Here is a 71,222-nt window from a genome sequence, read left to right on the forward strand (position 1 = left end):
TTCAAGATTTAGGGGGAGTGGTGGTGCCAAACCCGGCTCCTAACAAGCGAAACCTTCCTGTAAGGTTTAGTTCTCCTAAGTCTGCCTTGAAGTGGCTTACAACTGACTACTGCTGAAACTGCAATTTCATGAGGCTGCTCTACCCTCACAGCGGCTCCCTTTTAAGGGCGCGTTTCTAATCTGCGAAACCGGCCGGCCGGCGGCGGCGGCCGCCCGCCCCAGGAGGGCGCAGCGGCGCAAACGCAGCAGACACCCCCAGGCCTCTGCCGTGCCTCCTCCCGGCTCGCCGGGGAGGGAAAGGGAGGGGAGGGGAGGACCGGGAGGGGAGGACCGGGCCGGGGCCGGGGCCGGGGCCGCTCCGCCCCGCCGCAACGCCCTATAAGGGCGCCGCTCCCGCCCCCACCGCACGGTGCGGCGCGGCGGACCGGCAGGTGCTGGCGTGGCTGTCGCCTGTCCCCGCAGTCATGGCGTTGAAGCCGGTGCTGGGGAAGCTGATTAGCAAGAGGGTGGTGTTGGCCAGCGCCTCCCCGCGCCGTCAGGAGATCCTCACCAACGTGGTGAGTGTGCCGCGGCTTTCGCCGCGCGCGGGAGCCGGGGGCCGCCTCTCCTGGGGCAGAAGAAAGGCGCCCCGGTGCTCTCTCCTCTCCCCCGCCCCACGCCTCGGGGCCACTGCTGCGGGGCCCGCCAGGTGCTGCGGGCGGCAGGCGCAGCAGCGGTAGTGAGAGGCACGGTCTGCGCAGGCGCCTTGCGCGCCGTGCTACAGCAGCCATTAAACGGCTGCGTGGCCGCGGCGCGGGGCTGGCGTCAGCCTCTCGCAGCGGTCGCCTGTCGGGTCTGGTCTGCCCTTAGCGCGGGGGGGGGGGTGTACAACTGTGAGACAGTTGTCACGGCAGCGGATTTTTCTTTTTCTTTCTCTTTGGGAGGGGGTCGGGGGGATTGCTGGTCTTCAGAACTTACGTGCTGAGGTTTAGTGTATGCTGCTGCATACCACACCTGGTAATCTGTACAACAGCTTAGAAGCCTGGAGAAATTTTAAGTTTAAAAACTGCGAGGCAGACCAACAGCAATAGTGTTTGTTTTCAGAGGTGCATGTCTGTTTGCATGTGGAGGCATGAAACGTTTCGTTTTTATTCCAATTCTTTTCCCCCTCTTAGCCAGGTTTTCTCTGTAAACAAATGCATGTGCCTCAGTTTGTTTATACTCGCATTAATGTACAAATGGATTAAAGTATTCCACTGAAGGGAAGGTTATGTAGTAGAGCACATGAAGGACTTGCTCAGACTGATCAATGCCATGCCAGCATAATTACTTCTGGGACATAAAAGTTTGGGAGGTCTTAACCTTTGTAAATAATTAAAGATGTACTTTTGTTGCCATTGCTATAACTATACAAACTTAGGCTACTGAAAACTTGACTTAGTCTCCCGAAATGTCTTTCAGGGGATTATGTGAGGGAGGAGAGTAAGGTAACTTTTTTCCACCTGCCTTTTGGTAAGCATTTACAGTATGTAAAGAATGCAGAGGAATCATAAACCCAGATTCAGAGCAGTTAGTCTGTGTGGAGAAGCATGCAGATCACACTGGAAAGGCTGGAGGTGGATTTTGAATGGTGCTCGAGTATGTGTATTATAATGTATCTAGTTTAGGTGGCTCAGTGTTGTGTTGGAGGAGAGTATATTCCTTACAAAATACAAAGAGGAGAAGGATAGCACAGAGGCAGAAACATGCACTGGATTCTTACTAGAAACATACACTCTGCTGGGTGTAGTCTTGAGGTAAGAAGTAGGAAGAACAAGGTTTTTAGTGACAGAACTAGAGGCAGTTACTGACTCGTCTTGGTTTCCATATAACCCTATGTATAATAAAACGCAAATTACAGGTTGTAAGACTTCCATAAAAACATGTACTGCTATAGGATAAGTTAAGTGCTAAGTTTGAACTCAATAAAAACCTCCAGTAGTGGTATAGCCTACTTGTGGAGTGCGTAAGTACTGCACTGTTTCCTCTTCAAAAGAGAAGAACAGTGAAATTACATTACATCATAATAAATAGTAAGGGTAAAATGATGTAAGCATGCCAGTGTAAAAGTTCCTTCTGATTAGAGTGCCCTTTGTTTTGGGCTGCTTGTGCATGGTACATATACACAAAACAATATAATCGAAAGACACTTCCCTCTCCCTGTTCCTCCCCCCCCCCCCCCCATTATGGAGGGGAAGTTAAGTTTTAGAAAGAGCTATAATCAAGTTTGTATTACTTGTTTAATAACTAGCTTTACAGGTTGCTCCCAAGAGACTAGGTTGACTGTATGGCTTTCTTTTCTTTGTTGCAGGGCCTACGATTTGAGGTTGTTCCATCATGGTTTAAGGAGACTCTTGAAAAGTCATCTTTTGCAGCTCCTTACGAGTATGCCATAGAAACAGCAAAACAGAAAGCTCTTGAAGTAGCAAACAGAATGCATGTAGTAAGTTATCAGCTATTCCAACAGTTAGATGTTGTCTCTTTTGTGCATGTTATTGTGATTTAATTTGTATGTACTTCTTAGTTGCTCTCTGTGTTTTCCCAGTAAAAGCAAATGGATGTTTTCTGTCATTTGTGAAAGATAGCTACTGAAATTAACTGACCTTATCAAAAGGAGGTCTGATACCTGAATTGTGGATTTCCACAGGCGGAAATGGCCTGCATCTCTTGTCAGCAGCACAACTACTCTGACTTGAGACATATAATTGCCATTTCCTTCCAACAGTCAGGTATGACTTGTATCTAGGGTGATTAGTTCTTATCTCAGTGGTTGTCCCTTCCAGCTATTTGTTGAATAAGGGGGCAGATCCTATACAAATCACACAGATGTGAATCCAGTGCTTTGCTGTAGTTGTCACTGAACAGCAGTTGTAACAAAAGAGGATTCATGAATATAAGGGTGCTAGAGGAATGCTGAAAGATGAGACAAAAACTTGTGTATTATAAAGCACTCTGAAAAAGTTAGGAAATCCTTTTTAAGAAGGGAGAAACGAATGACTGTAGTCAAGGCAACTGTTGCATTTCCTAAATATCAGAAGCCAGTGATGCAACTTACATTATCAGCGTGATATTTGACTTCTGTCCTTACCTTTAATCACTGTGTATTATTATATCAGGCTGTCCTGGTATAGGACCTATACATACAAGGACCTATTCAGATGTCCACATGATGAGATCCCATAAAATACGCCATAAGCTGCTAACAATTTCTTAATGATACATCTCTGGAAGTGGAGTATGTTTGTCAAACCTGTACTGGTGCCAGAAAAGGAGTGTCAAACACTTGTAACCATCCATGTTGCCAGATGTTGCCATTCTCAAAGCAAATATTGCATGATTGCCCATGTAAATTGTTATCCAGGTTTCTGCCAACTTCTTTTCAGAGTGGTGTGACACTAGCAGAATGGCTTTTAAACCCAGACCTCGCTAATTAACATATACTGGACTTTTGTTGCAAAACATTATGCTGGTCATAATGATTTCACTTTATACTGGATTTAGAGAAACGATTGCTGGAATTAGCTATAGTGTTTTAAGCACATCAGCGTAAGTCACCTCTGTACAGACTTTTTATATAATGATCACAGTTACAGAGAAAAGTACTTTTCTCCCATGTTGTTAAATAATTGCTTGCAGCTTGGATCAAAACTGAACAAAACACACAGATCAAAACTGAACAATAAGGACAGGTTACAGGACTTTAACTACTCTATCAAAAAACAGATATTGAAAGGTTCTTTGGCAGGACTGGACTAAGCAGACTTAAAGCCCTCTGTTAACATTCTTATCTCTGACTTCCATACATAGGACACCTGCTTTAAAGGAACTCTAGCTGCCACTTTGAAGATCAAGTTGAGAATGAAACTGGTTCTTTCCTGGATGCATTTGCTCATCAGTAACTTATTTAGGCAAAATTGTTACCTGAGAAAGGTCTGCCCAAGCCTCCTGTTTTCAGCACTTTTACAGTGGTGTAAATAGTTACCATTTTGTAAACAGTACAAAGGGAGAAGTAGAATGTGTTGTTTTCAAGTCAGCATAGAGCTGTAAGTGTAAATCAGTGAACTTATGTTTCATTAATTTGGGTTTTAAAGTGTTCTTTGCTTGTTTGTTTTTTACTGCTTTTTGAGAAATACATTCTTTTTCTCTGCCTTTGCAGAAACACCTTAGAACTCCTGATATTGTTATAGGAGCAGACACTATTGTGGTAAGAAGTCTTATGTATTTTAGCATTGTTTTAATATATGACCAGTACATAAAATACTTGTATCTTGGAGTCTAAAGTAAAGTTGGAAAAAACGCTTCACTGAAATCATCCCTGCAATACCTGCTGGTTTTATGTTGAAATAGAGATTTGTCATAAAAATTGTGTTATGTCTCTTTCAGAGACACCAGTATTAAATAAGTAGTGCCTTAGATCCACTAGTATGTGATATTCTGTTATTGGGCAGCTGTTGACCATCAGGAAGTTCAGATCATGTAAACTGTCTAGTATCATGTTTCTTAGCAGACGTCACTTATACTTGTGGTCTCTACAGAGAGAGTGAACAGTGAATGACAGGAGAAGTTGAATTACCCTCTTGTTTGTGGAAGCTCCTGACAGTGGAGGGTGCGATATAGGGTTACACTCATGTGCTTGTCAGTAAACTATCTGCTCAAGTATCTATCGTTCATACTCTACTCCATAGACTCATGACTGAAGGCTTGGCTGAAATTGTGGTTTCAAGGTCCTGTGTCCTACCTCAGCTTCAGGAAAGTCAGAAATAATAATAGAATATCTTTGTCTTTCTGTTTTAGACTGTGGATGAGCAGATCCTGGAGAAACCAGTTGATAAGCAAGATGCATATAGGATGCTGTCAAGGTTTGTAGTTTTAAATAAGATTCCAAATGTATAGCTTAACCTGTTGCAGCAGGAGCTGTACGAATTCCTTGTAATATATGAAGAACTCCATGGCCCCAAGTTTTTCTTGCTTTTTTTTCCCTAAACAGTATAAGCCAATTCTGCCACTGGAGAAAGTTAGACTTGCTTTTATCTTGCCCGTGAGTGATTGTTCTTGTTCCTGCACCTTAGGGAGTTGATCAGGGTTAAAACAAATCTTTGTTTTCCTGGGCTAGATCTTCACTTGGATTAGTTTCAAGAGTCATCTTACCACAAGACCACCTATGTTCATCAGGTGGTACAAGAAAGGGACAGGGAGGGGAGATGGGGCAGAACCATCACAGTGGTGCTCTGAGGCATGACATTTAATAACAGGCTATTGCATGTACAAGCAAGTAAATATTAATGTGTTCATTGACTGTTGCTTTAAATTCTATTACCTTATGTCCTTCGAAGTATTAGGCATAAAAGTGCCCAATTTCCTTAGTTTAACTTTTTTCATTAGATAAATATCTTGGTAATTTCCTTTCTAATAACGTTCTGTAACAGAGTAAACACTTGTCTATTGATTCTTTTGTCTTCATATCACATCCACTCAATACAGAAGTCATGAGTAAATGAGTTGGGAAGTGTTTTGAACTCCAGCCCAGATGTTGGTACTTTGGATTTATAGTTTAACTGAGGGGAGAAAAACTCTACTTCTGTCAGAGTTCTTCATGGGGAGTAGGCTAGTAGTTTGAGGCTTCTGTTTCTCTTTTTGGAGCATCCTTTTTCCCTTGAAGCTTAATGTTATCTTCTAATTACTTTACAGTCTTGTTCTTCTCTTAATGCAGGAAAAGCTGTTTCACTAGCATTTTTTCTTAAACACTAACTAATTAGAACTGTAGTCACTTTCTTTATGAAAGATGAGATATGATGAATCCACTATTCATTTGTCTGCGGTGGTGGGGGAACACAACAACAGATATATGGAATGTGATCTGATGAAACAAACAAGCTAACTCAAGAATCAATTAAATTAGTTAATTCTAATTAACTAGAATTCAAGGAGCTTAGCGTCTTTGAGGTTTTTTTCCCCTCTGTATGTCTTTTTGTTGTTTTTTGTGTTGATTACTTAAAATGCATTTTTCATTCTTGATAGCATGATGCTAACTTCAACAGTAGTAATAAAGTAAGTGAGACCAGCATATGTTGTTACTAGGAGGTTCCCAAAGGAATCTGTCTGGCAAGGGATTTCTTACCACTATATGCTTTTTGCTTGGAATCATGCCTAGTTTCGTTATTTCCAAAAATAGTACTTTTTTTGCTAAGCTTACTCCTAATGCACAAGTGTTTCTGATTTAAAAGCTTTAATCATGAATATGAAATGTATTTAAAATTCATTTTTATAATTCCTGTTAATTGTGTTCAGTGTTATCAGGGAAAAGTACATTGTGCTGACTGTATGCAGGATATGCATGTGCATGTATCCAAGGTGCCAGGTTGAGATATTTAGTCCCTAATTTTTCATTTTACAGTTAATCACATTGAATCTTGTGGGAGCTGGTAAGGATGAAATATTTACTTATCCCCATGTATGGTAAATAGATGGATATCGCTGACTACTTTCCCAAGTTGTAGATAATGTTTTTTTGGACAGTGGTAGGAGGACGATTTGAAATAATTGAGTCTTCATGGTATATTTCTTTTTTTGCCAGTGCCTTTTCAATTATATTGAAATTAGAAATAAAATGAAACATGTTTGTTTAGGATACATCTCAGAGCCATTGAGTGGTTTATTTATATAGTGGTCTGTTTCTCAAGTTGTAGTAACATAATCATGTGTAAGACTTCTGCAGATGACAAATTTCATAAAACTCTTGCTTAATGTGCATTTTTCCCTGATAGGTTGAGTGGGAAAGAGCACAGTGTTTTCACAGGAGTGGCTATTATACATTGCAGCAGTAAAGGTACATGTGTGTTACTTTATTGAAATTCAGTGTTTTCTTAAGAGTTGTTTTCATAAACATGACTTGCACAAGTGAAGAAACAGAGGGTAGAAACTTCTCATACACAGCCAGAATTGGCTTCCCACACAAGATGAGCTTTGCCATGTGTGTGTGGATATTCCCCCACCAAAGCCAACCTTTGTATTGCATTCAGCTTTCACAAAGGAAGGAGGATGACAAAATACAATAGCTTTTACAAGTACTGTCTCTGAGAGCTGTGGGACTACTTTAGACCTGTGTTAATTTGTGGGAATGTCCTAAATGAAATGCAAGGTACTACAAAATACAAAATTGAGCAGAATCTGATCCGTAATAGCTTTTTCCCCTGTGTTCTGCTTACATTTGCTGATGGTTGTAAAAGGTTGCTATATCTTGACTTTCTGCTTAGTTTTTGTTGTTTTTTCCTCAATAAATAAAGGAAATTTTAGTCCATGTTTAAGGGATGAGTAAAATGGTGGTTTTATTGCTTAATGTATCAGTCTTTTAATGAACTGTAGGGAGCAATACATTTATATGCTTTAACAGATAATCTATGTTGTAAACGAGGTGGTTTTTTTTTTTTTTTTTTTTTTTTTTTTTTTTTATGAGCACTGCATCATTAATATACTTTTAGGATTGTTTGGTTTGGAGGAATTCATGTGATTTCATGCCAAGTTTTCATTAATGGAACTTCTGCAAGGCTCCCGTCTCAAATTTCACTGAATGTACTCTTTCTATGGACAAATTCTTTACAATTATCAATCTTTGTTGGAATGATTGCTTTTAACTCTTATAACAGAAATAATGCCAGCGATTCAGTACCCTTATTAATATGTGGGCACAGTAAGAGAAGCTGCTGGGGAAAAAAGGTGTTATCAAGGGGTTCATGTGAACAATATGGAAAAATAATAATGCCTGTCATTTTTACTCTAAGAAGAAAGCTAAAACCATACAGAATTGCAGTGCTGATGCTGTGACAACAGATCTCATTTGGAGTTTACAAATTTAAGCCAAAGCAGTTTCTGATCAGTAAAAACTTCATAAATCAGTGTATTCCTCAAGCAGTACAATTAATGGAAGATTTTTCTGCAGTACTTCTGGTAGCTGGTAATTATAATAGTGTTATTAAACACTGCATATCTGTAACCAGCTGAACTTTCTTGAGCTGATAGCTTTATTGATTGAAAACGTTCTTTCAATGTTGATAAATCTAGATCATTACGTGTGTGGGGTTTTTTGTTTGTGTTTTTCTGTACTTACACTGTTAGCAGTTGGATAGCAGTCTTCTCCAGTTCGTACTGTGGATCTCTTGCATACTCTGCCTGAGGAATTTCTGCTGTTACAAGAATGATAACTAGAGATCTGCACAGCAGTAACAAGAGATGCTTTTTTTTGCAGGGAAGAGTAGAGACAGTCAGTAATCCTTAACATGCTAGTGACTGCAGCTGCATACTTACTTTTGCAAGGCTGCTTTCTTTGGAACATGCTTTGTAACAGCCTTTCTCTGCAGTGATGCCAGATCCAGAGTATACCCGTGCAGGGGGGCCTGCACCCGGTTATGCAGTGCTTTGGAACACCTCTGGCTTTCTCACAACTGCTTGCACATACGGAAGTCTGAAATACTTCTCTTCTTTCCTGAAAGATGATACTAAGGCTCTACTGTGATTCCACAGTCATAAAGATTGTTACTGTGAGACTTGCTGGATGACTGAGTCTGCAATACAGATGCAGCTATGCATCTAGGTGTATATAATAGTTAGTTTCAACTATGAGGCGTTGTTGAGAGTTCTTTAACAGCAAAGTTAAGATGCTTGTGGCCTTTCTTGTATTCAGTGTTGGATGTATATATTGGCAGCCCATAAATAGCCCTGCAATCACATAATTAACTTGGAGTGCATCAGGAAGAGCAACCTGCTAGACTAAGATATGGCTACAAAGGTAGAAAATGCAACCCCCCCACCTTTTTTTTTCCAAAAAATAGTGAGTATGTGCAGAGGGAAGTAAACAGATATGATTCCACTGTCCCTAAAGAGCATTATTAGTCATTCCATACACCTGTTCAGCATCTACCTTCAATTTTTCCCAAGCAAAATTGTCAAATGACTACGGAGTGAAGTTAACTCTGAGATATGTTACACTTTCTAAACTATTGCCTTCATGTTACAGTTTGTCTGTAGTGAAACTTTTCTCTGGTTGCAGATAATCAGCTGGAGATGGAAGTCACTGATTTCTACGAAGAAACTAAAGTGAAATTTTCTGACCTGTCTGAAGAGCTTTTATGGGAATACATTCATAGTGGGGAGCCAATGTAAGTAAGAGCCTGAAGCTAGCACACAGTGCTTGAGAATAGGATAGGATACTTCACTAGCCTCCACTATAAAACACTGCACTGTGTTCTACAGCATTTTGCCATGTGTGTGATAGATGATAGCATGGGTGATGCAACATGGGTTTTCTGTTCTTGTTGTCTAGAAGTAGCATTGCTCCAGGGAAACTAAATGACCTTTTTGTTACCCTAAAAAATTTGAAAAACAAAGACTGAAATATTCTGGATTACAGCAAGTACTCTTCCAATATACAATTACTGCTGCTATCTGAGGTGTTCAGGGAGCTGAGATAATGGCTATAGTTATCATTAACCATAGTTAGATATTTATTAAAACAAAAATAGATGAATGGAGGGACTATGAGGGTAATTGGGGTTTTAGAGAGGTTTATTGAAAGAAGCTAGAGCTTCGCTTATTTAGCCTAGCAAAAAACAAATGAGGGAATAAAATTATTCTAAAATCCCACTGCTCTGATACAAGAAGTACTGACTTAATTTTCAGCTTTATCCTGGTGGCCAACTTACGCATGTGTTATTAAGCCATAAATAGACTTTACTTGTTTCCTCTGCCCTTGCATTTATACCAGTTATTTACAGAGCACATCCTGCCCACAGCAGTAGTAAAGAATGAGAGCATAATGCCTAACTACTTTTAGAAACTGGTCAGCCTCATCTTAAACAAATCGTTAAGTAATTATCTGGAGACAACAAGGGAATTCATGTGATAATACAGAAATTGCCTTTCCCTTCTGCTAGCTGAAGCTTATCGAAGGCAAATCAGGCCATGGTTAGTGCTGTGGACTGTATCTGAGAGTGAACATTTGGTTCTATAACCTCAGTTCTGATTGTGTTATAATATCAACTGCGGTGTTTCGTTATGCTTGGTTTTTGGCACAGAATACCATAGTAACAACTTCACTACAAAAGGAAGAACCGGTGTAAGCTTTGGATGTGTTTAAGGAGCTGAACTCACTAAAAAGAGCGAAGTTAATGTGGATTATGCAGAAAAAAAGGTTATGGAGAGAATACAGTTTATAACAGAAAATCCTAGTTATGTTTTTTGGAAGGTTTTTCTTCAGTATGCTGCTGATTGGAAAGTTGCAATTTGAAGGGGAAATGGCCAACACTTAGAAAGAATGACGGGTTTACAAATATTTTGAATGTTCTGATTATTTCCGCTGGAATAGAGTATGCTAAAGCAGTGATGTGGTGCAGCAGAATTGCTGAGCAGAATTGGGTAATTCTGATGGTTCTCCTAACAGGATGTGTGATAGCAAAAACTTCTCAGGGGACTGGAAGCTCAGAGAAGATACTTCACCACTCTCTAGAGCAGAAGTCAGTCTTGAGTTGTACAATCAGGAGTAGGAAGCATTTGCTGCCTGCATGTGAAGGAACTACTTAATGTAGTGACTTGTAAATTGTGCAAAACAGTAAGTGCCCATTTGGGGGAAGTTTCTCTCATGCCCTCTTTCATGCGGTCATCCATACATGTTGTACACTTGTGCAAGAAGTGCATATGTGCTTATGGCTTTTAAAACACTATTGCAGTTCAAAGGACCATTTGTTAATATTTTTTAAAATGAGATTATAACTTATTTTTCATGTAATCATTAAATCTTTTATGACTTCACAAAAAAATTGTAGTTCTGTGTTGTTGAGATTAGATTGAGTTGTCGTTATAGCAAGAATAAAATTGGTGTATAAAACAGTCACTGAGAGATGGGAACTAATTCTAAAAGTATATTGTCAGTTTAAAATAGAGGGAAGGGAAGATCACTGTCAAAGTAGGCTGTGGTGAGACTAAAATCCTCCAGTGTTTTAGCTGTAGAAAGATGGGATTTTCCTTTTCTTGGTTTGTCCTTGCTCTTCTTTCCAATCAAGGATTTTCTGCCAACTGTCAGGGTTTCTTTCTTCCTTTCTAACTCTTTATAGAAAGAGGGCTGGACCATAGTGATCCTAAATATTTTTGGCTTGTATAATGAGTGGACTTGGTTTCTACTAGCCTCTTTCACCTAGTTTTTTATTCTGTAATCTTTTCCCCTTGTGAACAGCTTCCTCTGTCTCTGTTCACAGCTTCCAATCTGAAGATATTAAAACGAATGTGGTTTTTTGGTAGCTCTGTTCTGAATAATGGCAATGAAACCAAAAAGACTTTGTTGCAATTTGGGAAAGAGATGAGTTCAGAGCCCAGAGCAGTTTCAGATTAAGGTATGAGGTAATAAAATGTAGAATATGAATGTCTAAATTTCTTTCCTTGCATGATTTCTCCAAGAGTCTTTTCCTTCAAAGTTATAGGATGTAAGCAAATAGATCTTTATGTTGTGCAAGTAATTAGTCTAAGGGCACAGGTTAGTACATGGACAACTTGAGATTTTTGAATGTTGCAGAGTGTAAGATCAAAAATCCCAGGCTATACATACAGGCACAGAGTTACAGAACTAAGGCAAATTGCACCCTCCTTACACAAGAATTAATTCTGAATCTTGTTTTAATTTAGCATGTTGCTGCAGTTGACTCCTTTGTATGAAAAAGTTGTTCCACATTCAGCAGAACTCATTAGCAAATCTGTTTCTTGCACCTGCCCACCCCAGCTGCTTTGCAAGTTGCCTGTTTAATTGGCAAATGGAAAGAGGACTCTTACTGGTTCCATGCTGTGTGTGTGCTGACTGGGCATCTAGCTGTTGCTTCTCCCAAGAGATAAGAGACTCAATTCCACTTCTCTTGCCCTCTGTGGGGACAGTAATTGTGCTTTACAAAACTTGCTAATTTCATACTAAAAGGAACTACAGGTGGGACTTGTCCAACTTGTTTGCAGTGAAGATGACTGACTAAAATTGGATACTCTGGGGTCTCCTGGTGGTTGATGGAGAGGGACAAGAAATCTTAGCATATATCTTCTGACCTATTTTAAGTGTTTGTTTCAGTGGAGATTAATTGTCAGCAATGTACCTGTTTCTGTTGACTTTTAGTATAGCCCTGAGTCACTAGCTCAGACGGACTCTGTCTAATGTGGCTGAACTTGGCCCATATGTTGAGACTTACTAGAGAAGTGGAAAAAGACATGAATGACAAGTCATACATGGCTGGCTTCTTCTGGAAACCAGCCTGACATCCAACCAAGTATCTCTCCATCTGAGGAACAATACTGCCTGTCAGTGCAATAGTGATTATTTAAGCTTTTGCTCTGCATTGGACAATTCAAATATATCTGAACATGTGGGTATATTGTTTTGGTGGCATGAGTAAAGTAGTTTTACAGCTGATAAAGAAAATGGATGTTGATAAAGAAAATGGATGTTAATTTTGCATTTTCAAGTTTGTTACCTGCATTCTACCTCTTTCTTCAACTTCTTCCCCACTCTGTTTTTTAAATCACTGGATGTTGCACACGTTCCTGTTGAAATCATGTATCCCCTACAAAGGTCAGTTATTGAAAAACATTTTGGTCACAGTAGTGATCTTGAAAGATGCATTTCTGTTGCACGTAATACAAATTAGTTGCCGTTGTGTATACTGTTTTAAATGAAGCCTTAAAGTTAGCAATATACCAATAAAAGCATCCAGTTACAAAAGCTGATGGGATTAGGTAATTGACTGCAGGAGTCAATTGGTATGAGTAATAATTGGCTAATAACTGATTAATAAATACTGATATGATCTGTGTATTGGAGACATTAGTTTAAAAATCAGTGAAACAGTTAATCAATAACTACATAGCCTCATGTTTTTGGACTAGAACCTGTGGCTGCAGTAGAAGATCCTACTTTGGATCCCATGCCAGAAGACAAAATTTCTATAGAGAAATAAAGAGGTGGCTGACTGTGTTAAAATTCTGTCTAGGAGTATGATACCACTTCTGTTCATGGCCAAAACATATCTCTTGCCTTCCTGCCGGCATATACCAGAAAAACTTCTTCATACTGGAGTGTCGTTTCATTTAAAAGTGGACTTTTCAGTGACAAGAATACTTGTAATTCAGGCAGCGTAAGCCTTCAACACGATGTATAAAATAGTCCTTCTTTTATATCAACAGACCTATATGGCGCTGATCAAATTGCAGGCCGATTGTAACGTTAATGGAAAAGCCTCATTCCCTAGTTTGTAATAATTCAAAATCCCATTTGCTGCAATACTGATGATTCTGCCCTTCAGACACTATCCCAGGGACAAACAGAAATCTGGAAATACATTATGGAAAATATGAAGAACAGGTTCTGATCAAATCTAAGACCAGGAATCTACTATACCTCTTTCGTGTAGTAATCTTTTCTTTTACAAGTAGTTGCATAATTCCATACTATCTGAAGTCAGTACATCTGAATAAAAATATCTGATCTCTAGTTTTGAAGCTCTTTGACTTAGGCTTTCATATTCTCATATTACCATGTAGTAAACATACTTCTAGCTGTCATGTTCCTTAGATGTGAATAGTAAAACTGTTGGGTCTATCACAGCTTATCAACATGTGTGCAATTCTGTTCCAGACAGTGGTATTTGCATACTTGCAGCTGAAGAGAAATTAGATGTCCAAGGCTACTCCCCATAAAATACGTACTTGTGCCAAATTATTGGTATTACCATGATGTCTAAGAACACATTGTAGAGAGCCACAACTTTACTGATCTCATTAAGGTTACATAAGAATTGGATAGGGCTTTGGATATGGCTGAGAGGACAGCAGTGGATTTTGTATTTGAACAGGACTTTCTTGGAGAGGAGCAACCTACCTTTGCTTCATTTTGATCCTCACATGACTGAGCACCAAGACGCATGTCATAATCATCTGAGATTTAAGATGTCTTCTTCAGTCTGAGCTCCTCTTGGGACTAACAAATCACTGAGGATCTTTCGTCTTGTTGTGGAATAGGGCTAGGGCTGCTGTGCAGTTGGGTGACCCAGTGGCAATGTTGGTCTCGGTGATGCTTGTTGTCATCTTTCCTGTTTAGCCAGGACTTGGAGAATGCTGGGTAACCTATGGCAACAGTCAGACAGCAGTCAGATGATGTAGCCCCATTTTAGGGGATTACAGCTCTTGGATTATCTGAAGCTCACAGACCTTAGGCTACCTACCCCTAATAGAAACATTTATCCTTATATTGATATTGTAATTCATGAATTGAAACACTGAGCCTAATTAGCAGCTTTAATCTACTCTAACTTGAGCCTGCTAATCTCTATGCCAGATTCTGTAGTACTGGTGGATTACTCTCTGCTACTCTCTTATCCTAACTGTAGTTGGATACATCTTTTTTTGTATATTTTCTCTCCCCAGGGACAAAGCTGGTGGATATGGAATCCAGGCCCTCGGTGGAATGTTAGTTGAGTATGTCCATGGGGACTTCTTGAATGTGGTGGGATTTCCCCTGAATCACTTCTGCAAAAAGCTAGTAGAGTTGTACTATCCACCCCCTAAACATAGCATATGCCATATAAAGCATGACTCTGTCCCTCCTGTGGACACTTTTGAGAACCTAAGTGATGGAGAAAATGAATCTTCAAATTTTGCAGAGCATAAAGGTGCTAACAAGTTGGACAATAGTAGGACACATCCTTCAGGACCTGTTTACAATTCAGAAGACCATTACTGTGTCAAGACGGGTTTTATGGTGCCTTTGGAAAATACAGCAAAATCCCTACCTACAATTCTAGAGCTGATAGATGGTTTTAGAGCTTCAAAGGTAAAAACCAAGCAAAACTCCTCCAAAAATCCTACTCACTACTGTTCCTGTTAATGTATAATTCTTTTGTTGGGCTTCAGTATATACTAGCAGGTAAGGTGCAAATATTTGAGCTTGAGTAAGAACGTCTTAACTAAGTATAAGTTCTAGAGAGTCTAAAACTAAAATAGCTGAAACTTGTGGTATGGCAAGGTGTTTTCAGTACTGGCTTTCATTTATTCTGTGAAACTTGACCTACCCGCATGATATTGACCTTCTCCTTTGTGAAGTAAAAAAGGACACAATTCTCCCCTCTCCACCCCCAAAGGACTTGCATGTTTTGCCTCAAGTGTGCACTTTGAAATTCCACTTCTGGGGGGTGAGGAGGGGTATCTGGGAAATAGCACCGAAGGGAACCCCTTGTTCCCCATATGTACCTCTTTCATCTTGTCTAATTTGGTGTAGTTTATGCAAGATTGTGGTTTATTTTCCAGTAGCAACATCAGTGATTCAGGCTCTGGTATGTGTGCATGTTAAGCATGAGGCTGCAATGTAATAGTACCTTCAGAAATGTGTTACAGAAAATTAACTCAGTAAATACTTTTAAGAAATGTGAATTTCTTAATAATTATTTGAGGGGTTGGTGGGTGTTTCCACCTGCCCTCCCCTCCCCCCAGTCACAGGAGCACAATCATGTGTAGAGTTAACTTTCTAGGTACTGTTTGCAGAAAAAGCAGTTTATAAGTTTAATTTATCTATTTATTTAAAATATATTTAGTGCTTGTCACTTTTTCCTTCCTTTTAACAGTTAAGATCTTCCATATATATCTTTGCCTATAATGTGAAGAATTAATCACTTTTTCATTCCTCATTAATGAAATATTCTCTATATCCTGTTTCATGTTCATGGTATTTTTAGCTAATAATGCGATAGCTGATGTAGACATACACATAATAGTCTACAATCTGAAAATCATGTGCTCTGTCTAGCAGCCAAGTGTGATGTGAAAGTAGTAGTGGGATGCTTTAAAAACAATGCCAAATTTTCTACTTAGAGCTCCAGTGTAGTCAAGACAATGGTGATGGAGAAATGGGCATTCTAAGTAGACTGGTGATCAATCAGGTCATCTGTTCTTCAAGATGGTATGTTGGTCACTGTAGATCTGTGGGCAAGCTGCTTGCAGGCATGCAAAGCAGGACTGAAAAATTTGGGATAAAGCAGCCTTGAGACTGATGGGTTTGTGAATACTTACATAATACGTAAAATGGAAGTGGTGGCCCTCTCCTGCGGAAAATAACATATATCTTAAGGAAGCATTAAGAGGCTTACAGTGTGCTCAAGTATTACAGGAGGCTGCTGTGTGTTAGGCTATAAACTGGAGCAATTACCTTTTTCTTAGTTATATGCAAAGTGCAGTTAAGTGAATTGAAACCTGGTATGATCAGATGAAAATGCCCGTTAATTGGGCAGCAGCAGTAGGCTGTATTAGCAGGTATTGCCAGGGTTAGTGCCAGACTCTTTGAGCAAGATGTATTCATAGGGAACATCTTTTGATGTCTTTGAAAGAGTAGGATGCTGTGTAGCATTTCTCAAAGTTAAATCCAAAATGTGGAGAATCGCTACCATTTTGTTTATGCATATTATATATACTGTTCATTGTGATGTAATGCTAAAGTTTTATATAAAGGAAAGAGACAGGCACCTGTGAATAGAAACAGAAAACAAGTTTTCTTTTCCCAGAAATCCAGCTTAAAGTCCTAGTGTGAAGTACTGAGTCTCATGTTGAACCAATGAGAATTACTTTTCTTTTTTTTCCCATGGCTAAGATCTGCTAAAATTAATTATGACTTGTGATGGACTATTTCTGTTATCTCTTAAAAAGCTCAACACTCTCCATGTGATTCCTAACTTTTATTTCAGTCTTTATAAAGCAGATGGAATTCTCCTGCAGAGGAAGAAAAACATTGCCACTTGCTTTACTCCTAAGGGCTGCTGTTACAGAACAGTAGAGGATCAGCATTAAATCACACTTTAATTAAACCTAACATGCTTGGTTGTTGTGGTGGTGGTCTTATTTTTTTTTTTTTATTTTCCCTTCCCTCTTTGATTTGAAACTGAGTTACAGAATGGTAGAAAGTGTTTTGGAACTGAGGTTTTGACCCTGTCTTCTTGCCTTCTCTTTCCTGTTCTCTGTTTTTTTTTCTAGATGGTATTGGCCCCAAAATTGGGCAGGTCTTGGAAGCCAAATGGTTGTAGACCAGATACGATTGGCTCAGTATTGTGAAGGTCTGGGTTGTAATAAACCTCGGCTCTACGCTGTTGTTAGAATAACAGAGGAGACCTTTCTTTTTCTTTTCTTTTCTTTTTTTTTTTTTTTTTTAAAGCTATAAACTTACATCTGTGCATGCACGCACACCATCCTCCCAATTTAATTTCATTTTTCTCCATTTGATTTTTATTAAACAGAATGTAAACTCCTTTTTTTTATTGTGACAGCCTCTGATTTTAATGTGTTATAATTGCCTGCACTTGCTAAGAAATGGATTCAGTAACTACTGTGTTTCCATGCTTGTGTTCTACATCACTTCCTTGGTTTTAGGTGTTTTAAGTTTTCAATCTTCTGCTTCAGAACACCGAAGCTACAAAATTGGAGAGGTATACAAATTGAGATATATGTTATCACATTAATGTTCCTCTCCAGCTAATAAACTTCTCTACAAGTTCAGCTGAGGTTTTCTCAACTTACAGAGCTGCATTGCGTGTGTTTTTTTCCACAGTCAGGCAGTAAATATTCTGTCCCCATTCCTTATGTACTTGTCCTGTTAAGTTGTGCCCTTAAGTTTTATTCCTGCAAATTAAAAAAAAAAAAAAAAAATCTTTTTATAGTAACTGGAGTTGTTACACTGCATTAGTGAGGCTTTCTAGTTCTTTACATTTTTAGGCAAATCAATTTACTTTTCTTATGGGCTGTCCTTGGCATTGGTTCAGAAATAGGCTTAAGCATGTTTGACTTTATGGAACATGCTTATAACTAGGCATATGCTAAATATCTGAATAAATCTCCTTTATATAAAAGCTGTAAATTGTCCCAGTGTCTTTCATGTTCCCCTGTCTCCCAGTGTCACTTAGCTAAAGATACTGAAACCTTCTTGGAGAGGAAAGGAAGCCTATCATAGCAGTTAGTTTTTTGTTACTCTTACACAACTACTTTTTAGGAATGATACTTCTAGGATGTGTTTGTCCAGGACAAAAGGTAGAGTTTTGTTTCTTGATTGCAGTTCTTTAAATGTAAATGATTAATGAGTACTTCCTACCACAGGCTCTGTTTGTAGCCTGTAAGCTGAAGGTGTTTGATCATCTGAAAGATAAAGGTTCGCTGAATGCTGTGGATGTTGCAAATGAGGTTGGAGCTTCCCTGTGTGGAATGGAAAGACTTCTTGATGCATGTGCTGCTCTTGGATTGCTGGAGAAAACACCTCAAGGTGAATTTTTGTTTCTTTTTTTAATAAAAAGAGGGAAAGTGAGGAGATGAGGGAGGAAGAAGGATCAAACTGGTCAAGCTGTGCTTTTTACCTACTTGGTCTCATGAGTCAGGGGAGAAGGGTTCCCTTAAACTGCATATAACACTGGAAAAATGCCTTTAAGATCACTGGTATATCACAGGGACTAACCTGATGTTGTGGGTAACTTAGACTTGGAGGTAGTGGAGCGGGGAGGGGGAATTATTCCACTATTGAAATGGTGGAAGCTGGTATTATTTTATGTGGGGGCAGACACTTCTAAATGAACACCTCAAGCCTCCTTTCTTGTAATCCTGGGGTCACTGATGCTGACATCTAGGTACTGTACCCCACTTCATTGCTGGACACAGTACTGACCACTGCCAAATTCTAAGAAAAATCTGCACGGGTGGTCCTGGGGAACAGTGTAAACAGCCTGAATATGTAGTATAAAATAAGGACCAATTTCTTTCCTGCTGTAGCAGTATAAAATCAGACTTCAGCAGAGCATCAGGGTCTTACTGAGAAGAGAACTCTGGAATATGTCCATGTTCATGGGCAGCAATTTAAGTGCCCCTAACTGGCACCATGGTTGAAGCTGCATGTAGGTGAGGAAGTCAGTAACAGGATTAACTTTTTCAGTTTGCACTGTGTACATAGACGTTTCCAAATATATTGCTTGAGTGGTAAGCCTTGAAAAGGTCAAGTGCCAAGAAGAGGAAATAAGTCTTTCAGCTCTTCTACAGGACAAGACCAAGGAGAAAGCCCTTAAGGGAAAACATCATGGAGAAAGCTTGAATTTAAGGGAAGGAGGCAGCATAATCTAAGAGAAATGTAGCCAAGAATGAGGAACTTCGAACAGTCTTACCTCAATATTAGGTGTATAACTGAGACACTCTAGCCAAAAAAAAAAAAAAAAAAAGCACCTGTCTGTCTTTTGGCACTTAAGTTTTTTATAAAAATGAAGTCCTTAGTGGAGTCTGTTCCTCAAAGAATGAGAAGACTTGTACAACCATTCCTGTGAAATAGCTGTAAAAGAAGATACTGTGATCCCAAGATTGCTATTTAATAGTTGCACATGAAAATATCCCTTCAGATACTAACTGACAGTTATAAGCACTGAAACAAAACTAATTACAATTGTTTTCTTCCCATAAGGTTACAGTAATACAGATTCAGCAAATACCTATCTGACATCAGATGGTAAATACTCACTTCATGGCTATATTATCCACTCTAATGAGCACCTTTGGCCTCTCTTTACAAACCTGGAATTTGCTGTCAAAGAAGGAACCAGGCAGAACCATCGAGCCTTTGGAAAGAAAACAGAGGATTTATTTAAGGTAATAAACTCTTATTTGTATCAAAAGTAGTTGTGAGGGGCTCAGGGAAAAACTGATCTAGGGCAAAATGAAGACTGAACTGTCTAAGGAACTAGGTGAATCTTGGGATACTAGAAACACAGTGAATGCAACTTTCAAGTCCCACACTTCTGTTCCCTTCAACTTTCCTTAGGCACATTCAAGCTGAAAGCCTGCACAGTTAATCACAGAGTATATTAGGAAGTTCAAGCGTGCTGAAGAAAACTGTCTGGCTAAAGTTTTGCCTGTCCAGCTAATACACTCCCAGAACAACCTCTGGGCACATTTAGCTTACTGATGTGTAGCCTTTATGTAGGCCAGGTAGTACCTATCACACATGCACTCCTTCTGGCACTGAAAGCTGATCATGCAGTACTGATGTGAGGCAAAGATTCCATGTAGTATGTGCTGACTGCATGTTCAAAGCTCTCTTTAAAGTCATTTTGTACAAACACAGTAGAAAAGGGATCCAGTCTATTTTATTTAGGCTGTAATTTTGTATATACTTCAAGCTGGCATATACCATTGTTAAGAAATGCAGTCTTTCACTCTATTTGTTGCTAGCTCTGTAGCATTCCCTCCCTTATGCTAGCGCAGGTGAATGTGCTAGGGCTGAGGAGTCACTTAGGGCTATATCTAGCCTTAAATAGTCAGTTCTCTAACCTGCTTCACCAGGTGGCTACAGAAATGCTTGTGTCAGTTCAAGAAGAGGGGTCATAGACTGAGCAGGGCTCAGTCAAGACTTTGTCTTTGACAGCACTTCTGCCTTAAAGTCTACCTCAGACTACATCTTGAGTCTCTTAATTTGTACCTAACTCCTAGATACTGATGAAGCCATTCTCCTAAAAGAAACAGTTACATCCCTTATATACAGTTGACAGCAGAAAGTAAGGGTCTTCTGAAGACCTCCAGAAGAAGATGCTGTTAACCTAATGTTAGTGCCTAGACTTCTGGTGGACAAAACTTTGAAGAATCCTTCCAAGGCTGCTTTAAAGGGAGCATAGGTACTTTGCTTTAGTAAGACTGCTGCGGTAGGCACTTGAATCCATATGCAAGTTAGATGCTTTAAGGTAGGTAAACTGGATCTTGTCCTGTGTTGCTTATCCGGATTACCCCCTTTAGCTCACTTGAGTGATGCTATCAGGTACGTTACTACCAGTTTAGGCATGGACTCCAGGTGTGTGCAGGACAGTGTGTCCAAGCGGAATATACATGCTACCTCTGTGTAGTGGTGGCAATACCTGGAGATCCTTCCACTACACGCTTAGTGAAGTCCTAGATAACTGAGGTCTGAATGAAAGTGAGACGTAAGCATTATTTGGAAGCTAGAAGGCATGAGGTTCTGGTACTGAATACTTTCTTCTCACCCAGTCCAAAAACAAAGTATGAGCTTTAATATTCCTATTTTAAATTATGGTCCAATCACTTAGTCACTTTCTTGCCATAGGAGAATAAATGTCAGAATCCAGTGAAAGCAATTTGGAAGTATTATCAAAAAAGAGGGAAAAAGGGAAACACTTTAGAAGACTGATGGAAGAAAAAACTCAAATCTGTTCTTTCAATTTAAGTTTAAAGTCTAGAGACACCTTGCTGTGGAGCAACTGTATGATTAAATATGTATCAAAGAGTATTTCTTTAAAGAAAGCACTTGGTAAATTACCCCTCTTACCTGCTCTGCAGAAGTGTTAAATATAACAGCCCTTGAGACATCTCCAAGACTGCATCCAAAATATCCAAATGTATTCTCTTTGAGACATTACAAAAGATGTCTCTGACTGGGATTTTGCAGAAGATGTAAAATTCTGCTTCTCACTGCAATGAAACCACTTGTAATTACCAAGAAAGGACTTGGATGAGCAGCTGGTCAATGTCACTTTGAACTAATCCTTCACTTTTAGATTTTTCATATTAACAGTGTGAAATAACCACTACTGCCTTGGTTAGACACAGTTTTAGTTTTGTTTATTCTTAGTAATGAAAATAAAGTTTGACTATTGTGTGTGTGTTTTTATTGTTTTTTATTTTTATTTCTTTTTTTTAGGACTACTATCACAGCCAGGAGGGGAAGCAGCGTTTTATGGCTGCCATGCACAGCATTGCCCACCTGACAGCAAGAGATGTGGCTACAGCATTTGATCTTTCACAGTTTAAGTCTGCCTGTGATTTAGGAGGTATTGCCTATATTTGAACCTTTACATACAAATTAAAGGGAAAAGCTGATTTCAATTCCATATTTTTACCTCACTGCAGTAAAACTGTCTAGTGTTATTTGCCTGGTATTGTGTTATTGTGATGTCCGAATAGAAGGACTAAGTACAGTTAGCTGAAAGCAGAGTTAGTTATATAGTATTATCTTAAAATAATCAAATTACTTGAATGTGTTTGGTGACAATCAGTTATATATTGACATGGCTCAGATAATACAGAAAACAAGAAGGTTTGTGGCTCTGCTGTTAGAATATTGGGATGGGAGCTTCATTTTCAACTGTACTGTTGCTATTCTTTGGCATCTCTTCAGGATTTTCAGAAATAACAAAGGATTTCTGGATCCTTCCATATGGGGGTGTCAAACTTGAAACATTGATTAGAACAAAAATTTTGGAATCCTTTAGAATGGGTATAAAAGCTTGTGGGTTTTGTTTGTTTTGTATTAATAACCAAAGATGACCACCAAAATTCTGAAGACCAGTGATATACCTGAAGAGACTCTGTTAGTGTCCTTTTTCGCTGTGTGCTTGGAGTTACGTGGAGAGGGTGATGTTACATAGGGAAAAGATCCAATGAAAGAACAACATTTTACTCTGTCTGGGGATGTGGATGGCATGTCAGAGGATTAACACAATATTGGCACAGCCTTTTCCACTTGTCCAGAGATTAGGACCTCACTGTCCTATCATTCACTATGCTGAAGAGTGGTTGTCAATCTTTAGAAATCAGTGCTTTGTTCCATAGTTCCTCTAGTGCTCTTAATCTACATATTACAAGTCTTTGTGGTTTCATTAGTGTTCTTATACAAAGAAAAAAACTGAGCTACTGGGCAGTTCAGTGGTTTGTCAAAGGTCATGTTAACAGGTCTATGGCAGAGTAGGGAGTAATGTCTGTGTTCCCCAGACTGTAGGACTTACCCACCAGGAAGTGCTATTGCCCATGTTCCTTGTGGAGCTTACTGGCTACTTCTAATCTAACTTCATGCCTCTATCCTGGAGTTAGATACAGCCTTGTCTTTAAAAATGCCATGAGAAAAGACTTGATTTGATCTTTTTTTTTCTTTAAACTTCCAACAGGTTGCACTGGAGCTCTGGCTCATGAATTAGTACAAATATACCCAAATCTAAAGATCACTGTATTTGACCTTCCAGAAGTCATTGCAAACACCTCTTATTTTCAGCCTTCAGGACAATGCACAGCTCCAGTGACATTTATATCAGGTAAATGTAAAACATGGCTTTTGTCCTCTCTCTCTCTATCCTGGAGCACAGACCAGACTTGTCTGTTGCAGGAAGCAATGTGCCGTCCTGGTCCAATCTGAATGTGTGTCTTTCAGCACAAGACAACGTGGGCTCACCCATGCTGAATAGGGTTATCGTGTACTTCTCCATAAGCCTGCAGGGTGAAAAAGCAACTGGCTATGGTTGAAAAATGTGGATAGATAAGGCGGTGTGAATTAAAGTCCTATTTGTGGATACCACTGGAGGCATGGGCTTGCTGCATGTTCTTGTCTCAGACTTTTTTCTTATCTAGGCAACATTAACGTGGTGGCTACAAAAGAACTTAACTTCTCCATTCTTGCTTTAGGTTTTCTCTCTGTCCTTGCATGTTACAAAATTCTTAACTGTGATCTGCTCTTCTCCTTAATTATTCCATCTTTAATTACAAATCAATGCATCCCTCTACCTGTTTTTTTCATGTTTTTTACTTTACCTCTGCTGAAGTTCCTTCCAGTTCTTCCACAGGTTAGTGGTTTTTTAAATCTTTTTGATATTTTTAATAGGTACTAACTCTGCTTTCTAACAGGTGACTTCTTCAAGGATAATCTTCCAGAAGTAGATCTTTACATTCTTTCACGTGTCCTTCATGATTGGCCTGATGAAAAAAATCATACACTACTAAGCAAAATAGCAGCTGTTTGCAAACCAGGTAAGGGTTTTTAATCTTGTGAGTTTACAGAGGTATGGCTAATCATGATAATAAAAAGTTCATATTAAAAAAGATTACATAATTTTTTTGGCAATCCTAGCAGCCTTTGCTTGAATACTTGTGCTTGCATTATAATAATACCCCTTAAGGAAAAAGGAAACAAAAAGCTGCTAATATTAAAACTATATAAAATAAGCCCTCACTATACTTGTAGATTGTGCATGTAACTACTTAATCTGCTCCATCTCTCGTGCCCTTAGTATCCTTCTAAGTCCTTTGCCTTCAAGTACCTAAGCATGTGCTTATTTCTGTACATATAAGTAGTATCACTAGATAAAGGCCACTGAAGTTAATCAAGAGGAGGCAGTTTGTTTTGTAATTTCAGTAGTACCCAAAATATGGCATGCTGGAATTCAGCACTACATTATGCACAGATTTCTTGAGAAATATGTAGCATCTTGTGCTTTCTCTTACCTTTTGAACAATACAAAAGATCAAATGGAAAGGCAGAATGCAGGAGAAAGAGGAGAAACATCTGATTGTTATGCTGTGCTAGTTCCTTAATCCAGCAGGAAACTAGCTATTTCATAGGAGAGCATTCAATATTAGATCTAGACCATCAAGCATAATTCTTAAATTACAAAGCAGAATTGTGTGGATGACTCTTCACCTTGTTATGTGGAGGCTGGGCTGTGACAGATTTCAGGAGCTGCTTGGTTTAAATGGGAACAAGACTAAGTTTCAGATCTTAATGAGGAAGTGATCTGAACTTTACTGAAGATCACAGTAGAGATAGTGCTCTAAGCTCCCCCTTTTGGCATGCAGTGGTGGTTGCTTCTGGGAGAAGATTATTGAAAGGAAATTTCTATCACTGGTTTCCGCTACAGTCCATTAAAACATCGGTCTGCACCTCTCCATCAAAAACTCTGAACAAAAGAACAGTACACATTTGTAGCTAGAAATATTTTACTGAACCACTTTTGATTGTTTTGAAAATGCAGGAAGTGCCTTGCTAGTGGCAGAAATTGTGCTTGACGAACAGAAGACACATCCTCCTAGAGCTCTGCTGCAGTCCCTCACTATGACTGAAGGCAAGCAGAGAAGTGGCTCAGAATATAAACAACTACTGGAGAAATATGGATTCATGAATGTACAAATTAAGATCACAGAAAACTTATTAGATGCTCTTTTGTGCTTCAGAAAGAGTCAGTCACTTTAGTGTGCACAGAAACAACCTGGGACACTGAGCTCTTATAACATTTTTACAATATACTTATCCACAACCAGCATATAGTGTCAGTTGCTTAGGATCACTTTTTGACCTTTACCTGTCATAGCAGCATAGATATTGCAGCCAAACCGTTATTCAAAAACCTGTATCTCATTTAGTTTCATTAAAAAGTGTCTGGGGCAGCCTGGAAGTCCTGTGTGTTACATACCTTCATCTCTAGTTCTTTTGAGTGGTTTTGTAGGCTATATAAAGCTTAGAGTTGACATAGCTGTATGGCATGGTGAGTTCAAACTACTAGTCTGCATGAGCTATGTTCATACCTTAATTTTATTAGACTTGCAAGATCTGTGCAAAAATTCTCTTATGAAAGTTACATAAAGAAATAAGTTTCTTCATGTTCCAGTTTTAAATTGGAGAGGTAAGCCCATACTGTATACTCCATTTTTCAACTAATTTGTCATTGATGTTACCATTCCTAACTTTTCTTTTCCTCATACTACATTGATATTTTTCTATTTAAAATGTACTTTGTAGTAGAATCCTTCCTGGAGATTAAAGTTGCACTTTAAAACTAGCTCTTATTTTGAGAGTTGAGGTTTTTGTCTGCCACACATTTCTACAGGAGTAACTCCAGTGAGCCAGTGTGAAAGAAGCAGTGCCTGTGTTGAATTGCTAACCTCAGCAATTTAAGGGGGTTGATGAGCAAGGTCAAGAGTTGCTCACATCTGCCTGTCAGACTCTGTGTTAGGTTATTCAATAAGTGAAGTTACTTTGCTCTTTGGGCACTGAATGAGGCAAAAGCACCATAATGAGAAGCATGCTTACTACAGAGTTTCAGCTGCACAAAGTCAAGAAAACATATCAAACTTCCCAGATAAGGCCAAACTGCATTCATAAAAATTCATAAAAAATTCATAAAAAGCTTCTGTTAAGAATTAAAAAAAAATCTCTATCTAATCTGTGCAAACATTATTTAGAGGTATAAGGAAAATACCCAGCTACTGAATAAACTGTAAATCTAAAATAACCCTTTTTTTTGCATTGACATGTCTGCCATTATACTTAACTATTTTGTATTTTGAGAGATCATTCAAGCCATTAGATGTCTCATTTCATAAACCTACTCATAAAGTTCAAAATGCAGTTCTTTAGGCAGCTGGAAGCTGTTTGAGTCAGAACATTGTAGTTTCAAACCTGGCGTACCTGGAACTGTCACAGACTTAAACCTGTGTCTCTAAATACTAAGTACTCACTGACTGTAAAATTTAAATAGCACATGCTTGGCTCCTGTGCAAACTCAGCGTACTCTGAATCACAACATTTTATACTTGCTGAACTTTAGTCCCTTGGGCATGGTGTCTGCAGTAATGCACCACAGCTTTGCTAGGCTTTACACAAAAGAAACATTCTCAAGGTGTGAATATGAAAATTTTATTGAAATAAAATGCTGTTATATTGGAGAGGTCCTGCATCATTTTGTCAGCTAACTTTGACTGCCTTAAAAAGGAGGCTAATATTTGTAGGCAAATCTGCTTTGCCTAATAGCAGGTAACTTCCACTGCCTTAGATGTCCCCAAATGCTGTTACAGGTTTATTAGTTGCTGACAGGAAGATAGAGCAGTGTCTTATAGAGAAAGGAAAGGTACAAGGAGTGTTTTTTACCTGCTGCTTGGTCTGCATCTCCCTTGGTGGAGGGATTCAGGGCTGCCTGTCCTGAAAGCATTGAGAAGGAAGCTGTGAGACCTTGATAAACTTGAGCAAGTCCCACAGAAGCCACCAAGATGGCCCTGGGGCTGGGTGGGGTACGTAGCTTATGAGGAGAGGCGTGAGGGAACTGGGCTTTTTCAATCTGGAGAAGAGAAGGCTTTGGAGGGACCTTTCAATACCTAAGAGAGATCTACCAAAAGGACAGAGCCAGGCTCTTTACTGCGGTGCACAGTAACAGAGTGAGAGACAATGGGCATAAACTGAAACAAAGACTGGATATTAGGAAAAAGAAATCACTCTAAGGATAATCAACCACCTGATCAGGTTGCTCAAAGAGGTTGTGGAATCTCTATCCTTGAAGGTTTCAAGCCCTGAGTGACCTGATCTGACCTCAGAGCTGACCCTGCTTTGAGCAGGAGGTTGGACTAGAGACTTTCCAAGGTCCCTTCCAATCTAAATTATTCTATGATCACTTTAAATATCCTGGTTGCCTGAGAAATGATAAATTGATCATCTGTCATTAATGTTCAAACTTGTTTTCTTCAATTTCTTTTGAGAAAGATGGTATTTTTTTCCCTGACTTTTAAAGAGGTGGAGTTAGTGGTATTCTTTCACTGAAAAGATTCTTTGAGCAGTAGGCATGGCTGAGGAAAACTTGGGCCTGTTCAGTAATCAAGGCGTGAAGAATCTTAAATGAGGGAGTATGTTTTAAAATCCTAATTAACTCCTGCCAATAAAGCCTGTAGACTTTCTTTTTGTTCTTGAAAAGTGATATTCAGGTATGCCTGCTTGAAGAAGCTGTCTTTTAACCCATGCTCTGCCCTTACAAACAGTTTAGAGGAAATCTGATTCAGAGAAATCAATCAATTTTTGACCAGGAGTGAAATAATGAAGAGGAGATGGAGAATTATGGGGGCTAAAAGGATGATAGGTAAAATAAGAGAAACGAGAACTCTAGCACTTGTTCACTGAATGCTGAGGTGAGTCAGAATCCTTGAGGAAGATGGAGGAAGAAGCCTGTAAGAGAGAAGAGACAAAACTTAGCTGGGTGCCTTACCTCAGTCATTTGTTTTATGTCAATTTTCTGTCTCCCCTGAACCACTCGGCACAGAAGCTTAGAAAAAGCTATTTAATAACTAAACCCTTTTTTGTGAGCTGGCAATTCAGTTTTGGATCTATTAGCTGACTCCTGGGTAATGGAGGTATTTTATGTGTGTTTTTTTAAAAAAACAAAAAACAAAAAAAACTGCTTTTGGGTGGCTGGCACTTCACATGGTCTTCCCTACCTTTTGACTGGAAATTAATGTTCTCGCTAAACCCCGATAATCTGCATTAAATAACTTTTTAATTCAGAAAAATTGTCACAAGTATTAACTTTTGAGCATGGCCAAAATTTCTTCACTGGAAGGGTTGAAAGTTCTGCTTCAGTCCCTCTCATGCAGAAATTTCAGTTACATTAGAAAATATTCATTAACTGTAGAGAATTTTTTCTTCCCTGTGCTAATTTATCTTACTGTGTCTAAGTTTTGAAGCTGTTCTTCCTGGACTGGCTGTGCTTCCTTTGTGTATTTTTGCTAGATTACAGGCATACCTCATTTTATTGTGCTTCGCAGATATTGCGGTCTTTGCAAATTGAAGGTTTGAGGCAACGCTGTGTCAGGCAAGTCTGTCGGCACCATTTTTCCAACAGCATGTGCTCACTTTGTCTCTCTGTCACATTTTGGTAATTCTTGCAGTATTTCAAACTTTATTATATCTCTTAGGGTGATCTGTGATCAGTGGTCTTTGACGTTACTGTTGTATTTGTTCTGGGGCACCATGAACTGTGCCCATATAAGACAGCAAACTTAATCGATCAATGTTGTGTGTGTTCTGACTGCTCCACCAACCGGCCGTTCTCCCATCTCGCTCCCTCTCCTTGGGCCTCCCTACTCCCTGAGACGCAGCAATATTGAAATTAGGCCAGTTAATAACTCTGCATGGCCTCTAAGTGTTCAAGTGAAAAGAAGTCATATGTCTCTCACTTTAAATCAAAAGCTAGAAATGAAAGTCAAAATAGGCTGAAAGCTGATTCTCTTGCGCCAAACAATTAGCCAAGTTGTGAGTGCAAAGGAAAAGTTCACTGGAGTAGCACTTCTAATTTCCTTCAAGAACACATGGAAAGATCAGAAAGCAAAACAGCCTTATTGCTGACACAGAGAAAGTTTTAGTGGTCTGGATAGAAGATCAAACCAGCCACAACATTCCCTTATGCCAAAGCCTAATCCAGAGCAAGGCCCTAACTCTCAATTCTGTGAGGGCTGAGAGAGGTGAGGAAGCTGCAGAAGAAGAGTTTGAAGCTACCAGAGGTTGGTTCATGAGGTTTAAGGAAAGAAGCCATCTCCATAACACAAAAGTGCAAGGTGAAGCAGCAAGTGATCCAGAAGATCTAGCTAAGATAATTGATGAAGGTGGCTACACTAAACAACAGATTTTCAATGTAGACAAAAGAGCCTCACACTGGAAGAAGATGCCATCTAGGACTTTCATAGCTAGAGAGGAGAAGTCAGTGCTTGGCTTCAAAGCTTGAAAAGACAGGTGGACTCTCTTGTTAGGGGCTAATGCAGCTGGTGACTTTAAGTTGAAGCCAATGCTTATTTACTGTTCCAAAAATCCTAGGGCCCTTAAGAATGATGCTAAATCTACGCTGCCTGTGCTCTGTAAATGGAACAACAAAGCCTGGATGACAGCACATCTGTTTACAACATGGTTCACTGAATATTTTAAGCCCACTGTAGAGACCTACTGCTCAGGAAAAAAGATTCCTTTCAAAATATTACTGCTTATTGATAATGCACCTGGTCACCCAAGAGCTCTGATGGAGATGTACAATGAGATTAATGTTGTTTTTATGCCTGCTAACACAACATCTGTTCTGCAGCCCATGGATGAAGGAGTAATTTTGACTTTCAAGTCTTACTGTTTAAGAAATACATTTTGTAAGGCTATAGCTGCCATAGATAGTGATTCCTCTGATAGATCTGGGCAAAGTAAATTGAAAACCTTCTGGAAAGGATTCACCATTCTAGATGCCGTTAAGAACATCCATGATTCATGGGAGGAGGTCAAAATATCAACATTAACAGGAGTTTGGAAGAAATTGATTCCAGCCCTCATGGATGACTTTGAGGGGTTTGAGACTTCAGTGGAGGAACTAACTGCAGATGTGGTGGAAATAGCAGGAGAACTAGAATTAGAAGTGGAGCCTGAAGATGTGACTAAATTGCTGCAATCTCATGATAAAACTTTAATGGATTAGGAGTTGGTTCTTATGGATGAGCAAAGAAAGTGGTTTCCTGAGATGGAATCTACTCCTGGTGAAGATGCTGTGAACATTGTTGAAATGACAACAAAGGATTTAGAAGATTACATAAACTTAGCTGATAAGGCAGCGGCAGGGTTTGAGAGGATCGATTCCAATTTTGAAAGAAGTTCTATTGTGGGTAAAATGCTATCAAACAGCATCGTGTGCTACAGAGAAATCCTTCATGAAAGGAAGAGTCAATTGATGCACCAAGCTTCACTGCTGTCTTTAAGAAAATGCCACAGCCACCCCTGCCTTCAGCAACCACCACCAGCAGCCATCAACATCAAGGAAGACCCTTCGTCAGCAAAAAGATTACAACTCGCTGAAGGCTCAGATGATGGTTAGCATTTTTTAGCAATAAGGTATTTTTTAATCAAGGTATGTACACTTTTTTTTAGACATAATGCTATTGCACACTTAGTAGACTACAGTATAGTGTAAGCATAACTTTTATATGCACTAGGAAACAAAAAAATTCATGTGACTCGTTTTATTGCAATATTTACTTTATTGTGGTGGTCTGGAACTGAACTCGTAGTATCTCTGAGGTATGCCTGTATCTTGTTATCTAGACATCCCAAATAATGTCCTGTGGCAAATTAGAATGGCTGTTCTGTTTGTGCCTTCCTTTCAGACTGTTCAAAATTCAGACACTCTCTTCCAGACCGGTAATATAAAGCTGCCTCAGTGACTTAGAAATGATAGTCCTGCATTAGTCTACCTAGTGATATTCCCTGTGTAATCCATTCAATCTGTTAAAGGCAAAACAGCATCACGGTGGAAGGGAGAGGGGGAATACAAACTGTACTGAGTAATAACAAACTGGATTTATCATCCTAATTTTAGAAACCTAAACATTAGGTATTTAAGACATCTAGTTACCTTGAGCTCTTTCTGTCAGTGGAAAAGTAGTCATTATCAGAGGATAATTCATCTCACTTACCTGATTATTTTAAGATGACTGAATTGTCCTCTGAGGATACTGGCTTCTTTTCAGGGACTATTGATGGTGTTTAAAAAAAGGCTAGCTGAAATACAGCTATCTGATTTTTGGATGCCTGATTTTGAGCAGAAGGATCCCACTGGAGAGAGACTGTATGTTCAGATTCACCTCAGACATGCTTGGCTATTCTTTTTTAATTTGTAAAACATGCCTGTGTCATTGGTTCATTATGAGATAAGTGGTTTGTACTTACCTCTAGTAAGGTAGCTGATGATATGGGGATGAAGCAGGGGATTTGCTAATAATAAGCTGTCAGAAGGACTCTCATGACTCCAAATCATAACACTGAGATCTTAGCATTTTTATCGTCAAATCTCAATTTCTTCTCTGAAAGACTGCAGAGTTATGTTTAACAATACTTTTTACTGAGCACCAGATGTGTGAGGTGGGCTGGTCAGAATGGCTCTGAGGCAATTGTCGCAAGGATCAGAACAAAGATAATGTTGTGCAGCACAAAATCACTTTAGAAACAGATCCGTTTTGAGCTGAATTGGTGACCTCCTACCTCCACTACTCTATGAGAGAAGCTATCACATAAGAAGCAGGGCCAAAAGACAAGAAGTAAAATAATGCTCATTTTGGCAGTAGTCTCCCTCACTCTTGTCTTCCCTTTCCCCTCATGGGTTTGAAGATGAAGGAAGAGGCTGTGTGAAAATAATCACCTGAATTCTGTTCTCATACCTGGATCTGTCCCACCACAAAGACTGCAGTCCACACAAAAGTAATCTGAAAGGCTGCCTTCTTCTCTGCTTCTGTAATGGTCGCCATCAGGGATCTCTCCACTTTGTGGCACAATTACAATATAAATGTGAAGCAGTATTATTCCTACCTTATTTTCCATAACTCTGATGACATGTCCAAAGAAGTAGTTTCCTCTTTTTCTGGAAACAGAGCCATAAATTAACTTGTGAGGGTTTGATCCCTTGATATTGTGACAGGAAATTTCCTGTTTATTTATGTATTTATTTTTTAATGAATAGTGGATTGTACACAGTACTTAGTCATTTAATAACTGAGGGCAAATCAGTAAATGAGAAATGAAATCACCAATGTCTTTTAACTTGCACCTTTCTATATGGTAACTGAGATTCTCTCTTGTCTGATAATAGATTAGTGCTGTTGCATGTGTTTGTTTTTAAATTAGGCTGTGGGATTTTGCTGGCTGAAATGGTGTTGGATGATGAGAAGAAAACCAGAAGCACAGCTTTGCTGCAGTCTTTGAACATGCTTGTGCAGACAGAGGGAAAAGAAAGAAGTGGCTTTGAATATCGATGCTTACTGGAACAACATGGATTCACAAATGTCAAAATCAGATTGACAGGAAATTTGTTAGATGTAATTCTCTGTGTTAAGACCTAGAAAAAGATTTAGTAGTAAAATCTGAATGTCTTGGTAGTCAGGCCTGATATTTTTCAATTATGCAAATATATTTTCAGTTTCCTATCAATATAAACAAGACATGCTTTGTCAGCTTTCTGAAGTTACTTTTGAAAGAGAAAGAGATCAATTGCATTTATTTTGAACTTTAAGTAAAATGATGCCAGAAGATTCTGGTATTATTTGGTGGCAGTGATGTTATGACTGCACAGCATTCATAGTCCCCTCAGAAACAAGCCTCAAATCACAAACAATGTCAGCAGCTTTATAGTAATATTGACATTGCTGAGAAATCACTGTTTCTTCATATTTGGTGCAATGAGGATGGTCTGATTTTTAGACCAGCATGTGTGGCTTTGCCCCTTTCCCTGTTTCAGGAGGTTAATGTAGGTAAAATTTTACTATTTCTCTCTCCATCATCCTTTTTAATATCATTTTTTATTTTACACTCTGCTGTAAATAAAGAAGCATTGCCTTACCGCACTCCACAACTTGCCTATACTTCTGCATTCTACCTTCTTTCTTCTGTCTCTATCATTTTTCTTTATATACTTCTTTTGTTCCTTCTTTGCATCTTTTTCAACACACCTGCTGTTTACTTTCTCTTCCTTTTCACAGGCCACAGCTTGATTAGAAGGAAATGTTTCAAATGCCTTTTATAGTGGTTCATCCTTTTTTCGTGCTCACCTTTTTTCCTCATTGTCTTACAGTTGGGTTTGTGCTCCTTACCTAGTAAGAAACCATGTAGATGTAGCTAGATTCCAAATCACTATGTTTACTGCCTATATGGAGACAAGGTTAGCCTGAGATGCTAGAGGTGTCACTGCCTCTGCCTAGCATGGGCTCTTTGTTTTCCCCTTTGCTTCTTGTATAGCTGATTCCCAGAATTCCTTCTCCCATCCTTTCTCCATGATCACAGTGCTCTGCTCCAGCCTCAGACCCTGTCGTCTTTGTGACTTAGTCAAGATGTTTATATGGCTACCGTCTTCAGCCACAGGGCTCCGGTTTCCTCTGCTGACATTCTTCCAATATAATATACCAAGTGCTCAACAATAAACAAATACCTTATCAGCCTGTGTGTGAAAATCAATGATAAAACTCACAATCACTTCAGCGTAATGGAGTTTATCATCACTGGGTAATCCTCTCTCCCTCTTCTAAAACTTGTTCATGTGGCACAAATAACCTTCTGTCTGTGAGGGCAAATTGTAAGGCTTGCCATAAGCATTTCAAGACAAAGAGCTTTTGAGTACTGAAGAGTGAGAGATACAAGTTTCTGTCATCCTTGGGAGTTGCCTTTGCACAGATTGGAAATTATACCAAAAAAAGCTAAATAGCAGTGTCCTATTTAATACTTCCTCTCTCAAAAGACAAATTATGTTCTGATACTTTGTATGTGATCAATTAATGCCACTGTATCTACCTCTGTAAATGTTGCAGCCTGAGTATTGTGCATGCTCCTGCGTGCAACTTAATCATTGTTACAACATTGAGGTCTGATGGACAGATAGGTAATATATCCTGATTCTGAAAAACCTGCAAGGTTCACTTGCTGTGCAAGGCTACATTGTATTCTTATTCTGTAACAGACTGCAACTCTTAGCTGCAAAAATAATTTTCTTAGACTGTCAATAGATGCCTTCCATGTCTACCTATTACCAATCTAACCATTCCCTTTTCTTAAAATTCAGTGGAGCTACTTTTTTTGTTTTTGAAAAAGAAAGATTTCACAGCCAATAAGATCACTTCAGAGATAATTTCCAAAAATTGAAGTGGGGAAAAAAAAAAAGTCTGCAGGATTCTTCATCATGTCTGCTATAGTCTACTAGTGCTAAGAAATAAATTTTGGGTATGGCCATTCCGTGTTTGATCTGATTAAGGCAAATCCCAAGGACAGCATTGCAGTGTAGTAGCAAGGAGTTATTTTTTGTCTTCCTTTGCTTCTACTTGCAGGGATGTTTCTGTTAATAATACAAAGCAGACCTTTTGCTTTCAGTAGTTTCCCTTGCCTTCTTTACTTCTGGGAACTATGGATTATGAGATAAATGTAAAATTAATTAGGATAGTTGGAATCATCTCAGACACTTGTGACGAGCGCTGGAAGCTTTGGTCTGGTCTTGTCAATTGCTACTTCACCAGTCTAATAAAAACATGAAGGGAATAGTCCCTGTGGGGATACCACAGTTTAAGTTGCATGTGCATCCCTGAGTATATGCATCACAGCCTTTCATTATGTACTCCCAAAATATGGTCCTGTAACTCTGCGTTTGTCTAGCCTTGTGTGGGCACAGGAGTCAATTCACTACATGCATTCAAGGGTTTAGAACAAAATAGCATACAACTGACTGTATCTTTTAATGTACAATAAAGAATATAGTGATGTATTAACACATAGTATCATACTACATGAGACAAAGTCTGTGAAGTAGAACTATGTCTAGCATATCCTATTCTCCCTCCACGCTCTGAGAGATGCTCTCATTTTGAAATCCAGTAAAGCACATATATGTGTAAACAGGGGTTTCAGATACCTCAGCTACTGCAGTTTTGTGGTTTATCTTCAGTCATATTGACCTGTTTTTTTAAAAAAAATTGTTTTGCTTTATTTCTTTTTGTATGAAAGATCCACTAAAAGACTAAAAGGAAAAGTGAAAGCAATTACAAAAGGAAAGTACTAGCAAAGTGCTATTAAATTAAAGGTGTGTGTGACCTAATGCCCTCCAGCTATAAAATCATTTCAAGACTTTTAAAAAGAATAGGTATAATTTCAGACAGAACTTCAGCCATTAGATGTAAAATTTCACTTTCAGTATACAGTAAAAGTAGCAGAAATTGCTGATGGGAGACCAGGCTTGTTATTTACAGGGGCAAGGGATCAGCCACAAGTGCTTCCTCTGACAACCCATGTAAGAGGTATTTACACCAACTAACTTTAAGCACTTAAAAAAGAAGTTAGGACCATATTTTTACAGTGTTATTGTAGGTAACCTAGGTGCAACCTTCTTTGGTATTTCTTTTTTTTTTAAGCTGGATCAGTTCAGTGATGTATAGAAAAGCCCAGAGATACGACACAGACAGCACAATGATGATGAACAGGAGGGAACAGAGAAAGCAAGGCGATCCCTTAAATCAGTGTTATCATGAGGCTGATGAGTACAGAGCAAAAGTCTCTGGTGTCCAGACAGTACCCCAAAATTCACTCTCCTCCATAAAGAGTGCTGCTGAGGAGTGCTCATGGTAGCTTTGCAGGTAAAGCAATGCCTTTCCGACATTGGCTTAAATATTCACAGCAAAACTAGCTTTCTGGTTTGCTTGATTATACCCTGGATTGACCACCTATGCTGACAAATGCACACCACTGAATTTGGTGTTTTGCTGTCTCACACTGATCTACACCAAGCTGTATAAGGTATACAGTTTCTGAGAAATTTGTCCATTAAATTGTATCGGTTAACGTAAACGTCAACGAAAAATGAAAGCAAGCAAAAAAAAAAAAAAAAAAAAAAAAAAAGGACCAAGCGACAGAGAAGTGATTGATCTGGGAAGACGCGCGCGTGCGATGACAGCTCCCCGCCGTAACCTGCCTAACCGAGTCCCGAGGCGCCCGCGGGAGGCGAGACGAGGCCGGGGCGGCCCAACCGCCGCGTCGCTCCGGGACGCGCAGCTCACGGCAACCGTGGGGAAGCGGGAGAAGGGGCTGGCGTGGCGCGGCCCCCATCCCGCACACCGGGGTCTCGGCGGGGAGGGAGTGGCCGGGGGCCCCGCCTGGCAGCTGGCGCTGAGGGGCGCGGAGGGGAGGGGAGAGGGGAGGCGGTGCGCGCCACCCGCAGTAACCACCGCCCGCGGGCGGCTCGGCCCCGCCCCCGGGGCGGTGCAGCCAATGGGGCGGCGGCGGGCGGGGCCGGCAGCGCCCGGCATTTAGCTCATGCGCGGAAGCAGTCCCGCCCTTTCGGCCTGAGCGGCAGCGGCATCTCGTCCCCCCCAGCGGCAGCGGCTCCGGCTCGGCGAAAACATGGCGGACCAGGCCATCTCCTTCCTCAAGGACTTTCTGGCGGGTGGCGTCGCCGCCGCCATCAGCAAGACGGCAGTGGCGCCCATCGAGCGCGTCAAGCTGTTGCTCCAGGTCAGCGGCGCGGCGGAGCCCGCGGGGCGAGGGCGAGCGCCGGGCGGCCCGTGACCTTCTGGCGCCGGGGCCCGCGCGGCGGCAGGCGGCCTGGGGCAGGCGGCGGCCGCGGCGACGCATCCGCGGCCCCGCGGGAACAAAGGGCGCGCGGCGGCCGGGCCGCGCTGGTACCGGCGCGGGCGGGAAGGTCACGTGTGGTGGGGAAGCCGGTTCCGCTAGGCGGGGCGGGGCGGCGGCCTGGCCGCCGCTGGCGGGCGGGAGGCGGGGGGAGGGGGGCGGTGGCTTCGCTGTCACTTCCCGTCCCGCTGCTCGCGCCGAGCACAGGGAGGGCGGGGGGGAGGGGAGGGCGGCAGCGCGCCGCCATCTTGGCGGCCCCCACGTGACGGCGCGGCGGGGCGCTCATTGGCCCGCCGGCGGGGCCCGCGGCCGCCGCGCGCGCGCGCGGGGCCCGGTGTGACCTCTGCGGGCGCGCGCCCGCCTCCCCCACTCGCCTCCCCCCCTCACCTCCCCCCCCCGCGCAGCCGGCCTGGCGCCGCGGCCCCGCCCCACCCCGCCCCTGCGCGCGCGGTGGGGGCGGCCCCGCGCCCCAAGGTGACTCGTGTGACCTTCGCCGCAGCAGGCCCCGGCGCCACCCGAGGGGGGCCTCGGCGGGCACCGGACAGCTTCCCCCCCCACACACACACACAGCCGGCCTGCCGACCCCCGGAAGGGGCTCTCCGTGCTCCTGCCCCTCACTCACCATGTGCCTGCCGTTGTAGCGTGCTGCGGGGCCTGAACCATTATGAAGGCGGAAGGCAATTTTAAGCTGTTTTCTCGTCTTTGGGGTGATAGAGGACTGCCTTTGTCGAGGGAGTCTTTCCTTCTGCACCCTTCCTCCCTCCTTTGTGTAAAGATCAGGCTTTTTAGCTCTTGAGTTGATTTGGCCTCTGGTCTTGACTAAAATGGAAGTAAATGGCAGTTCTTTTTAGTCTCCCCATTCAGAATGACCCCAGTTCTTGACCTTGCTGCAAATTTACCATTACAGCTGGCTTGTTATGGTAAACAGGCTTAGTTTCTGTAGAAAGCTGCTGTCGTGCATTCAAACTTAGTGACTCTTTACTTTATAGTATAAAGAGACCTAAGCTCTGTTGTCTGCAGGCCACCAAGGCATACAGTGAAAATACTTGCTTTCATTTGCAGGTACAACATGCAAGTAAACAAATTGCTGCTGATAAGCAATACAAGGGTATCATTGATTGTGTAGTGCGTATACCGAAGGAACAAGGAGTGCTGTCCTTCTGGCGTGGAAACTTGGCAAATGTCATCAGATACTTCCCAACTCAAGCCCTCAACTTTGCCTTCAAGGATAAGTATAAGCAGGTGTTCTTAGGAGGAGTAGACAAGCACACTCAATTCTGGAGGTATTTTGCTGGTAACCTGGCTTCTGGTGGTGCAGCTGGAGCCACTTCCCTCTGCTTTGTCTACCCCTTGGATTTTGCAAGAACCCGTTTGGCTGCTGATGTCGGAAAAGCTGGTGCAGACAGAGAATTCTCTGGTCTGGGAGACTGTCTAGTCAAAATTACCAAGTCTGATGGTCTGCGTGGCTTGTACCAAGGGTTCAATGTCTCTGTCCAGGGTATCATCATCTATAGAGCGGCCTACTTTGGAATCTATGATACAGCAAAAGGTAAACTTTAGAAGGGAGCTGATAATAAACCTCTTTGCAGAATGTGTCTCTCTACTGCCCATTTTTGTATGTCTGTCTTTAAAAATTATGTCTGTTCTTGCGTATCACTGTCTATAGTAACTACAGTTCATGTGAGTGGGAAGGTAGAAGGGTTATTGCCGGTGCCAATGTCAGTGATGCTGCACTGCTGAGGGCAAAATTTTGGTGTGTTAGTGGCAGCAGGCTACTTCCAAATGATCTTGTTTTTCTACTTGTTCTTAAAAGCAGGTGTTTTTCCTGATGTCAGTAATGCATTTTAGTAATCATACACAATTTTTCAGTGCATTACTGTAGTTGTATTAGACTAATTAAAATTTTCAGCAGAATGGGATTGAGCAGTTTTACCAAAACACTTGCTGATCTTGGCATTAGGGCATAGTGTCACTAATACAAACTGACAGTTTAATATAAATCACACAATCTGATTTTTAGTGACATTTATTTCTTAAAATAGGAAGTAGTTTTTTTTCTCTTGCCACTCTGAAAAGAATCCTGGTATCTGAATGTTCTGTACTTTGATTACGGAGAATAAAATCATGTGACTAGTCTTGAGATGTTTATATTGTTTTGGTATGTTTAAAGTAGTCTTGTTGTATGAAATGCCTTCTTGCAATTTCAAACTATAGCTTTACAATGTTCTGTCATAGTTCCTAAAGTAGCTGTCATTCATTTAGTGAGTGCACTGGAGGAAGAGGAGGTGTAAGATAAAAAGCTAATTGATTTCTTTATTGCAGGCATGCTCCCAGATCCCAGAAATACTCATATTGTTATCAGTTGGATGATTGCACAGACGGTGACTGCTGTGGCTGGTGTGGTCTCCTATCCTTTTGATACAGTGCGGCGTAGGATGATGATGCAGTCAGGACGTAAAGGAGGTAGACTGTTAATTTGTGCAGTTCTTAAGCAGCATTAACAGGAGGAAGCTTTTTTCTTGCCACCAGCACTTAGTTATTGTTAAGCTGACTTAAGCTCTGTTGTGTGGGCACCTCCAATAGGGCTCATAATGTGTGTTGTGACACAGTATTTGAGAGTACTTGTGTTGAAAACTTTTCTTTACAGAGCGTATAGCATGCTCTGGGGAAAAAGAATTGTCTGTTCATAATGACAGATTAGATGCTGGCAATTAGGTAACAATATAATTGCCAAAAGAGAGCTTAATACCATATTCTTATTGTATGACTTAACTTGTAATAAGTAGGCAAGAGGATTGGCAGCTTTTCTGTTGCCTGAAAGAGTGTTATTTAACAGCCTTAAATGTGGCTTGGCATGCTGCAAGGTAGCTGGTGAAGTGAAACGAGACTGTTGATAGAAACATTTGAGATACAATTATAGGAGTAAAATTATTTTTTGCTCTTTTTCTACAGCTGATATCATGTACTCTGGAACAATTGACTGCTGGCGGAAGATTGCAAGGGATGAGGGAGGAAAAGCATTCTTCAAGGGTGCATGGTCTAATGTTCTCAGAGGCATGGGGGGTGCTTTTGTGCTTGTGCTGTACGATGAATTCAAGAAAGTCATTTAAAAATAGCCTGACTAGAATTGGAAATCAAGTTGAGCAGATCATGTAGAATAACTACCATTATGGACCATTGACCTTCAAGAAATTCCTGTGAGTCTTATTTATCGGAGCCAGGTATTTGTAGATGGGGCTAGAAACTGGCATAGGGGACCAATCCATTTCTTGGTTACCTGCATGGGGTCACTGAAACTGGCAATTCAGCATAATGGGTTTTTTTCCCAGTGGTGAGAAATCAGTAACATTGATTCTGGGTCCAAAGTGTCTGGGTCCAATTCAGGCAGAGAAAAGTGTTTGCCTGTGGATCAGTCCCCAGTTTCAAGTCCCATCTTCTAGGACCATGAAATTGTATTTGAAAGTACTTGCTAACAAATCATGTCTTTTCCACTTGTACTGAAGCACTATGTACCATTTTGCACAGCTGAACGTCTAGCGATTATGTTCTTAAATTGGGGCATTCTGCTGTAAAACAATAAACATACTTACTCTGTCTGTGTTGAAATTATTATATCCAAGCTTCGGGAAAGCCTTTTCTGGTTGAAAATTTGTTTCAGATGATGGTTTCTCTGATATACCTACACTGCACTACAGCAGAATAAGCTTTTTTTTTTAATAATTGAATGTGAGATCTTTATGGCAGGGGAAAGCATGGGTTGTAATAGAAACCACTCCTTTGTGCCTGATAGTGTATAATAGGCTGCTGCAAGTGGCTTTTTGCATGATTCTTGCTCCAATTTGCAACTTGTCATGTAATGTAGAATGAGGGTTTTTTCCTGTTGTAGTACTAGAAGGGTAACCCAAAGTCCCAAGGGTAGTCAAAAAATGCATTAGTAATGCTCTTGCCCTTGGTAAAACAGCATAAAATGTAATACTAAAATTAAAAAATTAATAAGCAACACAGCATTCATGCAAAAACCCAGAAACCTTGTGAAATGCCTTCAACTCCTAAGTAATCTATCTCTATTTTACTGTTGCTGCTATTTGGAAATGCTGACTGTGCCCTTCAAGATCTTATTTGGACTGATCTCTAGCAGCAGTGAGCACCTTCATGGAAGGTGAATTTAAACTGAAAATTCATTCCAAAAGATGAAGTTGACTGGGGGAAAGAGGGGAAATATATATATGCTTCTGTTAGCTGTAAAATATGCATAAAGATAGGTCAGCCTTCAGTTTTAACTGATTAGTTAAGTTCTAGTCTGAAGACTAAAGGCAGGCTGAACAGTTTCTCATACTGCTATCTGGGCTATAGTAATATCTGTGCTCTTCTCTATATGTATATAATCTTTCTTTTGTACTTTATAATACACAAAGACCTGTTTCCTTAGGCAGCCAGGTAGGGGGACCAGTAAAGGAAACTGTTCATCTTCCAATCATGTTTAAAAAAGCTACAAACAAAAAGCCTCTACATCTGTATGTGGCAGGGGGAAAAAATTGTGTAACAGTCACTGAGGCTGACTGTGCTGTCCAAGGGTTTTTGTGTGCCTTCTGAGGTTGCTACTCAAGATGAGGTATTTAAATTAACTACTTTTTGCTTTGGCTGATAATTATCTTCTCTGACATGATGTTCCTTTCACTGTTGCACAAGCACTGCTTTCAGCATCCTTATGAATGTAAGTACACATAGCTATGTTGCATACAGGCTAATAGGAAACTTTAGGTACCTACTGCAAGCAATTCTAGAGTGTGTTTTTCTTGTTCAATGATGTGGTGTGGGTAGGTCATTTGATATTGACCTTGCCAATCAAGCTGCTGTTTCATTTGTAATTATGCTGATTTGGGGGGTAAAGGTTGTTTCTGTATAAATATGTCACTTGGTTTTATTTTCTGTGTATGAAAGGTGGAATTTCAAGCCATTTTCTGTGGCTTGAAGGGTGGAAATAGGGACAGAATACCTTGTGTAACCTTTCTGAACGTATGGTGGCCCCAGCTTTCCAAGAAAGAACCAAACTTGGCAATGAGCAGCCCCTGAAAGGGGAGGGTGAGTTTTTTCATGCCCCCTCAACCCTCTCCAGAATTTAGTTTTCAGCAGAAGAAATAAGAAATCAATGTAAATGTGGATTGTTTAAGTGGAACTGCATTTTTTACCTCTGCTGTGCATTTCAGCATGTACTACTTGATGTTCTTCATTTTTCAAGGATATGACTTCCCTTAGTCATGCAGCAGCAATTTTCAATGTGTGATTATGCAGTGTGGGAACATAAGAGGCAAACAATAAATGAGACTTTTAAAAAAGCTTTTGTTTTCTGCCTTACTGAAATGATTACTTGGTGAAATGTATTTATTTTGAAAAGTTAAATGGGAAAACATCTGAATTTTTTAAAAGAAAATGCTGGCATTTATAGTCTATATTCCACTATAAGAAAACAAGGAAATACAAGCTGTACAGTTTGAAGGGAATGAAATGCATTAGTGTGAGGAATCTTTAAATATAAAATGTAAAATCAGACAGTTACCAAAGCTGACTTACATTTTTTTATAATTCTAGCAAATGTGTTATATTGAATTTATTGAAGACTTTCTAACATGATCTATGTTAATTAAGTCCATATTAATATTGCAGAAGTTCACATTCACATTGAAATACTGGGATCTTGCTAGTGGGCAAGTTTTTTGCAACCCAATATTAATAGTTATTTTTGTCAAGTGTCTTTTTTGTTTCCCATTTCCTTTTTTGCAGAAAGGACAGAAAATTTATTGAGTATTTTGTGGCAGTTTGCTGATCAAGCAAGATTGAAGGGCAGTTTTGAACACAGATCTTGAATAACTAGTTTCTGCTTTGGAAAATACCATAATGAATATACGAAAATAAAACTTTAGTCATTCTCAGTGGTTTTATATAGGACAATCTTATGGGTTTTTTAAAGATCAAAGGAAAGAGATAAAGCAATGAAAATGGGAAATCATAACAAGTTTAAGCTGCGTGGTGGATGGAGAGGTGCCTTGTCTTAATATTCAAAGAAAATCTCAGTAAGGTTTAAGCAAAGCTTGATGATGCATTTGCAGAAATGCCTGTCTGCTAGATGTGTTCTTGAACAAAGGGAAAGGAGCAAATCTTGCTGTTTGTTTTCACTTCGTCCCTTCTAAGTAGATTTCAGTGGAAAAGGGTTTTACAAGTTGTTCATTTCTGGAGTGGACTGTGAAGAACACTGAATATTCCTAAATTGTCAGGAATATGCATGATTTTCATTTAGCTGAAGAATAAAAGTGCTTTGTTAATCCTTTTTGGAAAGTTAAGTCTCTTCAACCATAATTATGTCTTCAGTGTAACTTTTTTTGGGTAGCTTTACATATTCTTTCTAGGGAGAGAGAAAAATGCATTGGTCTTTAATACACAATATGTTGCAGACTTACTGTTTGTGACCTGAGAGGACATTTAGAAGAAATAATTGGATCTACTACTACCCAAGGCACCCAGTCTTGCTGTTTTGGTATATAAGAAACACTTCAAAAACAGGAGATTGACACAACTTAAGGACAATGAGGACTGTTTTACCTTTAACCTGTATGATCAGTGCTAGCTATTTGTATCAGTTAAGGGGTGGTGGTGGGGGGAGTGAATTTAAATGCTTAACAGCTTCAGTAATTGAGATAGCGTAAGAAGAAATTTATTGTGACCTCTTCCATATTGCCTGTTTTTTCCCTATGTAGACATAAACTAGCTTACAGCCTGAGTAAAACATTTTGGTTGCTTATCATAGAGTTTTACTTGGCTAAAATGTTACAAAGCTGCAGTAAGTGTTACAGTGGAGTAGTGTAAGATCATAGTACTGATACAGGAATACTGGAAGAATTGCTCACTGAGGCTCAAAATAATGGAGGAGAGTAGTAAAAAAGCAAGGCCTGCTCTCATGTTGAGGGTTTGTTACAGAGCATTGGACCAGGTTGTCTTGGTGAAGGTGGTGGGGAGTTGCCTGGGAAACCTGCAGACTGGTCACTGCTGCAGGACTTTATAGTCATGGGAACTTGCACCACTCAGGCATTTGTTGAGGAAAATACTATGTCTGCACACAGAACATGTCCTGAAGGTTCTTGGAATGTATTTAGTATAGAAGAAAAGGTGTCAGAGACTTGACTCCAAGTGGACGAACTGCTTGAGAGTGTGAAAATATTTGGGATGAGAAAGACCACAAAGCAAAAGATGATTGCAAAAATAGTGATGAATTAAAGGAATAGAGGCATCAATGAACTGAGCAAATTGGTTAATATGATCTTATCCAAAGCAAATAATAAAAAAAAAGGGCAGTTCTTTAACAAACATGTTAAGGATATAAGTGCAGACTCAGTGCAGAAAGTTTAGGGTTATAAATCATAACATTTTCAATTATCTAAGGAAAAGCAATATTGTAAGTGAGAAAGAAGTAATGAGAAATTCTGGAAGATTATCATAGTAGTGACAAAATCGGGAAGTGCAAGCTTCAATAAGTTGCAATTGGCAGAGGACTGTAAAAGTGTTGAAACGGGTCATAAATGTATTAGCAGTAGCTGGAAGTGTTAGGGGGATGGAGTCTGGTAGTCAGTGGAGAAGGACAGCTCTGCAGAGGTAATACATTTTTGCTTTCATATCCACTTTAAAGGATCACAGCATTCAGGTATCTCTAACACAGACTGTTTCAGTGGACGTGGGGTAAGAAACTAGGTTAAAATAGGTAATGAATGGGCTAGAAATTGTTGAGGTGTATTAGATACACAAATTGTCTTCACATTGCCAGTTTGCAGGTATGAACCTGAGCAGAGGTCATTGCTTGAATGCTGACAATTGCTGTTGGTCAGTTACTGCCTGCGTGGAAGTGCTTGTGCCAGTTGATGAAACTCTATCCACAAAGACTTTTGGGTTGTAGTGGAGTGACTTTCATAACTTTGGTAGTATATGTACAGTAATTTGGAAAAATAAACCCTCCTAGTTTAGTAAAATTATGCAGTCTAGAAGGTCTGCAACTTTTGGACTGCTTACTACTTTACTAGCAGTTGCCATTTAATCACTTGATAGACTATGACCTGCTGCCTTAGCTCTGGCTGACTGTCATGAGGTGAGATATCAGGTATTTGTGACTTTAAAAAGGTGTATGAGAAAGCTCATCCAAGCTGTATTGCTATCTGGTTTTTTATTAAAACCAAAAATGGTACATGTGTGAGGACAACTTGTTGGTGTAGGTACCAAAACTGGAGAGTTTTAATCAATAATAATTACTTTGAGGATTCTTAGTAAAGGATTGAAGGAAAATTTTTCTGTATCGCTTTTAAGTCTCTCAAGAGTTTTGTTGCCCACTGGAATATTGCAGGCAATAAAAGCTAGCATGATCTGTTTAATATTAAAAAGATAAAGTATTCTACTGCTATGCAGAGACAATGCAAACTATGTTTTTTTAGCACCAGTCTTCAAATGGACCAATTAAAAGGATAGCAAAAAAAAAAAAAAAGAAAAATGAATCATTTGAAGTCTAGGTATCATGACAGATGAAGAAAGATTGAAGGAATTAGGTTTTGTTGATATTGTTGATAGTGTTCAAGTATGTAAGACACTGTAAACAAGAAAGGAATAAGGATAAGAAAAAATGGTTATATATTCAGAAAAAAACTTTCTAAAAGTAAGGATAATTGAGCATTAGAATAGACCACCTATTACAACATAGACATCTGTAAGAACGTTGCAGAATATTAGTAGTGAAGTTGGACAAAATATCAAAAAGCTGTTGAGATTCTTTCCAGCCCTGTTTTCCATGCTTTCCATGCTTCAGTGTTTAAAAAAAAAAAAAAAAACTTAAAGGGGTATAGGTCAGAATTATAAAACATATTCACATTGTATTATCAATATTAACAAACAGTGGCAAATGTTTCTTCACTTTGATAATTTGTGTGTACCAGTCTCACTAGGTTGTCATTTTTATTTTGAAAAACACCAATCTTAGCTAAAATGATTACTTAGTCCTTAATATAAGGCTGCAAATGCATATAGGATACTCACTAGTCTCAGCACAGCCATGAAAACATTTCTAGTATCAAACGAACATACTTCTCAACAGAAGTTTTTAATGAACAAAATGCAACTTTTGTTTTTATAGGCCAATTCTAGCCTGTGGTGGGTTAACAAATATGACTAAATTGAAAAGAAGAGGTACCTGGGTATCTTCATCAGTTAATACGTTAAATTTGTCTCTTGGCTGTGGAATGGGAGAACATACTCTTTTGAAGCTGCAGTACCTTTGGGTACAAAACAGAATTATGAAGAAATTAAAATATTGGGAATACAACATGCACAAACCATCTTCTGTTCTTCTTCAAGGACATTTCTTTCAAGACTGAACATGTATTGCTGACAAATCACTTTGAGAAGAAGGAAAATATCTTAAATGGAGACTAGTGGGTAAGTATTCTTGAGCTTATTACTTGGGTAACTGCACTTTTGTAATTAGTCACAATAAATGACTTTTTGAAATGATCAGTTTCAATAAATCACACAAAATATCATTTTCTTCCACCTCAAATGAGAAGTTTTAATAAAATAATGACACATTTGTCCCGATTCCCTATTGTTTGGTACTATGTGAAGCTAATGACTTCAAAGTAACGTGGATGTTAAATGCTTAAAAGCAAAAACAGAAATGTTTTATTTTTGTAGGATCTGGTTTGCATCACTTATTAACTTTAATATCCTTTCCCCTTGTTTCACTGTAGCGATTTTTGCTTGCTCAATGTTAGCCAAAACAATACTGGTAGTAATAATTCATGACACCAGTAATAACTGGGTACTTGTAGTTTTTGGAGGTATGGAGAATGCTTATGTGTTTCATAGAAATAGCTACCTTACTATAGTTGATTTACCTTTTGCAAAGAAAGGTTTGGAGCAATGTCACAGAGATTGTTCCAAGTGCTATCAAAGTAAAAATAACCAAAAAAAAGTCTTCTTTCCTTTGACCTGAAACACACAAGAGAGAAAAATCATAGCGTGCCAAAAAACTTTCATCATTAGTAGTAATTAATGCTGATTTCATATAACTTCTTGAATAATCTGAAGATCTTTGACTTGGCATCTTACAGAACCTTGGCAAAAAGTTCAGGTATGCTCAGTACATTTTAAAACATAAACATTTTAAACTTAGACCAATTTAAATTCCGCAAAAGCAGAAACAAGATGACAAAACATAAGATTCTTGGAAAAATATGAAAGATGGTGAAGCTATGAAAAGAATGTTGATGAGAAAAAAGGAGAAAAGGAATAGCCACAAGGAAGAGAATGATAAAAAAAAATGACAATCTTTAAAGACTGAAAGGTAAGAACAGAACTGTCAAAAGACAACAGTGGATCTGTCTCAGGCTGTACTTATAACCCTGGTGTCTGAGTACCTACTGCTTTTAGAAACACAACTAATCAAGGACTCCTATTGACCTCCATCACCATACTGTTTAGGCATTTCTTCTATGTTAATAAGATTCTATCCTGTTCCTTTCATGTCAGTGGGTAGGAATTAAGATTTTGTTCATATCTGTGAATGTGAGAGAGAAAGGGAGGTGGTAAAGAATCTAGATTAAAAGAATATCGTGTACTTACTAAGCTCAATGGGTTCACTCCATTCTCCCCAGTTTGAGTTTACAAGACAGTTTTTTCCACGTGCTCTGATTTTCAGAATATATATCTTTTTAACATTGAAATTTTGAAATTCGTATCTGTAGCTTCTTACCTAAAATTAAAGCAATTAAACTGAGTATTTCACATCATATGCAAGTGTTAATAAAATTCAGGTTTTAATTTCCTGATCCAAGTTCAATAGAAAAGTAGTTGTAAGATTTGGTAGGTATCTTGTGGTTAAATGTTCTTCTCCCCAAATTTGAAAGCATGAAGAATTAGCTTATCCTACCATTGAATTTTTCTGTTTTGAAACTGTAAGTCCTCTATTAGGTCTTGAATTTAATCTCTTATGCTTTAAGGATCCTTTGATCCTGTCCTTGATTATGGATCCTAAAGAACTGAAAGACAGCTGAAACTAGAGAAACACCCTGTAAGTTTACCTTTAAACCCTTACAAGGATCAATGATGCAGAGCACCTGGAAGGTGTCTGTCTTTGCTAAACAAACTGTTTTTGAGATAGTGCACTAGCAGATATGTGCCATCTGGTCTCATGATAGTTTCATACAAAATCTGAAGTCTGCTAAGTCTAGGATGCTTTCAGGACTGAGAGGACTGCCCATATGTATAGGGGAAACTGATGGTATATACTGGAATTGACTCTCAAAGATTTTGAAAATCACTACATTTCCTCTCTCCGGCTGTCCTAAACTACAATGGTATTTTTCCACCATCAACTACAAGAAAGAGTGAAGAAAGAGAATATTTGCAATTTTTGTTAAAGTGTAATGTCTAAACTTAATCAAAATGTTTTTGTGAAATAAATGAAAAATATAAAGCTTTGTAAAATGCACAGAAAATTCTGTCTAGGGTATCCCAAAGGATATCCCTAAAGGAATATCCTAAAGGATTCAAGAAGCTTACATGTAAAGATGCCACAGGGCATGTCTTTCCAAGTTGTTCTTGCTATATTGGTACCAAAATTATAGATCTAGAAGTAACTATATTCTATATGATGGTAACTTATATGGTCTACAGGGCAAAAGTGCAATTTTTTGAAGAATGAGAAAACTTACTCTTACAGGAGGATCCATCTTCTCGTCTTTGGTCTCATCCTGAAAACCAAATGCAAATCTTAATTTTTAAGATTTTCTTATCAGATAACCAAATATTTCTTTCTCTTTTATACGCTGTTTCTTGCTTATAATGATGTAAGTAATTTTCAACTGAAAAATTCAATGGGCCATTCTGCTCCTATAATGTCTCAGAATATAGCATTTTACTCAGTTTTGGCTTTGTCCATTTCATTTTTTTTTTAAAAAAGGAAAAATAAATTATTTGTCAATGATTGTGTGAAGCTACATTTGCCTCTGTAGGTACATGTACGCTATTGTCCAGTGGAAGTATATGCAAATTATCCAAGCAGTCAAATTATCCTCCAAGCATAGCAGATCTGTAAGGTATTGATTTCACAGTAGTTTGATAACGTGTCAGAAAATTGATGTGAACAACAAATTTCCTTTCCTTCCAATCTCAGTTGAAGCCTCTAGTACAGATCTGAGTGATGTATATTCAATGTTTTTCCAAAATACTGTGAAGAGTTATATATCCTAGTCAAGATTTATTTGACTAGAACCAAACATAGATCTGAATCAAAGAACCTCAAACGTGAAGAATCTAAGACAGAAGCAAGAAAGCATGGGTGCAAAATGAGCAAACAAAATCACCAGCAGTGGTTTTAATAAGGATCGCAGAAGACATTGAAAGGCTGAGGTCCTGGAAACATTTATCACATGTAATCTCAAAAGGATAGCTGGGATTATGGAAAAGTCAGAAAAATATTATTGGAAGGAAACTCTCATTTCAAAAAATACATGCACCTTGTATGACGCCTTACAAATTAGACCTTAGTATTTCGCCATGGCTCTGTCTGCTGAGTTCTTTCAACTTTAGACACAGGTAGAAGTCATTGTCCTGCACTGTGGGCAGTGTGGGTGCACTGAGTTGCCTAAACTTAGGTATGTAGTGCCATTTTAGCTGCTACAGGGCATCCTGACTTGCTTCGGATGACCACTCCAGAAAGGTGTGTGTCATATCTGCTCTCCCTGGGCAGCTACATCAGGTACCCAGAGCATCTCAAGGGGCATGGGGCACCTACATGTGCTCAGCTGAAGGGAGCCCTAGATATGCATTTACTACAGTGGGAGACTAGCTTGTATGCAGACACCTACATCTGGGTGTTTTAATGTGTGAGATGAATTTCACACCTGCATGTAGGAGTCTTATTCTAAAACTGAATCTCATCTAAACATTTTGTGAGATGAATCCCTCCCATTCTGACTCCTGCATAGGAAAGTAAAGGTAGCATATATTTTTTAAAGGAAATATGCTTTCATCATATTCTATTAGTCATATGTTATATAAGAATATAATATATATAACATATAAAATATATATATTCATATATTATATATAACATGTCTATATATTATATATTCATATTAGTCATATGTTATAGCCTTTATGTAAAACTTTCTAAGTACTACACACAAGATCTTACCATCATATTATACTAACCAAAGGCAAAACTATGAACACTGCAATTGTTCCTTGAAATAGCTACAAAGGTAGATACCATGAATGCATATAAGATATACAATCCAGACAATCCAAATTGTCTCCAGTGTGTAAGCTGCAGACTTTGTTTTGAGTATATTCATGAGATTTAATGATGTATTAACCTATTGTAATCATATGTTTATGTTTAGCCCTTAATTGGTCTTTCCTACAAAGTTTTTGTATTACAAAGACTGCAGGAATTGCCACTACAGTAGGTGTACGGCTGTGGCTGGGCAGCAGGCTAAGCAGAGAGTCCTTATTTGTCAGAAAGTAGGCATCATCCACACGTGCAAATCATATAATAGTAAACAGATATCCCAGAGACAGGGAGGAAGAGTGCTAATTCTTGTCTCCATGTCAACTTTGTGGGCTCTAAGAATTTTCCTGGCCTAATTCCTAAAGCTCCCAGAACAAAGCAGATTTTCAACTTTTTGTTCTTTTGTCTATTAAAATAAGGTCCTTCAGGCACTGAGATCTGTGGAGGAGGATTTGACACCTCAGCCTATCTGCTCTATTGTACTTGATGGAAACTAGTCATAGCTATGGTAAGGTGACATGTTTTGTATTGTCCTGCACTTTTCTTATGATTACTGCAGTAATTTGGTAATTAAATTGGTAGTGGTCTGCATATATAGTAGGATAAATCCCAGCTTGCTTTTGGTATTTACATGGCGTTTACATCTGAGTTGGTCATCTTAGATTTCTCTTATAATCAGTGGAAAGAAAGAAGCACTTTAAGGACACAATTTGTCTGTCATCTACCTTAGAATCAGATGAATAGTGCTTCATCGCACTGTGCAGTGTAGGGTAACTAGCTGAAAAGTAGATATATCCATTGCTGATGGCTACACTGGGGTTGTGTAACATTTCCCCTGAGTTGCTGGTGTATTCAGTTTTTCAGAAGAGTGGCTTCTGTTTCAACATTTTTTTCAAAAAGGAGGTTTTGGTGGACATTGTGTAGAAAAATAGGGACTGGCATGGCCTGAGCAGGCTCCAGGGGAAGGACACCTTCTGAAGCAAGGCTGCTGAAGCATGTCAGGTTGCTAGAGGGGTGACGGGATAGAGGTGTGGAGGCAGAGAGGAAAAAACAGTTCTATGTGTTGAAATTCAAAGGCAGTTGTGAGCTTTCCAGTGTCTGCAAAATGCCTGCAAAGTGACTGACACCGAGCTTCCTATAGGAACCAGCTAAAATGTGACAGGACTTGGGACGGTGCTTGAGGCTGCAGCAAGGGCAGTGCTCTCGTTCCTGATCCCGGGCTGCCATCATGTGGCCATTTGACGTGATTCTTTGGAAACGACACTGGCTTAAATCTGCTCTCCCAGTCTTTGAGTTTCTCTGTACTGTCTGAGAACTAGCTGGAAAAAGTATAAATTTGACCGACTGAAACACCCCTCGTAATCATATTCTGCTCTCCCCTACTTTTCTGCTTTGCATCTCTCATTATTTTGAAATGAGGTAATGAGTGGCAGGATGCAAGAACAGCAGGATCAAAGCAGGGGAATACCACAGCTTATGAGACAGAAGTTAATAAATGAAGGAAACAAAAATTTGTTATGTGCATGCATGTATGTAAGTATAGTGCCAAATAAAATTCAATAAATTGTTTTTACCTTATTTTGTATGTTAATTTCATATTGAAAACAACCTTTATTTTCCACATGACTTGTAAGGGGTTCTTGCCATTCAATTATGCAACCCTGTGGATCAGCAGTACAACTGGCAGTGACATTTAATGGAGGAGTGAGTCTTTCTGGAATGAAATGAAATTTTTAGTGTAGACATGGTCAATAATCAGCTATTATTCATGTGTTCATAGTAAAATGCATCAGATTTTGATGCAACTTGTGTACAGCTATGTGCTACTGATGTTAACCCATATCATTTGGTAAACAGGAGTAAAATTCAGTAGCAAAACTGGGCAATGTGTCACTTCAGGTGCTGGACACATGAAGAACTGGAGTTCATGCAAAAAAGGCATGAAGGCTTTTGTGTAATTCAGCAATACAATCAGCATGGTGTCATTTTCTTCTGTGTCAAAACTTTATATTGACAATGCAGAACTCCATAGAAGAAAAGATGGAGGTTATATATATTGTAGTATTTACCTAGAAGATAAAGTCATTTGAATATGAGTGCCCAGAATGTAGTTGTCTATATGTGAACCAGGTGTCTAACCATTATAGTCACTGAAGACCTAGTCAGTGCTGCCCATGATGTCTAAGTCGGCTCAGCTAAACACCTCACTGGACTTTATGGCCTGTATTGACTACTGGCAGGATTCAGTTGCTTGAACATAGCTGTCTCCTATGGCACCCAGAAAGGCACTGGTCTCTCACCAGTCCTGGGCTACATCTGCAAGCCCTGTGCAAGTCTTGAATGTCTTACTGTGTCTCCAATGGCACCGGATGCATATTTTTAGGCACCTGAATCCTGCCCTAGATTTGTTTGAGAGCTTGAACAACTTGCTCACATATAGGTATCTACAAATTTAGCTAAAACAGTCTTAATTTGCAAGCTCCCTCTGGTTTTAGGACATGTTGATCTTGTGACTCTCAGAGAGGCATGGAATTATGGGATGGTAGAAGAGCCCATCAGCTTGACAGTGCAATTAGAAACCTGGCCTTGAAAGTTTAATCTTTTCATTTCATCACTTAGATTACGTGGATATGTTCACATCACTTCTCTGAGCTGTTATTTCAGGCTGTCTCTGCATTTGTTTTAGTTCATTTTTGGAACTGTATTTTTTCAGCTATCAGAAACCAAAGCCTGTCCTGCAGTGTAGAATCCTCAAATAGCTACAGACTTGTTTACATTTTTTTTTCTCTTCAGAGGTAAATCCCCCACTTCCTTTTGTTATATACCAAAAAAATAAAATAATTTTTTTTAATTACTTACCAATTTTATACAGTTCGATGTACTGATCATAGAACTGGATCAGGGAGTCTTTGCTAGACCCATTCACCACGAAGTAAGTAATTGTATCTTTTATTGTCACATTTTGGAATTGACATCCCGTGTGTCTCCCATTTTCATCTTTAACATAAAGCTCACATTCCTTCTCTTCTTCTTCTCTGTGTACAGTGAGGTGTTTTAGTTGAATGCATGCAGTGCCATGTGTTGAATCAGAATTCTGAATTCCCTAGAGTCGAGCAGATCTACTCACCTTGAGTTCTGCCAGTAGAGAAAGTATTGGGTATCACCTGGAGCATCCCTGCCCTCATGCCAAGTGCAGTTCATGAGGGAAACATTGTAAATCACACAGGAGAAATTTTTAATGGCTGTCCCAGGCATACCTGCAAACAGAGGAATGTCCCATGACCCTTGTGAGGGAGAATTGTGTGACTGCTCCAAGCCAGAAGTGCTCGGCATCCACCTAGGTATTTTTGGCACCTGCAGCTTCAGCTGATTATTGCATGGCTTTAAGAATGATGTACTTCATTTTAGGTAGCATAACTGCAAAATGTTTGTGTTGTGTTCAGTACAGATTTTTTTCACTGTTTAGATGCTGGAGGCATAGTTAAGATTAAATCAGCTAGACTAAAGTCCAAGAGAACCTATACTTCTCTAATACAGATTGACACCAACACTGACTGCTTTGATATGTCCCATGTAGTTTCGCAGTTGTTCCACTTCAAAATGAAACACTTGTGTCACACCAATGAGAAATGCAGTATCTCCCTTTTAGCCTTCTGGCCCCTATAATAGGCTCTGTGTCCCTTCAAGATGTATCTCAGCTCTTCGTGGACTCTGTAGGAAGGGTCAGGAGCCTAACTAACTGAGGCCTCCTGAGAAGAATAGAAACTCGAGTGCAGAGCTGTGTGTGGTGGCCAAAGCAAACTGAGAAAACTGGACTCTCACCCCGTTTTGGCTACCTCTGAACTGTGAAACCTGGGAGTGATTGCAACATTCACAGAGGTAAAGCAAGGCATATTCACCTTTAACATCCTCCTTTGTGCTACAGAGAGAGGATTTCTCCTTTTGAGCTTAACATTTAGAAAAATTCTCTTGACTTGTTTGTACACTGTGTTTAAAAACAGACTTTTAAAAGCAAGATGGGACTTGTTGTCCCCTCTGATCAAATAGCCCAGCAGTTAGAGGTTTCCACCATGGGTAGGAAGTGGCTTCGTCACTTCCTTTTCTGGAGCATGTTCAAACAGGAAACTCCTGTTCTTCAGAAGCTCCCTCACCCCTGGGTTGTACAGTCATGTTCAGCCTCATTCTCTCTTTTCCTTCAGCAAATTTTCTGGCTTTTTCTGCAGCATGCCACAACATCAGCAAGAAGATAGAGGCTTCCTATGCTACTGCCTCCAGTCTTTCACAGCACCCTATACTGAGCCTGTTCTTGTGGAAGCAGGTTTGGGTTTCTCATGGAAACTTGCACACTAGGCAAGTTATGGAAAAACATCAAAAGCAGAGGGTTTTAAAAGGCAATGTCCTGTCTTGCATTTTGAAGAGCACCATGAGAATGGTTTCTTTGTCAAGTGTCAAGAAAGAGATGAGTAGGGGAATACTCTCTCTACTTAGGTATGAGCGAGCTGCTAATCTTGTCACCTCTGACAAGTGTGAAATACTCCAGTTATGCACAGCAGCAGAACCACTGATGACTGGGCAACTTCAATGGAGGAAACTGAGAGGCAAATGGAAAATGGGCCATTAAAATCTCAACTTTTAAATTGTTAATTTAGGATCTGCCTAAATCTCACTTGGAATAATTTACAAAGGGGGAGGCTCAGAATATATTTGCAAACAATTATCTTGGCTCAATGGGTGCACACCAGCTGAGGGAACTCAAGGTCTGTGTGCGCCAGGGCCAGATTGGGAGATTACTACCTTCAGTTTGTTTCTAGCTGCTTATCACCAGCATTTCCTTTTCTCTCTCCTCCTATTTCACTGGTTTAACTGATCTCTTGCCTCTCCCTTTAGCTAGCTCTGTGATCTGGGTCCTGATGAACTTACCAACAGTCCAGCAGAAAAAATTTTTAATAGAGCTGTAGGTGCTACCATCTTAATTTCTAGCAGTCAGAACAGTTACTTGAACCCACCCCTAAACCACAGTAACTCAGTGTCATTTTGGAGCCCTAGCGTGAAAGAGAATAATGCAATTACTGATACATCTGTACTAATGCATCTCTTGCAGAACTGTGGAAACATTTGTGACAGAGCCAATAATGTCAGCAGATTTGGAAAAAAAAAACCACTTTTAAAACCAAGGGAAGTAGCTAACTACTGTATAAGGAATTGTTTTCTAAGCCTTTTTTTTACCCTTAAAAGATTTCAAATGGAGAAAATCTTACCCAGACCATAAAGCATTACCTCCAGGGATAAATGTGCAGTTTTTTGAGATGTTTGTATTTGGTACTTCAATGGTAAAGACTGCCCCATTGTGGAGGGGCAGGTTTACCTCCATTGAAAAGTGGCATGGTGCACTCTCCACCTGAAAAATAACATGTTCATGTTTTATTTCTCTGTCGTTTCCTCTGCTGTGTTAGATGATGCTGGCTCTGGAGGTACAGATTAACAACTCAGCTCCTAGGGCCACAATCTAGTTTATATATGAGTGTATTAAGCTTATGGGCGAACTCTCTCCTTTACCAGTTGAAGGTAATGTAGGATGTAGCTGAGTGATGACTCAAAAAAGCATAACTACACAAAAAGCTTTCCAGCTCGGGAGTTAGATGCTATATTAGTGTGCTAATATTAAGGAAAGCTAACAATACCCTAGTGGCATTACAGAAGATGGTTCATAAAAGGGAGAAACAAAATGGAATTTAATCAGAGGATCCTAGACAAAGAGGGGATTCCACACTGACACATCCTCATCTGATGTCCCCTCTGGTTAAGAAAGATAGTCTATGGCATTATGCTTATTGTCTTCAATAAAAGTGTGATACAAATTTCTAACTAAGGCATCTGCTTTGCTGAGCTGAATAATCACTCTCTCTTGAGCTCCCCACTTTTCTGTCTGGGTGGTGTGGACGTACTCTAGAGGCATGACCTGGTTTACTGAGAACCAGTGTGTGAAGAATATAAGATGCTGAACATGCATAACAGTATTTGAGGGATGCACTTTTCATTTGAAGGGTCTCTCATTCTCTCTTAGATTCTTATTGTCTGTCATCCTTGCTTAATTGACACAGTTTGATAGTCTAATCAGTCACTGGGAAAAATTCTCTAGGTGTTTCAGTCTTACTCTCCTTTATTTCAGTAGCTAGATTCCTATATCACGCTTCAGCTTAGTTGCAGTTCAAGCTATAGCCTTCTTTCCACTTTGGTCCCCACAGTTTTCTGATACACACAGGATGCTCCTCTTACACTGAGTGCGTGCTAGCACTTGAAACTTTCCACAGTCCGCACATAGATCAAACTGTAGACTGCAAACAACTGCTAATCAGATTTTACCTGTAACTGATTCATTTTTTTTCACAGTAAATGAAATCTATAAAAGGTAAAGAAAGAGGTGTCATTATTTATCCTCAATACATAGTAGGTTTACCTGTTTCTGTATAGGAGCCATATCTGTGGCCACAGCACAAGTGTACTCAGAGAAATTCATGCTGCTCTCCCAAGACAGTTCCATTTTTCTCCAGTTCAATACCAAGTTTGTAATAGGTGATTCTTGTGTCTCTACTGAAAAAGTTATAGAATATTTTCAGTAAGGATATACTATTGTTTTTGTTCAGTGCAGAGACTAGATGATGATAATTGGCAGATTAATTGCAAATATGCCTCATAAGTGAGAAATTAAACCCTGTTTCTCAAACAATCATTGCAAAAATTTTTACTCACACTCCATGCAATAGGTATCAGCATGCACGGGATGAAATAGAGTCATCCACCAAATCATGCAAATAAGTCCAAGAGTATCAATCATCTTTTCTTCTCTGGAGACAAGAAGGAAGCCTTCAGGGGGGAAAAAAATGGTGATGCCAAAGTGTACTTGGCTTTCTGGAAAGCTTCATTTATATTTGGTGTGTGTGTATATATATATATATTTAATTTCTCAGTACTTGTTTTAAAGTCTTTTTTATCTTTGCTGTATAAAAGTCTTATTAACTTTCTATCTTATTCTCTGTTCCCCTCTACTGAGTTTCCTTGATTTGGATGTCTTTTTTCCTAAAGGCATTTTGTAAGCAGCAACCACATCTTACTCCTGGCCATGCTTCTCTTGTCTGCTTGCTTCTTTTTTTTCTCTCTTACAGCCTGTGTGACTATTATTTCTGGTGAAGCACTGCAGAGATCATGTGTGGGTGATGCAGCCTCTCCTTGTAGGCTGTGAGGATATAGGAGAGAGCTGGCACCAGGATCCTGTCCTACAAGGTAGTTTGTGGCTGTGCTTTCACGAATTGGCCTTCTCTAGCTCAGATCCACTGGTGGGGCTTAAGACACTCTTCTTTTCACAGGTTTTCCTACTGCTTATGCCAAATGGCTCTCCACTTTTTAAACTGGATTCTCTCTCGCTCCCTCTCTCTCTTTTTAGATATTTACACCCCTTGCCCCAGAATGGTCCACTTCAAATGCTGAACTTACTTGTTGCAATGTCAGAAACTTAGGAGTCAGATGTTACAGAGAAATTTATGGAATTTAAATTAATGAAGAAGTGTGAGTACCTGCAAAAGATAATTCCACATTCATTCATGTGGTGTGGAAGTCAGCCCAGTAGTAGTCAAACACTGGCATCATCTCCTGACAGAGCTGATATCCAGAGCTTAGATACCATTTTTTCTTTTCTCAGAGGAAGTTAAAGCTCTTTGGAAATGATTTCTCTTCTCCCAGTGCTTGTTTTTCTGTTCCTTTCTATGTGAAGAAGCAACACTGATTAATGAAATTTTTTGTTTTAATATATACTAGTAGTCTAATTTCCTAGTAGTAATTTTCTTGACTGCAGGTATTTCTAAGGCTAATTCTAAGGTTGTGAGGTAAATTCTTACAAACACAGGAAAAAAGAAACATAGCTGTATTTTGTTGATTTGTTGTCCTTCTACATTAATTTGTATAGCCTTTTCAAGAGAACTGATTCCAGATTGACTACATTTGTGGTGTGAACAAAAACCTGGCCGGACTCTCAAAGCAAGCTGAAGTCTTGTTTATTTCTACATGGCACATCACATTTCGTGCAAAATGACTTAATATGACCTGCCCATCTCAGTCTCTAAGAATCGAGCTGGGACTGAAAATCATGCACGGGTTGCAGTAGAGACAGATTCTTCACTGTAGCCTAATGTTTCTCTGTTTATCTCAGCAGCATCAATCTTTTCTTTGTAAATCACCATGTTACAGCAAGGATGTGGCCACAGCTGCTGGGACGTGATACTGAAGAATCTTTCATACAAACAATACAGAGGATTGGCACTGAAATGCTCTGTGAGATATTGGGCTCAACAATTATTTCCACTTGCCCATGCTATCAGTAATCTCCCCAGTATTGTACATAGGAACCTGGGGTGCTCTGTCCATTTCCTCTGCCTCTTTTCATACAAGTAAATTTTTCTTCCTCTTCTGTCTTCTGTTCAGTCACTCTGAATTTTTTTTCCTTCCTTTCCTCATCCTACGTTCATTTTTAGGCTTTTGCTTTTCCTTTTCTCTCCTAACTTTCTATTCACTTCCCTCCATTTTCTTTGCTTCATCCTTCTTGTCTTCTCCATCTGTCTGCCTCATAGCTCCTGTCAAAATCACCCACAAGTTTTGAATGCATGACAACACCCCCAAACCATGAGTGCCCTCCATATTTTATCATGAAAACACTCATCTGTAGCACTGGCAAAGAGTCTTCATCCTGCCTAGAGAAGTGCTTATTGTCAGCACTGCTTCCAGGCTCTGGACATGACATTGAGTTTGCAGTGGGAAGAGCAGGGCCTGTAAAATTCATTTTCCTTTCCAGAAAGAATAGTTCCACACACCCCAGCACTCAGGGCATTTGCTTCCCGATGGATTTGTGTTTCATGGTTGACTGACTTTTAAAATGAATTATACATGAAGGAGTCAGTGTCAGGTTGTGCCTCCATTCCTTAGCTGAATTGCCAACATACAGCCAGGTCCCCCCAGCCTCTCTCTGGCCTGCCAACAGGGCAAGAGGCAGAGGAGCTGTGTCAAGCCCTAAGCCACCTGCCTGGCCCTTCCATGCCTGGTGGCTAAGCAAATGGCTCCACCGCTGCATCCACAGGCGCTACATGCCTCTGGGGCCTCCACCCTCTCCCTGACTGGTCTTTTGCAGACAGACTCAGTCAAACTTTCTCTGCTCTGAACAGACCTCAGTATTGAAGGTGTCAGAAGGAAAGCATAGTCATGTCAGACTTATGTGGAGGAACAGGCCAATATAAACACAAATGCACTTGCATAAGTGGTGTTTCCTTATATATTGTTGATACAGAAAATAATACAAAAACGATTAGTATGAGATCTATGAGGATGAACACACCCATCCTTAACTCTCTCTTTGCTTCTGCTCTACTCCTTCCCTTTTTTCCTCCTGGCCAGTCTCACAGGTGTCTTGGTTTCTCAGCACGTGTCTACACTGCTAAATGGAGGAGGGCCATAGAGGGAATTCAAGCACCTGGTTTTCCACTATCCTTAATTCTTAGCTCTCTCCCTAGCTCAATTTCAAACTATTCTAGATCTCTCCATGACAGATTTGCTATAAAGCTAATCTATCCACCTAAGCTATGTGGCTGTGAGCCAACCAGTGCTGCTCAGCCTTGGAGCCATGGATCTGTTCCTGGTTTTCTTTTATTTAGAGGTATGGGCATGGCCTATTATGTTTAATTTTTCTTGGCTATGTCCTCCTTTTTCACTAGCAAAATCTTATCAAAGATGATGTTTAAATTACTGCCAAACTTTTTATCCAATGTTACCAGAAATTATATGTTTTATTCAGCAGCAATGAGCATATCCCTGGTAAGCTGGATGTTTTTGCTATATACTAGCAAATGTGCCTATTTGGTCTTTTGTAAACAGATATGGTCCAACTCCAGTCTGCTCTGGAATCATCTGAGTTGTAAATGTGCCAGAAGGAAAATACAGTCATGTTTAAAGGTTGTGGTATACCTATAGTAGTTTCCACAGAAAATATGCATAAAAAATCTGACTTAAACACTTTGTTACCCTGCAAATCTGTACAGTTTATTATCTTTGCTTGCATCCCGTGAGTACAGGAAGCACCCTGTACCAGGAGATGTTACCTGAGACCAAGATTCCTTGCTCCTAATTCCCGACTTTGCTAGTGACTTTATTTTCTTCTGTGTCTCTGGGGAAGCTACTCCTGCCCATTACAGACTTCCAGAAATGAGAACTGGATTTTCCCTCATAGGATAGTGTGAGGATAAACTGAAGCTTATAAATTGTGGGCATATGGAGAGCACCATATACATGCCGAGCTTACCAGGAGGCGTGAAAATAAGAATAGAAATCAGACAATGCATATCAGACAGACAGTGAAATATTCCTCTTATATTGCTGCCTAAATGCAACATTCTTAGAATGGATTCGCTCTCTAAATCAGTATTTTGATTTTTGTAGATGATATAAAATTACAGATGATAAAAATATGTGAGAAATAGTTGATACACTAGATGGTTATAATGTGACTCAAGAGGGACCTTGCCAGACTGGAGAAATGGGCAGAGAGGAACCGCATGAAGTTCAGCAAAGGAAAACACAAAATCTTGCACCTGGGAAGGAACAATCCCATGCACCAGTACACACAGGGGTGGGGGCTGACCTGCTGGAAAGCAGTTCTTCAGAGAAGGACGTGGGGTCCTGGTGGACAAGTTGATTATGAGCCAGCAATATGCCCTTGCAGCAAAGGCAGCCAATGGTATTCTGGGCTGCATTAGGCAGAGTGTTGCCAGCAGGTTGAGGGAGGTGATCTTTCCCCTCTACTCCTGTTGAGGCCACATCTGGAGTGCTGGGTCCAGGGCTGAGCTCCCCAGTACAAGAGTGACATGGGCATATGGGAACAATTCCAGCAAAGGGCCATGAAAGTGATTAAAGGAGTGTAGCATCCCTTAGTGAGGAGCAGCTGAGAGATCTGGGACTGTTCAGCCTGGAGGAAAGAAGCCTCAGGGGGATCTTATCAATGCCTATAAATATCTGAAAGGGGAGTAAAGAAGACTGAGCCAGACTCTCTTCAGTGGTATCCAGCTAAAAGAGGTAAACTGAAACACAGGAAATTCAACTTAAATGTAAGAAAAACTTTTCTACTGCAAGGGTGGTCAAACATTGGAACAGGTGCCCAGAGAAGCTGTGGAGTCTCTTGGACATATTCAGAATCCAGACAGACACAGTCCTGGGCAACCTGCTCTAGCTGACTCTGCTTTGAGCAGGAGATGCTGGACTAGAAGGTCTCCAGAGGTGCCTTCCAACTTTAGCGATTCTGTGATTTACTCTTTTACAAGCAATAGTAATCCACATATTTCTAGTTAGATTAATTTTTAGAAAGGAGACAGAATATAACATTTTTTTCAGTTATTGCAAAATAAATGTCAGATAGCAGATGTCTAATAGAGCAGCAGACATGAGACATTTCATAGTCTTCCTTGATTCTTGCAGAAAGCTCTGGAAAATTTATAGAGATTTACACTGTTTATCAAATAGGCTAATACATCATCAAAATTTTAATTTTCTTAAACAAGAAGTCAGTCCAATTTTGGCAAGCGTGCTAGCATGAGTTGACCTATCAAGCCATTACAAATATTTGTATTATGCACCAAATCTTCCATGTCACAAGAAACAAGCAACAGACAACAACGAACACAGACATACCTCCTCTTCAAAAAACCCTTCTCCTTTAATTTGTTTGATTTTGGACCGCAGCAGCAAGGGCACTTGAACCTGTAGTTGTGGTCGTGCAGGCATCAAGTCGATGTTCTGCTTTGCCAGTTAGCAATTTTTACTGTGTACTGGTATTCAATAGCAAATGCTGCAAGTCAGAAAGTGAGTCAGTTTGTCATTTCCCTTACTGCTTTTGAACTTCCTTAAATTTCCTAATTTGAAGATGCTAATGATTTCACATGAACTGATCATGTAAGCAACTCTTCCTTCCTGTTATGTTGGATGTACTGAGCACTAGTAGTCGCCATATGTAAACCCATTATGCAAAAATATACAAATACACAGTGGCTGTAGTATATGAACATGCTCTCCTACAGACAAACACATTTTCAGAAATAATATTTTCTGGAAATGACTGCAGTTTTTTGTTACTAGTCCATATCTAAAGTGTTTACAACATGAACATTTAATTCTATCAGGACCTGACTGGCTATATATGGCATTTATGACCTCAGCACCAGCCTATGTTCTCCCTTTGGGAAGATCAGTCCTTAATCATGCATCTGCAAACAGCCAAGAAAATAATCCTGTCTTGCATATTTGCAGGCAAAGAAGTGGTATTGAAAATATCAGATCCAAATTTCGGAACTTCCTCAGTGTACAGTTCTGGGCTCGTTTTGTTTGGTTCATGTTAGGCTATGATATCATGGGTTAGGTGCAAAAGTGTTTGAACCTTCAAATGAAAAGAAAATTACCAAAGCTACTTGTTGAATTCAGTAATATCAGGTTTGTAAAAGACTTTGCAGTTGTATAAATGTGAGAATCTAATGAACAACGTTTGCTTTAACTTCTAGCAAATTTAAATGTGGCTCTGGCTCATGCTGAGTGTTAGCCACTTCCCACTTTGTTTTGCATGATAAGATATCTAGCACGAAGAGAAGAAAGTAGCTGTTCTTCACATAATAGGTTATTTTTATTTCTTGCTATTCTCAAGCTCTAGTAGCAAGAGTGATTTGAATTACTCCATACCTTCCACCACCCCAGCATAGGCAGGAAGGCAACGAATTCCCCAGGCTTCTTAGGAGTTAGGCAGGATACTTACTAGTCTGTCTGTTAGAGGAAGAACTGTTCTTAACCCTACTTTCCCTGAACCAATTCTTTTTTCTTTTTTCTTTTTTTTTTTTCCTGCTTATAGACATGTCCACCAATAGAGAGTTACTTCATGGACATTTCAAACTGCAAATATCTTTGCTTTGCAGTCTACACTGCTGAGCTTTGTCCACCGTCACCCTTGAGTCCCACCAGAAGGGCACGTTAATAATATTTTACTTTGTCAAACCTTTATATTATGGTTGAAAGCACTACTGTATACAATAACTAAGTGAGGCAATACTGAGGGTAGAGTGCACGTAAGTCAGTGTCTGAGCTGCAGAATTTACAGTCAGTCTCTAGAACCATGTACTTCATCTTCGGCTCAGACCTCACCAGCTTTTTCAGTACCTTGGGGACAGGACTGGCATGTTCCAAATATTCTACTCACTAAAGGAATTTATTTCCTTCTTTTACATAGCCTGAATTGAACATAACCAGTGCATGTGTCAGTGATGTCTGGAACTGCTAATTCATCAAATATGTTCTACTTTGGTACCACCAGCCACCTCCACTACCACTACATTCCTACCTAAATTTTCTATAGCCCTATCATCCCTTGCTGCAGGAATTTATAATGGAAAGTATGTATCAGTATGCCTACCTGATAGGAGAAACTGGAAGAAAGTGAAGACAATGGGAGGACTCAGCAACATGACTCACACTGACCTTTTTCATAATTTTCTGAACTTTCCATTTAGCTAACCTGACATTCTTGACTTTTCTCAACAGCAGCAAATAAGGGTATGACAACCCCTGTGGGGCTCAACACCATCAGGAGATGGTCACTTCTGGGTCACAAAGCTTGTCACAAAGAGACGACATACTTTTTCAGCAGTATTCCTCTAAACTAACCCCCAAATATTACCAGTCTGAGAAAGGTTCATATTAGTGGAGTCTAATCTGAATGTGACAACAGAGTTAGAGTAGGGTAGAATAAACAGAAAGAAAAGCTGAGTAAGGTTTAGTCATATGTTTTCATTAGACACTCTCTGTGCAAGGATGAATCATCTTATCTGTTATAATGTTATTGGTAGCGTATTTTACCTCATCCCAGTGTGCCTCTCTAATATGTCTGAACGAGTGAGCAGACATAGGTCAGTGAATCCTGGATGTAGTGACTTTGATACCTAGACAGCTTCAGACCTCACTGAGGCCGGTATATTCCCTAGTCATGTTGTACTCAAGCTATCTGAAAGAAGAAACAAGATTTCCTTACCAAGGAAATCATCTGGAAAACTTGTGTGTTAGCATTTTGAATAAAAAAACTCTTAAAAATCTCTTCTTTCCTCTTACTTGATACTGTCATGATACAGATGGCAATGCACATCCTCAGCTCAAACTCCTATATTTTCACAGGCAATAGCTGACTTATGTAACCAATTCCCTCTCTTAATAAACATAACTCAAGAAGACCCTGAACATCTAGGGTGTTCTGCTCAGGCTAAAAGACAGCATCCTCTCTGGGCTACTCTCTTACCCTATCTATTTGTTTTTGGCTTACTCTGCTAATAAGAACTATATTAAATAACACTATGTCATTTTTTCCTTTCCAAAAGCATGTTCATTACACCTTCCAAGGTGTACTGCTCACTGTTGGCTGTGTCTGATGGTTGAGAACCTATCTCTGGCTTTGTAATATTGGAGAGAATTTGGGCCTGAAACTGGTCTAAAATGACAGTCATCACCTGGGAGCAGGCAAAAGAGGACAAGGACAGGAAAGGTTGGTGAAGACAGCCTGGATGACTGGGCCTGAAGGGCAAATGAGACAACTCATCCCAGGTGAAGAAAACAGGCAAATCATGACTAAATTGTTCAGAGACAGTTTTGACCACTTTTATCCCTGTGATGCTTCCTGAAAAAGGCAATTGATTTTGATGAAAGGATTTTCATCCTTTTGGAGTTGCATGTTTGATCAGGTTCTACATAACCCAAGAATGGTCTTAATGTCTCATCTGACTGGTAGCTTCAGGCTGTCCAAACAGCGCCTGAACTATTTTTAACCGTTCTATTTTAAACTGTACTCTGGACTAGCTCACCAGGGCCATGTGCGCACCCGCCAGCTCTGCAACCTCTCCCCCTACTTCAGGGCCTGGCTGCCTGTGCTGTGGCCAGCCCTGCTGTGGCCTGGCTGGGTAACCTGGGATCTCATCGCAGGGAGAAAGCAGGGCAGGAAGAGCTGGGAGATGCCTCGTCAGGGACCTCCACGTAGGCAAACTCTGCCCCTTGGCTCAGATGCTGCAGTTTAACTCACGTCCTTGGTCCTGTGCCCAGCCTGGTACCCTGCTGATCTTCACTGTGCCTTGCTGACCTGACTCCCTGGCAGGACCTTGGCCTGGCCCTGTCAAGGCGTCTTGTGGGGCAGTCACAGGCGTTAATGTAGGGTGATCTGCTTGGATCTGTTGCAGGTTTTGTTCCATGCTGTTGATGTAGGTGTTGCTAGCTATTTCATGAACAGCTCATCATGAAGGAAAGAGAGAGAAAATCACTCTACATGGTCTGAAAAATCTATTGGTAGTAGTGTCTTAGTTTATCATCAACAATTGCTGCATTAGAAGGAGCTCTGGGAAAAACAGCAGCCAAACAAAAACCTCAGAAATGTTGTCAGCTTTTCACAAGAAAGGAGTAAATGGACAATTTGAGTTCATATCATTCAAGAAGTTGCCCATTGTCACATGAAGCTGTTTTGTAGTAGACTAACAAGGGTCGGTGTAATGCATAGAGTTCTAGGAAATGTGCATCACCATTTTTCACAATACTAGTTTTGAAAAAGCCATTTCAAAATAGTGATGTTTGTTTTCTTTTTCCTCTTCCAGATAGAATAATTTCAACAGACTAATGGTTGCAGTCAGGGCTATTTTTGTGCCATTTCCCCAGCCTGACTGTGTCCTTCTGGATGACAGCCCTGCCCTTGAGTGTATCAACTGGTCACCTCAGCTTAGTGACCAATCATCTGCAAAAGTGATGAGAGTGCGCTCTGTCATCTCCTCTAAGTCGTTGATAAAGATGTTAAACAGGACAGGTCCCCAGATAGACCCTTCATTACACCACTTGTCACAGGCATCCAGGTAGAGTCCATTAGCCACTGAGCCCTCTGAGCCCAACTATCCAATGAGTTTTTAGCCATCTGGTTGTCCACCCATCCAGACCATAATGACTCAACTTGAATACAAGAATATTTGTGGGAGACAGTGTCAAAAACTTACCTAAAGTTGAGGTAAATGACATTTACTGTTCTCTCATCCACAGATGCAGTCATTTTATCATAGAAAGCAATCAATCAGGTTGGTCTGGCATGATTTACTCTTGGTAAACATATGCTGACTGCTTGCAATCATCTTTTTCTCTTTCATGTGCCCAGAAATGTGTCCCAAGAGGACCTGCTCCATGACTTTCCCAAGCTGACAGGCCTGTAGTTCCTCAGGCTGTCCCTTTGGCATTTTTTTTGCAGACAGGTGCAACATCTGCCTTTCTGCAGTCATCAGAGACCTCCCCTGATCTCCACAACCTTTCGAGGTTCGAGGTTGATAGTAGATTGGCCAGCTCTCAGCACCCTTGACTGCAGCCCTTTGGGTCTCATAGACTTATGTGGGTTTGAGACTTTTTCATGTAACCCCTGACTTGACCCTCATGGGAGCTCCTCCTCTACTTGAACCCTTTAACTAATCACAGAGGCCTGGAAGACCTTCTTGGTGAAGACTGAGACAAAGAAGGTCAGCCTTATCTGTGACCTTTGTTACTAAACCACCTGCCCCATTTCAGCAATGGGCCCACATTTTCCTTTTCAGTCTATTACTATTCATGTAGTGCTAGAAGCTCTTCTTGTTGCCCTTGACATCCCTTGCAAGTGTCAAATCTCTGTGAGCTTTGGCTTTCTTACATGTCCAGGCAATATTTCTAAATTCCTCCTCTGTAGCTGTCCCAGCTTCCATCTCCTGTGTATGACCTTTTGCACTGGAGTTCCACCATGAGTTCTCTGCTTAGGCAAGCCGGTCTTCTGATAGGTCTACTTGTTTCCCTGAGTATCTGGATGGCCCATTCTTGTGCTTGGAGGATGCTGTCCTAGAACATCTGCCAGTGTTCCTGAGCTACTTTGTTGAGTAAGTTGAAGTAAATTATCCCTTTCCAGAAGAAAACAGGAAACAAATGAGGAGTTTAACATCTATTAACAAGACTTTAATGATATCTCCTGAATGTCTTGATACTGCCTTTATTATGCTTTCTGTTACCTTCCCTGTAGAGGGTCCATGAATAGCTCAGGATTCAGCACTCAGCACTGCTGGCTCATAGCTCATGGCTAGGTTATGGTGGACTAGAGCCAAACTATGCTTCACTCAGGCAGTTCTGTCCAAGAGGAAAGGTTGTACAAACTAGTGTAGTTTAGTTCAAACCATCACTCCCTTAGCATGTGGTTGTGAGCATTTCACTTCTGGCCACTACTGTATACTGAGGGAAATGCAAAATGGTTTGTGTGTGGGTCCAGCATGAACTCAGCCTTAACTTCATTAAGAAATTGACCCTGTTGTACTATCTGCTGGAAAAAAAAGCTCCCCAAGTGAGTCTTTCATCAAAAGGCAATGATTAACTTTGTAAAAGACAAACAGCCCTTGTGTGCCAAGAGCTGTCTGCATCGAGTTAGATTAGAAGCTTGACAGTGTTGGGTATGGCCCCTGTCTGTGCTGGTATCTGGAAGGTTCCCCAACACTGGAACATGGCCAGGCATAACAGTTCCCAGCACAGACTTGGCCAGGGCTTATTAGCGGTGTCCTGAACAATTCCTGGGCATAGTCCAGGGGCTAGCTGAGGCCAAGGCTAATGTCTAATTAGCAGTTTGCATGTGAGTGCAAACCCACCTCATTTAAGAGTTTAATAATATGTACCTGGATTCTTACATGACAATTAGCCTCAGTGACAGAAAGCAGTCATGGGAATATTTAGTCTAATAATCAAATGTTTAGCATCATAAAAATCTAGTCTAATAATCAAATGTCTATATTCAAATGCCTAGCATAGAAGTCTGAGCCTTTGAGTCTGAAAATAAGAAGCAATTCTACATCAAAGCATAGACCTGACATAATTCAGTTATTCCTTACCCAGTTATAAATAACCTTATGAGACAACCAAAATCTGAAGCTCTGACACTGAAAGAAGCAGCAAGATATATCAGTTATCAAAATCAGTGGGGCTACGCAGAGATTAAAGTTCTTTCTGATGCAAATAAAAGAGCTGGAAGGCTAATTCTGTTAAGGAGGGGAACTGCTGGGGAGTCAGATGACAGCACTCTTTTGATGTAACTCCAGGTTCAGGATGAGCATTGTATAGGAAAGGAAATTTTGTGTGTGTTCGGCTATTATCTGTCCAAATTCTGATTTTCTTGCTGGAATATGCTTCCAAATAAAGGAGCTTGGAAAACAAATTATATCAGTAAAATAGAGTTCGATACTGTGCTCCTGATCTCTGTCAAGGATGTTAAAAGAGAGCAGAGGAGGTAAGCATATTTGCCTTTTCTTTTCTGTGCTGACCATACTATTTATAGTGACTACTCACCTGTTACAAGAATTTACTTTGTCTGCCTATTGCTACACTTTGCAGGGGATACAGAAATCAGATTTTTGCCAAATAGTGACAGCACTGTTATTCTGTGCAAATATTAAATAATACTCTCTGCTTCTACAGAACCAGTGATATGGACCTTGAGCATCACATGCAGAGCCACCCTTGCAGTACGTGATAAAGACACAGCTGTGCACACTCCTGTATCTCTTCACATACCTAAATTAAATAGAGAAATTTACTCTTTGGGCCACATTCATACTAAAAACTCAAATAAAAAGATAATCTTTTATTTTTAGAAAGAAAAATCTCCTAAATCTTGACTTAGCAAAGTAAGAGAGTAGAGGAGGCTGTAGAAAATAAGAATGCATCTGTCAAAAAATTGGAGCCATATCCACAGAAGGAAAACAGGAAAGAATGTGAGCTCTGACAGGGTAAATATAAGAACACAATAAGTCAGGCCAAAAAAGATTTTTTACAGAATAATCTGTAAAAAGCATTAAAAAAAGAAAAGAATAAAAAACTGTTTCCCAAAAGAGAAACTTACCAGAAACCGTGGAGCCAGTAGATGATCAAGGTGTATTAAAAGACTTACTGAAGGAGATAAGGTAAAACCAGAAGATCTCAGTGAGCATTTTATACTAGAGAGGCCCTTAGGGATGTTCTCATGATGGAATTTTCCTTCAAGGGGAATGAGATGGAAAATCACTCTCAAAGCAAAGTGCTAGTTGAAGTGGTTTTAGGTAAAGATCAGCATCACATCAGTTCAAGATAGAATTCAGTCAAGAACCAAGAATGAAATAGTTTGAAGTATTCATAAATGAATGTGCTAATAAATTCAGGTGTTAAACTGCCTTTGTATCAAAAGAATGGAAAATTGTAACGTGGTACCATTTTCAAAATTGTTTCAAGGGTGATCTAGAAAATTATAGACTAGTAAATATGATGTCTTTTTACGAAAAATGGCAGAAATGATAAGAAAGAAATAGTGGATTCATGGACAAATATATTAGTGAAAAGTCAGTGTAGAACTTAAAATGGAAAGTCATTCCTCTCAAAATTATTATATTTCAGGTATTGTTTGAAGGATTCAAAGAGCACATGTTCAAGGGACATCAGGTTGAAATTGTCTACTTGGCATTTCCTGAGGTCTGGCAGAAAAAGTCCTGAAGAAACTAACTTTCCATGAGATAAGAGGGAAGATCCTCATATGGATAAATAGTTATAAGTAGTTGTTCAGGATAACAGAAGTCAAAGGTGACTGTGAAGAAGTGCAATATCCTGACAATGCTGAGTGACTGGATGATAAATTGGCAGTTGAAATGCAATGTACATAAACATAAAGTTGTGTATGTGGTGAAGAAAAATACTAACATGCTGAAGTGCTGGATTGGCTAACTGAACATTTAAGTTCAGTACAGTAAGACCTTTCTTATGCTCTTATATATCGCTGTTGCCATAGGATAAATTTCCAAAGATTTTTCTGTTTGATCTTAAAATGCTTGATTTAGGAAGTGCAAAATACTTTCCAAATATTTTTGTGTGCACCATCTGGGCATGACAGTAATCCATCTGTCCTCTGGAACAGAGGAGACCCCACCACTAGCAGAGAACCTCCTCTGAAATCTCCTACACTAATATATCACATGAATAGTTTAGTGTGGGGATCCAGAAAGGCAGCAGTGTAAAGAAACTCAGCAATCTAGCATCAGAAAAAGTAACCATTTGTGAGTTAATAAAAGCATTAACAAAACCTGGTCTAGTGTTATTAGGAGAAAAGGAGAAAATTCCTCTTTACTGGAGGCATTAGTAGAGAATTCAGCACTCAGTATATGTACATAGGTATAAGAGAATAGTGGCACATGGAGGATTCTTCCACACTGTGAACCCATATAAGAAAAAGACAATGAATTTGTCCCATTGCACATGACAAATTGCTTTATATTTGTTTGTGCACACTCCATAATGACACTGTTACAATTGAGATAAAGATGGACCAGAAAAGACTCATCACATTTCAATTTAGTAAGGTGACCTTCAAGTTACATATGTGTTCTTTGAAGACCTTGACATTTTACAAAAGAAAAGCTATGCCCTTGAGTAAAAACAAACAAACAAACAAAGCCAAAGGAAAAGGGATTATGCCTTATATAAAAATTATTATATGGCCTATGCAGAATGTGTTCTCTAGAGGTGTAAGAGATCCACTGAAATGTATGGAACTAGATTTCATTTTGATAAGTTGCGAATTTTTGGAGATGGTCCTGTGCCTGTGATGAACGTTAAAAACAGATTTACTGATTGAGAAGCCACAGAATTAATTGCTGTTTACTGTAAGGACCTTGAGCTGGAAATTAAGGTCACTGCTATTCAGTCTTTTAAGCCCTTTTGTTCCACAGGGATGGGGCCTTTCATAATAATCAAGCTAGGGATAGAGTTAGCTCTGCGGCTAGTATTTGCAGACCTAGATGCTCAGTAGCTCAGGTAATTTCTGCATAAGTCAGATCTCTAGCAATTTGCAAAGAGGCTAATGTCAGCAGGAGACCATTCTTTTTTTTCCTTTTTATCATATGGACTGATACCCTTATTAGAACAATGTCAAGTGTTATAGCTAGTATTATGGTTTGTGAAGTTCACAGCCAAGAGCTGCGTGTTGTAGTACCCTCTGTGTTAAGGAGTAGATTAACGTGGTAGGAGCCAGTACTTTGTTTTCCCCTTAAT

General features: G+C 39.8%; 3 protein-coding genes across 5 annotated transcripts; 2 read left to right on the plus strand and 1 right to left on the minus strand.

Annotated features, from left to right (window-relative positions):
• Nucleotides 1–256: 256 nt before the first annotated feature.
• ASMTL (acetylserotonin O-methyltransferase like) lies at nt 257–33,579 on the plus strand. Of its 3 annotated transcripts, none has more exons than XM_026115460.2 (13): nt 257–557; nt 2,330–2,461; nt 4,175–4,222; nt 4,813–4,877; nt 6,783–6,844; nt 9,062–9,170; nt 14,461–14,866; nt 18,166–18,328; nt 19,505–19,689; nt 21,749–21,878; nt 22,992–23,135; nt 23,722–23,844; nt 24,846–26,535. In XM_026115460.2, the coding sequence occupies exons 1-13, from the start codon at nt 465–467 to the stop codon at nt 25,061–25,063; spliced, it is 1,878 nt and encodes a 625-aa protein (XP_025971245.2). In that variant the 5' UTR covers nt 257–464; the 3' UTR covers nt 25,064–26,535. The 3 variants fall into 3 exon arrangements, with proteins under 3 accessions (XP_025971245.2, XP_025971246.2, XP_025971247.2); XM_026115461.2 differs by lacking the exon at nt 24,846–26,535 and adding an exon at nt 32,276–33,579 and having other exon boundaries at nt 260–557; XM_026115462.2 differs by lacking the exon at nt 257–557 and adding an exon at nt 1,011–1,775.
• A 2,845-nt stretch (nt 33,580–36,424) lies between these two features.
• On the plus strand, nt 36,425–40,342 carry SLC25A6 (solute carrier family 25 member 6). The gene is made up of 4 exons (XM_026115456.2): nt 36,425–36,631; nt 37,811–38,297; nt 39,071–39,211; nt 39,701–40,342. Exons 1-4 carry the CDS (start codon nt 36,521–36,523, stop codon nt 39,856–39,858), a joined length of 897 nt encoding a protein of 298 aa, XP_025971241.1. The 5' UTR covers nt 36,425–36,520; the 3' UTR covers nt 39,859–40,342.
• Nucleotides 40,343–42,947: 2,605 nt separating this feature from the next.
• LOC112992412 (granulocyte-macrophage colony-stimulating factor receptor subunit alpha-like) lies at nt 42,948–57,823 on the minus strand. The gene is made up of 12 exons (XM_026115457.2): nt 57,641–57,823; nt 56,820–56,933; nt 56,527–56,660; nt 55,347–55,467; nt 53,197–53,326; nt 52,929–53,104; nt 51,644–51,783; nt 48,490–48,528; nt 47,399–47,528; nt 46,672–46,765; nt 45,969–46,050; nt 42,948–43,148 (listed from the first exon to the last, which is right to left on the minus strand). The coding sequence occupies exons 1-12, from the start codon at nt 57,663–57,665 to the stop codon at nt 43,083–43,085; spliced, it is 1,251 nt and encodes a 416-aa protein (XP_025971242.2). The 5' UTR covers nt 57,666–57,823; the 3' UTR covers nt 42,948–43,082.
• Nucleotides 57,824–71,222: the final 13,399 nt, after the last annotated feature.

This window comes from Dromaius novaehollandiae, chromosome 1 (genome assembly GCF_036370855.1).
Source record: "Dromaius novaehollandiae isolate bDroNov1 chromosome 1, bDroNov1.hap1, whole genome shotgun sequence".
Lineage (NCBI taxonomy): Eukaryota > Metazoa > Chordata > Aves > Casuariiformes > Dromaiidae > Dromaius > Dromaius novaehollandiae.

Excerpts from the sequence above, each read along its gene's own strand:
- SLC25A6 (XM_026115456.2), top strand. The coding sequence starts at position 36,521 with ATGGCGGACCAGGCCATCTCCTTCCTCAAGGACTTTCTGGCGGGTGGC. Across the intron at positions 38,298-39,070 it reads AATCTATGATACAGCAAAAG|GCATGCTCCCAGATCCCAGA; the intron begins GTAAACTTTAGA and ends TCTTTATTGCAG. Across the intron at positions 39,212-39,700 it reads GCAGTCAGGACGTAAAGGAG|CTGATATCATGTACTCTGGA; the intron begins GTAGACTGTTAA and ends CTTTTTCTACAG.
- ASMTL (XM_026115460.2), top strand. The coding sequence starts at position 465 with ATGGCGTTGAAGCCGGTGCTGGGGAAGCTGATTAGCAAGAGGGTGGTG. Across the intron at positions 558-2,329 it reads AGGAGATCCTCACCAACGTG|GGCCTACGATTTGAGGTTGT; the intron begins GTGAGTGTGCCG and ends TCTTTGTTGCAG. Across the intron at positions 6,845-9,061 it reads TATACATTGCAGCAGTAAAG|ATAATCAGCTGGAGATGGAA; the intron begins GTACATGTGTGT and ends CTCTGGTTGCAG.
- LOC112992412 (XM_026115457.2), bottom strand. The coding sequence starts at position 57,665 with ATGAATGTGGAATTATCTTTTGCAG. Across the intron at positions 48,529-51,643 it reads AAATTAACATACAAAATAAG|GATGAGACCAAAGACGAGAA; the intron begins GTAAAAACAATT and ends TTTGGTTTTCAG. Across the intron at positions 46,766-47,398 it reads GAGTGAACCCATTGAGCTTA|GTCAAAGGAAAGAAGACTTT; the intron begins GTAAGTACACGA and ends TGTGTGTTTCAG.